Here is a 72,089-nt window from a genome sequence, read left to right on the forward strand (position 1 = left end):
ACTGGTAGTCCTAAACCATAAACTGAGACAGACAAGCCACTTCGTGTATTGTGCTCTGTGTATTAAGAGAACTTGGGGGGTTTTCTTTCCTTTCTCTCCTTCCATTTAGCTCTTTGCAAGTGGAGCCTCTACTGACATCCACTGGTAGCCACAAGACAGCTGCACACAAGCAAACTGCTTGTAACCCACCCGTGCTAATCCCCTCTCCTGTGCCAAATCACTGATTTAGTACCGTGCTAGATGTCAGCTCAAATGTAAGGTCAAAATAATGTAATCCTTCCAGTTTCTCCCTCTTTCCCAGAGGAACAGCCCCTTTCCCTTCCATGGTAGTAAATAAATTCAAGAGATGAAAACCTGCTAGGAATTTCTTTGGCTGCACTCACCAATTAGCAATACAGAAAATCAAACCACAGTTTCCTAGGTATAGTGGGAACTTATAGGGAATGAAAGCTACCAGGAGCATGAGCTTGTATGTTACTCATTATACTTTTCGTTTTGTTTTGTTTAAACTTCTGTAAATTAAGACTTAATGATCAAGGGTGCAGGAATGAGGATTAGAGACCAGATTGGAAGAGCTGAGGGCGCTTTGCTGTACACGCTGTGCCACTGACTCTTTCTAGTCATAGCCTGGCCTATCCATTAGTACTACAAATACTGCAGTATGAGATGAGTGTGAAGATAATTAAGAACACACCTATCAGCATTAGCTTCTTTTGGCTCTGTGTGACTCTCTTCAGATTTTGGGGGCATGTCTACAATATAATAAAATTCTGGGAGGTGTGATACTTTGGTTTGGGTCCCTGTGAATTTGCATGGCTTTTCATGAAGGAAATGGAAAAAAATTGTATTGTAAATGTTGTGAGACTTAGTGGAGAAATCAGGAGCCTGAATAGGGTGCTCATTAAAGTTTGGCCAAGTATGTTATTTTCTATATACTTTTAGGCAGTTCTTTACACACTGACTTAGTTATCTCTTAATTCATTTGGTAGTTATACGCAGTGATGAAATATCAACTCTTATAGTCTCTGTTCATTTTTTATGTGTATTTTTGGTTTTTCTTAAATCATTTTATGGTCACCTAAGTCACGTGATATTGTTTCTCATTACTGATTTGATAAATTTAATCAGTAAGAACAGCTGGTAGAGAACAGGAGGCCACAGTTCAAGCCATTCACTTTTTTACTGTCAAAGTAAGAGCAGCAGCCATTTTAAGAATTAGAAAATATGGCAGAAATCACTAAGGTCTTTCCCCTTTTTGGATCACAGCATCAGTTTAAACCCACATCACTGTAACTGGAGCACAAACCTGAATATGGTCATGGAAGCTCAGCAAAACATTTTGCTGACCCCAAATTTAGAGGTCTGCCTTATTGTCCCACCAAACCAAAGGTCTCCCCACACAAAAGACTCAGTATTGTCCTTCACAGAATTCTAGAATGGGATTGACTTAGTATTTTCTGGAGAAAAACACCAGCTTTCTGGTCACTCGTGGTGCTGCTTCTAAGGTCCACTGTTTCTAGAACCACACAAAATTCTCATTGGTGACAGCTGAGAAAATTTAGAAAGAGTTGAGTTGTTGAAAGCAGCAGCAGCAGCAGCAGAGTTGATGAGTATATGTAAATCTGAGGTCTTACACTGCAGAATGCAGTCAGTTCTGATATATGCTCTGTTTGCCGTCTGCTTTTACTTATGAGGAGCCTTACAAGATGCCCAGGAGAGGCAGAGCTGCTCTGGTGTGGTGACACCCACAGTGGCTACTGATGGAGAATGTTTGTATTCATTATGACCACCACCCCCAAGCTTCCCAGTCTTTTCCCCACAGCCCAGCTGGCTCCCAGTCTGCATTTAGGAGGGTCAATTCACCCCTTCATCCTCGGCTGCCACAACATTAGGACTGTGTCTGTTTTGCCAAGAAGCCTCAAAGGAGTCCTGCAGCAAATGGACAGTAGTTTTTGTCGACTGAGGTGTGGAAAAGCCTTCTGCTCCTTCATTTCTGCAGATCTTAAAGATTTATATATTTTCAAAACCACAAATGATTAATCTGCAAGAAAGCAAAGCTGAACAGCCGAGTGGTGGGGTTCCCAGGGATGTGAAAGGAGTTGTCCAAGTGGGCTGTTAGTGGAACCTAATTTTATTTGGCCAGATCTTTGAGCTCCTCTGTTCCCTCAAGCTATTTGATGCTATTTTCCAGTGTGAATATGCATCTGTTCATGTAATTTAGAAATTAATAGTTTAAAAACACTTCAGAAAATTACTTATTATGTTTCAGCTACTTTAAAAATAAAACCTATAAATTCTCTCTGAATGAAACTTGGGGGGGGAAATGGAGTATACCTACTTCATTACCCAGTCTTTGGTGTGCCAACTGGGCCATGGGCATCATCTTTATTAAGGCACCCAGCACCTAACATTATAAGGATAAACATTAGCATTTTCTCCTGGACCTCAAGCAGTTTTTAAATTGGAAGTTGGAATGTCAAAGCCGGGAAATCTGAGTGCACCTTTCCCTTATGGAAAGTTCAATGCTTGGGAGTTCTTAATCAAGATTGTCAGACGTTTCCTGCTCATTTTCAGCCACCAACGGCAGGCATAGGTGACTCCCTCCTTGCTGTCGAGGGGCGGACAGAGCAGTACTGTGTGATCTGTTGCCCACTGAGCCACCTGCAAGTCGTTTCGCTCCAGCTGTGGTAGACCTCATGCAGAAACACAGCCTCGAAAGGGCTGGCCCCTGGCCAACAACACTGTTAGGGGTTTTTAGCTTAATTCTTTCACTGACCTCCTCCTGAGGAGCATAATTCATTAAGTACAGTATCATAAAGACCATGGCGATTAGAAACAGAAAACACCACCACCAGTGTAGCCCATAAAGGAGGGATCGACAATACAATGTGCATATATGTATATATATATATATATATATTTATTTTTTTTTTAAAGTTCATGTTAGTTTATTCTGGTATTAGGAGCTGAGGAGGAAATGTCTCCAGCTTTGCTTGCTTGGGATCTCTAGGTATGAGTTTAAATGGATAATATTTAGTCTATGCTACTGTAAATCCCAGTGTGGGGCACAGCAGGCTGTCCAAAGTGATCATGCTCCTAAGCAAGGATGTGTGGCAAGGATAAGGGTCACAAATCAGAGCACTCCCTGGAGTCCTCTACTGTGAATGGAAATGCAAAATCTCGCATCAGCTCACAGCATCACTACTTAAAGGGGAAAATAAAACAAAAGAAGGTAGGATATGCATGCTTGGAGTCTATTTTGTACATTTTCACATGATGACCCAGAAAAAAATTTATGTTTAAGAACAAAGATCATTCTGGTATCCTGCAGATGATATTTTGAGTCACTCAGGGTTATGACTGCCAGGCAAACAGTCTTATTAATGGAGATGGTTTTGAGACATCTTAAAGGCATAAGACACTGAATAACCCTTTCTGATCAAACAGTCTCATTGTATGTAGACTATTATGAAGCTGTCATGAGGCTATACCCATATTTATTTTTGGATTACACTAAAAGAAATTTTGTTCATCTTCAAAGTCTGATGTCTCATGTAATGATTGTTAGCAACAGTAGACTTAGAGAGGTTTCCATGCAAAAGCTGAAGGAATCTGAACTTTTAGTTAAGTACTCGTTGTTCTTCCTTGTCTGATGGTTAAAAAAGAAAAGGAAGACCAGGATTCCTGATGAGGGTCATGCCTATTGTATGACCGTTATATGTTTAAACACAACCATTCTGCTTCCTCTTCTTTAGTCTTTGGTTTCTCTGTTCAATTTTTTTCTTCCAGGAATTTATCAATTCTTAGAGCTCCACATTTTTCTTTGACCTGCCTGTGAGTGCAATTCGGATTTCATGTCTGACCAAGGCATATAGACTCATAAATACCGATGGTAAATTACAGCTGATTTTAATTAGATAAACACTGCGTTGCTTTTTTTGCACAAAGCTCACACCTTCAGATATACATAATAGTGGAAGACTGAGAAATGGAATTAACTAAAGAGTTATCAAGAAATCTGCATTAAAAGCTATAGTGTGTAATTTTTTCAACCTAAGGCATCTTGTTTCAGTTCATTTGACTATTTTGATTGTTTTTATTCTGAATTGGGGTTTTAGTGAATCTTTTCAAATTTATGGGAGATATAATTCCTAGGAGAAAATGAGAACCTTAGGGTTGTTGTAACAAATCCTGCAGCAAACCCTGCAGCATCAATTTACCTGTCTCTCTTCTGTTTCAACACACTGTAATTCGTCATATAAGTGATACAGGCTATGTCCATTTAGAACCCCACGAGTTCTTGAAGATCAGACCATTTTTCCTCTGTAATGACAATTTTTTTTTAATGTACAACATGAAACATTCAAAATTTAATATTTATCCAACCTTTCTGGATATGGTTTCCTGACTCAGTAGCCATGTACAAATTAATATGAAACCTATTTCAGACACAGGACTTGCTTGCTTTATTGGCAGCAGTATAAGCCTACACAGGTATCAATCACCTCTAGGGCTTGAAACATGCAGTCTCTCCTCGTTACTGAAACACAGCACAGTACAGCACACTGAGGGCTACGTCATGCCTCGTACATCATCAGGAATGAAGTGTTGAGGGATAACACTGTAACCATGAACTCCTAAGGCTTTACCAGTCAGTGCACCCTGTCTGACATGATATTCACACTTGAAGAAAAGGCAATGTGCACCTTTTCCTTTCCTGAGCATTTCCCCTCAGAGACTGGATGAGTGTAGGAACATGGGCCTAACTTCCTATATGATCAATTCAATTAGCTCCTATTCATGAGAAAGGTGTCAGTCAGTTGTTCTGATTGAGCTTCTGATCAAGCCATGCCATTTGGTAATAAAATTTCATTACCTGATTTCTTGCTATTGGATACTCAGGACCAGATCCACAAATAGAAGGAGTCATAGTATCCAGTGTCATGATATTTCAAAGCTATACATAGGAGTAGTATTCAAAATATTGGGGTTTGTGCCAAAGTTGCTGAAATATGCAAAGAGGAATTGTAGGCATTCCACCCTTACCTATTTGAATTGCTGCCCAGAGATGCCTCTGACTTGCCACCCACTCTAGAGTGAGCCCTGGGTGTTGGTGGCTCAGTAAAGCAGTTAGAGTGGCATAATTTAGGCTTATAGGTTCCTGGATCAATATGATATTTTGCCCAGTTTCTTGGCTGAATGTTTAAGTGAGGAAGTTGAGTTGAATGGTTAAGTTGAATGGTTAAGTGAGCAAGAGCAGTCTCCTTATTTACTACTTGGGGAATAGCAGCCCTTTGGGGAGACCTGTTAGTTTCATCCCATGAGAGGGGGAAGGGTTAACCCTTCAGTGTTCACTAGGACCACTTAAGAAGTCATTTCCTTTTGGTAACAATGCAAAGCATATGCTGCTTGTTAATACAGATGGGCAGTGAACTAGCAAGGCATATTTAAAGTCTTTCATTGCTGTATGGTGCAGTAAGAATACATACACTTGAGCCAATGAGAGGTATGTTTGTCCACAATTTCATTACTGTTTGTGTCTGAGTTAGTGTCTTCATTAAAATGATAAGTTCCTCTAAAAGCTGCAAATGACAAGTGACCTTATAATGTAACATGGTCCCACTTAGTCTGCAGGAAAGTATTAAATGTCAGGACTTATAATTGTAAGGATTTGATATTTATGAAGGTCAGTTCAAGTGTGAGTAATATTACATAATATTACACTTAAACTAGGATCTCTGTTCCTAGGAACCTTTCAAAAACACCCACCTGGCAGTGCTGAAATAGTGCAATGATAGATGATGATTTTTTTAGACTTAACACGTATTGTGAATTTGCAACTCATGTAGGGTTTGTATTAAAAACTGACACGTTATTTTAATTTAAACACAGGTTAGGTTATTAAAGTTGGTGAACAGCCAGAAGTATATCAATGTTGAAAAATGTCCATTTACTTGACTTTGGCTCTCTTTTGCTTTTATTGCTAAAATACATTAACAAATTCACCTGAATTGTTACTCATAATTAATATTTTTTGTTCAGAAATTAGCATATATTACCTTTGAGGCTTGACTTTGCAAACCAGAATATAAGAAATTTTTTCAGTCATAAAGGGAGAAGAAATCACATTCCACAGGTTGTATATCTCACTAACATTAAATTTTTTCATGTCAATTCACAATTCAAAATGCTAGAAATTAAAGACTTGAAGGAGTATTTCTATTGTGTGTTTCTTGAAAAATCAATTTCTTGGGGAGATTTAGTTCCTCTGGAACCTGATGGCCACATGCTCACAAGTTATACAGATACAGACTAAACACAAGGTAATCTGTCTTGATGGATGCAGAATGTCCACAGTTATCATTACCTATAAAACCTAACTGGATGGCCAGCATCTTTCAACACCTGGCAGGATTATGCTTTGCATTTGTTTCTTTCCTCTTTCCATCATCAGGCCATCTCATATCTAATCAGTAAAGTATGGGAAGTGCCCATGGAAGACAGAATGAATCAGAGCACAATTTGATGCATTTCCTGTTTTTCACAGTGCATTTGAGCTTTTGTGCTGGGTTACTGTAGAAGGAACATGCCTAATCATTAATGAATTGCTCGCTCTAATCATTGAGGTGACCACTGAACCCTTTTGGACCACTGCGCTTCACAGAAGGGAGGGAAGTCTCATCAGGGAGCCTCCCTCACAGCAAATGCCATAAAAGAAAAAAGAAAGGTAGGATCTCTGGTGATTCATGACTAGTGTATTGCAAGGATGGAAAACTTTTTTAGTTATGGAAAGGTTATAAGAATGAGGACAAGTTTGGAGCTGGGCCCTTTATGGCTGTGGATTTATTGGTTGAGCTGTGGTTTGTTATTTGAGGATGATTAAATGATGTGATTCTGGCTTTTTAAATTCCACAAGCCTCTTGTGGAGGGATGTAGATACCTTAAACAGCATTAATACAGGTAGCTACAATGCAGACTAGTCTGAACAAAATATCAAAATTCCTCATAGAGTCAGTGGAGAGAGAGAGAATTTTGGGATGTGATTACTGCAACACACCTCTAAGTTAAATGAATCATTCTCTGAAAGAGTCTATTTTTTTATGTCAACAGAATTTCAAATGAATATTTTAAATATAACTATAGTTACCTATACTCTCTGTCTATGCCAGACAGTGAAACAGGCAGGGTCAGAGGTAATGTGGGAATCTTATGCAAGGGCCATTAATGGTTCTCTCTGGTGACTGTTACACTTGGGTCCTGTTTCATCTTGTCGAATTACAAACATTTTACTGTTGTGCTTAATTTGGAAATCCAGTCACCAAAAGTTGTCCAACTGTTTCCAGCTGTTCTACAGTTTCTGTTATATGCAATAGAATCAGACAGGTATATTCAAAGGAGGACCTGCGACTTGAGTGGTTGGAGTAGCTCTCTGTAAATGCTGATTTCTGGTGTGCTGCCTGTCAGGTGCCATGTGCTACATGTGTTACAGAGTGCTTGCAACACCTTCAAAACCACCTCTCATACAGAGCTACCTGGGTCCAGAGGTTTAAAAATCCCGAGTTAAAATCACAAAAATATTCAGGCATCATTAGAAAATCTGATATCAGAGTTGTCTAAAGACATCTTTAAAGGCATAAAGGACACACATATCAGTTCCAGTGAATCCAAACCTTTGTGTTTTGATAAGACAGTCTCTTAACTTAGATGTCTCTTAGGAAGCCCAGTTATATTCAGCCTACTCCATCTAGCTATCCTTTCGTCAGAGTTACCTCTGCTTCAGCTATAATATGTCCTTGTCCCACACCTTCAGGTGGATCAAGTAACCATTTATTTCTATAGGGAATGATTCCATAAACAAAAGACAGTGGGATGAAGGATGGAGTATGATTTTCCCATGCATCACAGCAGAGGCAGGAAGAGAAGTGGCTGGTTTGGGCTTCTGTAGACTTTCCTTCCCCTTTCTCTCTACCTTCGCTACCCCTTAAACAGCCTCATCTTCACAGGAAACAGAAGACTGCAGCATCCCTAAGTAATTCATGCTGGGAGAGGCCAACAAGAGGATAGAGAAATGCCTCATCAAAACTTTCTGTTCCTCTGTCTTCACCAGGACTAACATGTGAGAGCTGGTTGGTATTTTAGAATGAGTATTTGCTGTGTTGGTAGTCTGCTGCAGCATATTTAACTGTCTGTATTCACTGGAAAAGAAACAGCTCATGGAAGCTCAAAGATAAGGCGAAAAATAGACAACATGTGTATCAATGCACATGTCCTATCTGAGAAAAAGTGGAAAGGGAAAGTACCTGTCTTTCCTATCCAGAAAGGGGAAAGTGTCTAATTTGACTAACAAATCCATCTAACACAAATGAGCTCAGGTTGCAGCAGGACCTGAGGTGTCTTCATATTTTTGGGTCATTGCAAAAGATAATTAAAGTAGCTGTATAGAGGAGGGTGCAAGGAGAAAAGAGGAGCCTTCACAACACTGAGGCAGGTGGTTGATGAAAAAGTATTGGCTAAGTAGTAAGAGTTGGAAAGAAGAAAGGAGGCAGGACCTTACATGTAAAAAGGGAAAAAATTCAACTGATACAGTGAAGAAGGTAAATAGGACAATATATGTTGAAGAGAAAGGAGTTTCTTGGTACTTCTGGGCAGTGTAAAGAGGAACAATTCAGAGACAGAAAGAGAAGTGGCCTCATTAAAAACAACCAACTTACAGTAAAGGGTGCATTCCACATCAGTGCAATCACACATCAGTTAGGCAATTATTAGTGTAATTACACACAGAAAGAAGACTAGACAGAGAGAGTGATTACATAGGTGACAGTTAAAAATTCATCCTTTCTTCATAGCAGGGTTAAAGTAACTTTCAAAATCCAAAAACACATAGCATTGCTTGTGAAAAAAGGTCGAGCTGCATGTATTTCGGGGATGGGGACACCTTGGCACATCTTTAGTATTGGAAGTGTGTTTTGTCAGTTGTAAACCTATGGATGAAGTAAAGTTTGTGCAGATATTGGGTATGTGGGAGGTTGTGTTGGAATAAATAAAGTGTGTCAGCATGGTGGATCACAAAGAGCATCCATGCTGTCATGTGCAGTTCTGCACAGGTAGTGGGGGAGGTTTTGAGTGCTATTATCTCTTTGAAAAGTAATTTCACTGAGTTTTAGTGATTACAGTCATAGGAAAGATAATTTAGCAATTTTAACTGTAGTCTAGATTAGGCTGCATATATGAATGTCCGTGTAATGGCAGTTTAGATTGAACCAGCTATTTTATTTTAACAGACCAGGGTTACGAGCACAGTTGCTTTTTCAATGTTTGCTTTTGGTGTTCTGTAGGATTAAAATGGGTTATGAAAACATTGGTCAGCCCAGGCCTACAGCTCCATCATCATTCACTTTGACTGCAGAAGAACATCATGATGAGGTGAAGGACTAGCTCTGATGTATGAGAAAGAAATGCAGCATTTCCTTCTGCAAGGACCATGTGTTGTCTTTCATAGGAAAGTGTGCATGTTTTTTTTCCTTTTGATCTTTATACAGTATTTTCTCTGTACTGTTGAACTACACCAAATGTCTCTTTTGAGATTCAGGCAAACAAACATTAACCTTTTGCCAACTGGTGTGAAATTAAAAAAAAAAAAGAGTTTTTTAAAATCTATTTCAACTGCTTTTCTGTCAGACAATGATTGTGTAATTGAAAGACATCCAGTTGATAAAAAAGAACATGTTTTTTATTGGCAGCACAGTAACATGAGTTCAAAGACTGTATTTGCCAAGAGTGCATAACTCTATAATGGCCGGCATACTTTTACAAGTGTTCTGTGGTATTACTGACAGAAAGATCACTTTGGTCCAAGACAGATGTAAAATACTTCATTTAACAAATATTTACTCCACAATTATCTGAAAATGTAGAAAGTACAACCTGACATGTTTGAATATCTAAAGAACCTGTTTATGGGGTATTCTATTATTGTGCCTACATAAAAATCCAAAAAATATAATTATAGGTGAGGCTGGATGATTTAGGATATTGGTAATAGGATACAAAGCCTTTCACTTCTTGGTCAGCAGTTCAAATCTGGCTTAGGTTGGTAGTAACTCAAAATGATTGCTGCACTATGTAACTAGGGTTAATCACAGGTTGGTGCCTTCTACTTTCAGAGTCCACCACCATAATGACTAAACTGTGCGATGACCACAGGCTATTGGCACTTTTGCAGGAATTAGAGTCACCAAAGAGAAGACCATGTAGGTGGTTGCAGAGATATAAGATCCCAGCACCTCTTGCAAAGAACTACCTACTCCAGGAACCTATCAGAAGTTTTGTCCTAACTCAGCAGTGGTGGAGACAGGAAAAAGTTCTGCCAGTTGAACATCACAGAATGCCACCATGGAACTGTTAGGAAACACACATGTCACTATGAACCATCATAGCAACAGCCATGCTGATGGACAACTGTGTGGCATAATTATTAAAGGGTAATCAGAAGACTGGCCAAAGGGTGAGATTTATCTCAGTTTTTATTGGGTGTTTTGAGTTTCGGAAGTAACAGAAGTGGTCAATGGCGTAGTTGCAAATATCTATCCAACATGGAACATCACAATAAAGCTATTGACAGGCAACAATCCCTGACCTGTGTGCTTGGGAACAGTTTTGGAGAATATTAGCTGGGCCAGACCAAAAGTATACCAGGAACCACCTGAGAGGGTGACAGTTCAAACAATCCTGCTCTGGTGCTAGGCCCATACCCAGGCATGAAGTGTAAGAAAAGCTGTGTGACCCTATCTAGGAGGTTTTGTCTTCCTCTCTGAAGGGAAAATTGCAGCACTTTTGATTCTTGTGCATTTAGAGTCTTTAGACTGAGATTTGTCAGTTGTTCGAGCCATGCTTCATAAAAGGCAATAAATGTGATCCTTGTTGTTAGTCCTGGTATACAAATAATTTTATATGAATTGAAGTTCATCATTCACAATGTGTTGTTGCTCTGGCTGATGTCATTTTTCTGCTTCCATCCCTCATATGCTGATGTATAAATGCTGTACCTAATGAATTCAAAAATTCCACAGAATTTCCTTTGTGGGAATAGACCAAATATTACTGATTTCATGTAAAAAACAGGCAGATACTGAGCATTTTAAAAGTTATTCCTTGCTGTCTTTGCTGTTACAGTTATGGAATAGTAGGAAGAAACTGAAGAACCAGTTTTGAAATCAAGATGATTTTATTTTCAGCTTCCACTGTGCATTTTCCATGGACCAGCAAAGGGGCATGAAGGCTCGTGGGTCAGATGGAACTGAGCATCACAAACTGTTTGGTTTGGAGGAGAGGACGAACAAGGGAGCACTCATACAAATGGCCTGGTTTGGGGAACAGAGGGGAAACCCAGGTATGCGGGGAGGAAGAAAGGCAAGATGAGTTGGGAAAGGCAAAGGATGAGAAGCTCGGACCATTTGTCACACTGGGAGAGAGAGATCCTTGGATAAGTGCAGCTGCAACATTGGGGGATATGTTCAGGAATCTTAACTTAATAGATAAGTTTTTTGTTAATTATTAAGCTGACAAAAGTTTTGCATCCTCTAAAACAATGCAGATTTTACATAACCACAGTTTATATCTGCAGTTTTCCTCTTTCAGATATACAGGCACAAGGTGTGATTCTTGGAGTTAACCTATGCAGAGCCAGGAGCTGGACTTCAGTGATCCTTGTGGGTCCCTTCCAACTCAGGATATTCTATTATTCTATGATATTTAACACCTTTTCTCTCCTTGATATTGGCACATTTAGAAAGACTGCAGCGACATCTTGATGACTACAGTTTTCTCAGAAAGGGGAGGAACAGATTCCAGCACTATTGCATTTTTTTTGTGTTTTTGTAGAAAAAGGTTTTAGGTTTTTCATACTTATTCCTTGATTTCAAGCTCAGATACTTAGCAACAGAAAGTGCTATCCTGACACCACTGCTTACAGGAATTTCCCAGAATGATCCAGGGTACTTCTACCATTTCAGTCCCAATTTTCCTTCAGGTGAAAGTGATATAAGTCTTTATTTTAAATTACATTCTTTCTCTCTGTCAAATGTTGTGCTCTCTAGCAATGACTGATGACTTTGCACTTTAAGAAGTTGTTTAAAAATATGCATACCATTACAGGTGGTTACTTAAGTTACATAAGTTTAAAGAAAAATATTTAAACACAGAGGCCTGGATTCAGGTAACCCAATTAAGATGCCTGAGTTAGGATCAAAGCCACAGTTTGTTCTTTCTAATTTCCAGAGAAACAGGCACCACCAGGAGTAATTCAGTATCCTTCAGCATACGAATTACTCTGTAAGACCTGAACCACTCTCTGCAGATACCTGTCTGTACTGATGGATAGGCAAAGGCAAAACCAGCCCTGTTCATGATGGTGCTGTCCCAGTATAACATGAACCCAGGCCACTGTATCTTAGAGGAGCTTACTTTCTTGGCTTTCAGCTGCTTTAAGGGTATATCAAATTGGGCATTGTGAAAAACTTGGCCACTTTCAGGTTCCTGAGTCCATTTCAACTGACAGATTTAACAGTGGTAGACAACTGCATGGTAAAAGGCAGAGCAATCCTCTCTTCCATCCTAGGGGCAGGGACAAGGAGAATTCAGGTCCTTAACCAGCTGCTCATCCAGGACATTTCTGTTTGTTTGTTTTGGCCCTACAACATGACAGTAGTCAATACCACTTCTTATTCTTCAGGAAAAGAAAGTGAAGTGCTTCAGGCAGCACAGACAGCTCTGCACCCTGATGGTCTGTTAAGGGGCAGGCAGGACTATGCATTCCCTGGTTCACATTAGTTGCTCTCTGTGGCAACCTCTACTAGCCGTAGTAGCCCCAAAGGGTTCCCTCTTTATTTTAGGCAAGTTTTCCATCCTGAAACACAAATCCTATCTGGCAGCCATATGGGACTCTGCACCCTTTATCCTGCATTGGATGAGACAAAATGGAGGATCAGGGACTCTTTTCCCTCTGTACGTGCTCTGTCTTCATTTGCAATGTGCAGACCTGTACCGGTCTACAGGCAAAGTCCTCCCTGTCTTATACATACCTTACCATGTCAGTTTGACAATGGTTGCTCAGGAGACAATGAAATTACGCACAATGACACTTCATGGATGGAACTGGGAATGATATTTTGCTATTGTTCATGTACTTATAAATGAAAGAGAAAAATAAATTATATCCTTTAAAAATTAAAAACAGACATGAAAAAGTTGGTCTATAGACTTTTTTTTTAAAGTGTAGTTTTACTGACAAAGCTTATAAAAACATTCCAAAGTAATGTAGTGTGATGACCCTTGCTCATAATCACAGAAAGCCTCTCCAAGTTTTTTTATTTTTTAATAAGCCTATCATTAATCTTCAGTGAAAATAATATAGATTTTATGAAGAAAGCTCACCAAAGTTCTTGGAAAACTTACAAGACATTTAACAGCTGAACAGTGTATCTCACAAATGGACTTTAAAGGTGCTCTTTCAAACTGAAGCCTTTATTTGATCTGGTTTTATAGTTAGCAATTGCTTTGGTCTGAAACCTCACCCATCCTTTCCAACTAATAAACAAAAGAATCCTGAAATATAGCACTTGTTGGAGGTACAGCGTAAAAGCCTCTGAACCAGTAAGTATTGCTCTTAGACTCTTGAAGTTGGATTTATTGTTTGTTCTAAGATATCCTACTGCATCAGAACTGTATGTGTGTATATACTGCACAAAATAAACTATGGGATTAGCAGTATTAATGTATATATAATGAAGATGTAGACGAAGTGATGGATTTTTTTAAATTTTCTTTTGTGAATTTTTTTTTGTTGTTTGGTAACATTGAGCATTACTCAAATGTTTTCTCCAATAACTTTAATCTGGATTTCCTTTCTGATAAAACTCTAGCTGTTTGCAGATCCACCCGTCAGTTTTACGAGGGTATCTTTGAGACATCACAATTATAAAACAAACTGAAAGGAAGAGCAGCTGTACTTACAAACAAACATCACAGGCACAATTAATCTGCTTCTAGGGTTTATGAGGGGAAGCATAAAATATCAAATAAAGGGTAATGGGAAATATTTAAAAAATGCTGAAACTGGTAACAATCCACAGAGCAGAGCAGCCAGTGCACACTCAGGAAACAGAATGTAGCTAGTAACTCATTTGGTTGTAAGCCACCAGTTCTCTACCTCCCAACCTAAACTGTATGGCTGTTTCATGTTTCTGAAAGAGATACAGTTCTATATATATATACTCCATTTACTTTGTAGATTACAATTAAAAAGATATTCCTTTTTTAAAAGTGAAGATGGTAATAAAATCTTAAGAGGCCAATTTTGGGTTTTGTTGTTTGACTTAAAACTGGTATGATCCTGTTCTTGCCTTTAAAATTTATGTCCCTGCTTAGATAAAAGAAAAACATATACATACACATGCTCTTTTGTGTTCTCTCTTTCTTTCACTCACGCACCTCCAAGCCAACAACCATACTGGAAAAAGGCATTGAATTAAGCAGGTGTATGGCTACTTTGGATAATTTTTTTAAATCTCACAGTATATTTTAAGATTCTAAAAAGGAAAGATTCTTCTATGCTAAACAACAGACATTATCTTCAACTCCAAAATTTCATTTTAGAATCTGAATTAGTTGGATGGTGTGTTTGTGATTTTCTTATCCTTTTCCTAATCTTGACAGAAAGCTTCAACAAGTACCAAACTGAAATAGTTAGGTATATAAAATACCCTGAGCTTTAATATTTGAGACTGCATCTTCTCGTGTCACATGTAAAGCATCTTTATCTCTTTTTGTCTCACTGTTCATGGAGCTATAAAAGTACCAAAGAGACTCCAGTGGTCTGATCAGCTCGTTGTCACATTTCTACCATATATTTCTAAAATCACTCTCTTTGACGTGATAAAATGTGCATTAGTGAATAGATGTTGGCATTATTATGACATGCGTTCCCATTTGCCCAAGAGAAGATGTTTCATTCAAGATACACAACAAATACAATGAGAATTGTTCTTTAAAGAAAAAAAGAAGGATTTCTTCCTCTCACAGGAACACAGTGGAAGAAGGTTCTTTTTTATTATAAAGTTCACTTGGCTTTGGTTGTACATAAGCTTTTTATCAACAGGCTGTCAACAGGGGACACTTCCTATGAGTTGGTCACAAGAGTGTCATGCACTGTCTCAAAGGAAGCTGCGTATTAGATCTTTCTTGTTTGAGTTCTGTAAGCATGGAGGGTTTTATCACAGGGACAGTTCCAACTTAAACTTTGGTTTCAAAGGGTAGTTTAATTAGTGGCTTTGAAAGGACCTGTCTGTGGTTGATTCTGATCTCACTTAAATTAAAGCAGTTGTGTAAATGCAATATGAGATCTTGTGTTGTAAAGCAGTTCCTTGATGCTTATTTTGAGGAAAATATATTAAAAAAAAAAAAAGTTTAGCAGAGAAAACAAACCAACTTTTAAAAGATAGAATAAAAAATCCATACTAAAGAGCAAGAGTCCAATGAATTTTTCCAAGAAGATGAAGGCATAGTGCCTTTGGATTTCTGCCCGTTTGTGCACATGAGGAATGTTGGTGTCTTGGGATAACCACACTCCTTGTCATGTATTTTGCTTTACATGGACTCAGAACTGTCATCGCAATGCATATAAACATTTTTTATTTTCTTCACCTGCTCATGTGGTGCACACCTGGGGCTTGCTGGCAGCACACTTGGCTTCAGCTAGCGAGGGAGAGACACTGCCAGTTTGGAAAGCTAGCCTTGTTCCCTTCATATAAGTTAAGCCTAGTTGATCCCCCGCTGTTTTTATGGAGTGGTTAAGGACAGGGCTGAAAAACTTTAGCTTCTACTGAAAATTCAAAAACCTGTGGGGAGAGTAGACTTGTAGAGATTCAGCCCCATCAGTGCTTTGGTTAGACCTGTTTGGAGCAGGGGTCCCTCTCCTTTGCCTTTCTGCTCTGAAGTTTACCCCTGGTGACTCCTGAGTTTTCTGTCTTTGCAGCAGGAGCAGCATCAGTGCGAAGTGCTGTGCCAGGTGGACAGTGAGCGGCCCTTTAGAAGTCAGCTACATGGCACAGGGCTCTGTTGTTGCTCTATTAACCTAATGGCTTGGACTGAAACCTTTGTTGCTGCTTAGTGCTTCCTGGAGTAAAGGAAGTGTCAGCTGCAGATTGCTCAGAGCTGGCTGAAACATTTATAGAGGAACTGAAATTTTCATTGATTTGAGTTCATGGGCATTACATAAAAATTCAAGGCTTCCTGCTATTTTTTTTTGCATTAGTAAACATTTTGTTGAAACGCTTTCCGGTGTCTGGTTGTCAGTCTCCCAGGCCTGAGAGCTGCAGGAGAATGGAAACAGCGCAGGGGGAAGCTGTTGAAAGGTGTCTTTTGATGAGCAGTGAGTTGAAACCTCAATGCTGAGGCATCTTCTAGACCATGAACAGATGCCATTCTTACAGATGCGCACACTGACACAGAAATACAGGTATATGTGGCAATTAGGGGACTGAAACCTTACTCCTGCTCAGAAGGAAGATGTGTTACCTCTTTCTTTCTGAAAAAATAGATGCCTACATGCCCTTATTGATGCTGTGGCCAACCTGTTTGGGCCATTTTGGGGTAAGTGGAGTTGGAGACCTGTCCCTGCCCACGAATGCCTACTCCTCACTCACTCATGAGAACAGATCTTTCCTCACCTCGCCATAGCAAAAGGTGCTTTCCCTGGGAAAAAAATGTCATTCCTAAGCCTCTCTACTCCTGCAGGTGCAAAACATTGTGGTCATAACTGAGTCTGAAATGGGAGAATTTTGTTGGTTTATTCTGAGGGGACAACTCGTGCTCGGAGTTAAGACTGATGTTCATTACTAGCAGGAGTGAACAAATTGAACACACTTGGATTTGATTTATGGGTGTGATCTTTGAAAGTGGAACTCTATGGTGATGGTTATAATGTAAGTAACAGCACCAGAACCAAGAATTTGGAAGAACCTATGTGCCTCTGGCATCCTGTTTCCTCTACATACCCCAGCTATCCAGAGAATGGATGCCTACACGTATTTTTGATCAAGCTAATCCACAACTATGTATGTGATCAGAGTATTTTCAGGTGCAGTGCTTTAGGAACAGCATTCATATTTCAGTAATCCCTGAAAGGCTGCCTTGGACAAGACTCTTCCCACACACAGTGTGTGGCATTCTGCTGTAAAAAAACCCAAGGGTGTTTCCAGTTAAAATTTGGCCTTCACATCAAGTCCATCCTTTGGCAGAAGAGTTTGCATTATGTCATGAAGAAGCCCAATAATCCTATAAACACAAGTCCTTGAGGTATGGAGCTTTTTTAGAAATAGGACTATTTACCATGTTATCAACATTTATCCAGCTGGTCAGAAAATGAAAAGACAGAGAGTGAGAGATTATGCAAGTATGTATATGTCTTTAGTAGATTATTGAAACAAGCAGCAGAACTATCCAATTTTCTTGGGCCAATTCCACAGTGATTTAAAAGCAATGCTTATTACAAAGCATGGAGTTCAAGCTGTGGAATTCGTCTCTTTGCTTCCTGACTCTTTCCACTCTTCCTCACCAGCACACACTGAATTCAGTGCTGTCAGACAGAGTTTGTGATGGTGGGAGGGATTCGACTGGACCTGCTTTAGGGATAGAAACCCTTTGAATAATTTGCAACCTGACTGAGCATTTGGATTCAAAGTTCAGATCCCTGCTTTTGATTTTTGCCCATACCTATTTACTGACATGTTCGCTACTGGCCATTGTCAGAGAAAATATTTTGGACTAGATGGACTTTTGACCTGACCCAGTACATCTGTTCTTACAGCAAGTGGTGCTTTGCACAGGAAGTTGGTGATGCAACTTCACAGATTGCTAGTTAGGTCTGGACTGGAGTTAAAGATGTTCTTTCCCCCCTATAAAGCTGAAGATGTTTTGCACTTTGGCCACCACATAGATACATCTCTTTCCTTCAGGGACACTCCAGCTAGCTGTTCTCTGATGGAAGATAAGGTCTGTTACTAATACACTCAGCCTCACTGAAACACATTTTTCTGCTTTGGCCCATAAAATCCTGATTTGTAGATCTTTGGAACATTCTGTCTGGTTTATTTATTGATTATTTATTTATTCTTTCTGGCAGAAGAACGGAAGTTGCTTATTTGTGGGATACTAATGATGAATTTTATTCTGAGGTCTTCATGAATTAGATTAATTAGACTCTGTGATTAAGTCTTTCTGGATTTGAACACCTGTGGAAGGTAAGGGAAAGGATTCTTGAGATGCTTCACAGCATTCTTTGGCTATATCAGCACACCAAACAGATCCAGGACATGCAATCACCCCTATTGTCAAGTTCTTTACACAGTTCTGGGCTAGACAGCATTCCCCAGACAGGTTTACCCTACCATCATGTTCATTCCTCACCTGACTTTACTAGTCAATGCTTTCTTAGAAGTAATTTTTTTTGTCAGTTCTTTGTTATTCTCTGAACAGTCTTGCTGAAAAGGAAAAGGCAGAATATCTGTTAAATTAATGATTATTTCCTTCTATCTGGGATTTGTGTACTGCATCCAGTTTTGGATTCTCCGTACAAGAAAGACATGGACATATTAGAGCAAGTCCAGTGAAGAGGAATCAGGGCTTTTCTGCTGCCTACAGCTACCTAATGGGATGGTATAGAGAAGACTAGACTCTTCTCAGAGATGCTCAGTGATTAAATTCTGATGTGAAAACCACAGGAAATTCCAGCTACATACGAGGAAACAGTTTTTCACCATGAGGGTGGTCAAATACTAGAATAGGTTGTCCAGAGAATCTCCGGAACCTCCATCCTTGGAGATTACTCAGAGGTTGACTAGACAAGAACATGAGCAACCTGGTCTAAATTGACACTGCTTTGAGTAGAGAGTTGGATTAAAGATCTCCAGAGGTTCTTTCTCACCTAAATTATGTTATAAGTCTATGATTATAACTGAGAGATAAATCTAAGGGAAACTTATCCTCTTCTCCCTCACAGACTATTAGTACTTGTGGTTTATAAGTGCAAAAGAGCATGTATTTTGTTATTTATTTGGACTTTTTTCCTCTTTATTTATGTCAGATATATCTACATTTGTGCAATTCCACTCTTTCTATATAAAATTCTTATGATTCATACCAAGAGAAGACAATTTCATTGACATTATTTTGAATTTGTATCTCTGTCCTTCCCTGTAAAGTAAAGAACTAGTTCAGAGAACTATGGGGATCATTTCTAAAAGATTTTAGACATGACTACTAATTTTTGATGCCTCAGGTTCACTTAATTTAAATTGATCTAATCTAATTAATTTTTTAAAGATTAGAGCTTGTTATTGTGGCCTCAATGGGCTGTAACCCAATTGCTGTTAACAAAAGCAGAAAATACATCAGCACATCCACAAAACAGAAAATGGGTTTTTCAAATTGGATTTGCAAAACCAGACCCTTATAAAATCTGATATTATTTCTGAAAATCTGCTAAGTGCAAGTAAGTGAAATCCAGGAATCAGAATAAGTGTAGAATACTAATCAATTTGCAATCAGTCTAAATGCCAATAAAATTAGTATGAATCACTTTGACTGTTAGATGAGCAACATCCTTCCTGTTCAGATATTTAGTGTTGTAAATACAGATATTCGAATCACAAGTTTAACCACAGAAATACTGTGAGGAAAAATACCAAAAGATGTGATTTATAATGTTAATACACTGAGCCTGTCTGGTGTGAACGAGATGTTCCTGAAACCTGAGCACAATCATTCTTATTTGACTATTTATGGAGTCAATAAAATGAAAGATCTACATCTTCTCTCCAGCCAGATGACCTCATGAGTGTATGGTAGGTCTCAGAAAGAGGAGTGATGAGCACAAAAGTAGTGTTTTTCAGAAGAAAGAACAGAAGTTTAGAATCTCATTTCGTTTTCAGACTCGAAAAAATGTAGTAAGAACTCATTGGATTATAGCTCTGAATTTATTCTTTCTTTCCTCAAATTCTTTACATTCTTTGTCTTTTCAAAAGTAAATTTAAAAACAGAAGAAGAAAGGAACTAACTGGAAATAATTTTTAAATTTTGAATACTTGCAGCTACTGCATGTCAGATAATTCTACATGTTCTCTAGCAACTGGATGTGTCTGTGTTTGCCCAGCTCTGTGTGTGTGTATGTTTGTAAATGCACTTGCATTGTGATGAGTGGCAGGGAAAGAAAACCACAATCAGCTGCAATCCCACAAGATCAGAAGAACACTTACTCTGACATGGCTTGTGCTGATGTTATGAAAATGCTAGAATGTAAATACAAACTATTTTCATGCCAACATCCAGGCCTTTGTGAAAAGTGGTGTTCATTTCCCAGACCTTTCTCTGGAGTAATTTGCAGTAATTTATAGTCACTGTGAATAGCCACATCTCCTTTGTGAAGCACACATTTGTTTGAAATATTAATCAGTTCCATGAAAGGAATTGCATTTTTGAACATTTCCCACTGATACATGACAGAATATACACCCATTACTCTTTTCTGTGGTTTTCCTAAAGGGCTGTTTTCCCTCATGTTATTACATCAGGAGAATGGAAGGTGCTTTCAACACCTTCTAACAGTAGCTCCAAAATGAGAAGTCAGAAGACCATCTGCTTGCTGGGCCTTCCTCTTGTTACCATGTTTACATCAACTCCTCCTAAAAACCACCCACTGTTTCTGTAGTAGAAGTATTCTTCACTTGTGGAGAAGGAATTAACTAAAAAGACATATGTTTTTGTTTGATGAAGCCAAACATTTTAATGGAGTTATATATGTCAAACCTTGCTAAGCCAATGCCATTTTATATTACACAGAGGACATCAATTGTTAAGAAAGCTGCAGTCATGATAACCCACTGAGACATTTACTTTTCACTCTAAACAGTTGCAACAGATCAAACAAACTGACACTTCAGTACTAGGTGGGTTTTTTTGAAGCATTGAACTATCAAATGTATATTGAAGGAGTGTCAAAGTCCACTATGATATGGCCAGGTTCTTTCAGGTATTCTGTTTCATGTTTAATACCAGTTTTACTTATGTGAAGATTTATGATGTTACAAAGACCTACAGCAATGTACTAAAATGTACACACTATAACAAAGAGAGATCAAAATAATTTCATGGAGTGATCCCAGAAACAGTGTTAATATTTATTAGTATTGTTCTACAAGCAATTCACCTTCCCTGGAAGCCAGAAAAGCAGTGGTCTCTGCAGTGGCTATTGTTGTCAAGCACCATTGAAAATAATCTGCAAATTATTATGTGTGATTAAATTAACCACTAGGTATAGATAGAACCATAAAATCATAGAATTATGGAATCATTACATTTGGAAAATACCTCCAGGGTCGTCGAGTCCAACCTTTGACTGAACACCACCATGTCAACTGAACCACAGCAATAATTACCACATCCAGTTGCTTCTTGAACACTTCCAGGGATAGCAACTCTGCCACCTCCCTGGGCAGCCCATTCCAATGCCCGACCACCCTTGATGTCTGATCTGAACCTCCTCTGGTACAGCTTGAGGCCATTTCCTCTTTCCCTGTTGCTGGCTGCTTGGGAGAAGAGACTTACCTCTACCCTTCTACAACCTCCTTTCAGGTAGTTGTAGAGAGTGATAAGGTCTCCCCTGAGTCTCCTTTCCTCCGGGTTAAACACTCCCAGCTGCCTCAGCTGCTCCTCATATGATTTGTTCTCTAGACCCTTCACCAGCCCTTCTCTGGACTCACACCAGCACCTCAATGTCTTTCTTGAAGTGCAGAACACCTCATTCCACCTGATTTGTAAATGTGGTAGAATCATTAAAGTCTTATTTTGAGGGTAGTCATCAGAGCTATCATAAGTATGCTGTAGACTGTATTAATTTCTCCTACTTATAGGCCCTTGAATGAAGGCCTAGGTATGAAGTAACATCTAGAGCTTTGGTAGACAAATGTGAAAGGGAAAAGATAAAGGGTTGTTTGTGTTTTTCAGCGCTAGCCAGATTCTGGTGTACCATTAAAAGTATACAGCAATGATTTACATTCTTGATTTGTAATGAACGGGTAAATACCATTTATAAATATTTGGTGCTTTATCACTCTCATATTCTTGTACCAGCTCGTACATAGTCATTCTAATGGGTGTAGAAAAGTTTTAGCAAAAAATGTGTTCTATCATGGTCTCAGAGGTCACAATCCTGAGTGCAGTGACACTGCATTTTACACAGTCAGTGTAAAGGGGAGTGCTTGTCACTTACAGGAACACAGAAAATTGCCCCCTGAGACGGCCTGTGATGCACACAGCATGGACAGAAGTTCTCTTGTCTTAAATTTTCCCAAATTTCAAATAATCTGTTCTTGGACATTTCTCTGCTTTAAAGTTATTCCTGAGAAAATCCAAATTCCTTTCCTTGGCTGAAGTGTCTCTGAGAGGCTTCCCCCATTTGATTGCCTGATGCTGTGTTCCAGAATTGCTGATCACTTAACACATATGGACCCCAGAATATTAACTTTGGCAAGATCCCCAGGCTCTTTGCAAAATAAGAATTCACACTTCTCAAGCCAAGTGTAAGTGGAAGGTTCCCACAACACTGGTGAATACAGACAGGTTCTTGAAGGCTGTTCACATCCAAACAACTGAAGAGTTTAAAGCTGTTGACCGGCAATACCGCTTACGTTCCATTCTTGTGGTAAGAAGCAACCTATTAAATTTTCCTTTTGAAGACATACTGCTTGAAGATGCCAGAGAATTAGGACTTTTCCTAGCCAGTGTTAATAACATGCAGTTTAAGCTGGAGAATTTCAATCTATTCAAGTTCATTTTATTTTACATGGAAGAAAATCTACTCCTTAGCAACAACTTAAGTATGGTAAAAATAAAAGTTCTATGGGATTTTTTTTTGTCCATGAGTCCCCTACCTGCTTATCCAGTAAAAACATGCTTTCATCAGTCCATCTCAATGCTTGGAGCTGGAATCGGTGGAAATAAAGTCACAAGCAAAGGAAAATTATACTCCCATATTGACTTTAATTTGGCTTTAGCAAACCAACCTTTTTTAGTTATATTGGTATCTTGCCTACTAACCCTTGACTCAGAGGCAAATATTAGAAGTACTTCTGTTACTTGGTTTACAACTTAGCAAACACATGGTGCTTGGTTAAAAATCTCCGACAACTAATTCACGGTCATCCAACAAGGCAAAACTGCACTGAGGTGCTACCACCTGGGAGTTACAAGTGCAGAGGAGATTCTCCCTGGGGTTTCACAGAGACGTGGTGTAGCCTTGCACACCACTATTCTGTGGGAGGTTGATTTTAACACCAGGAGGTTCATACCGAGGAGATGAAAGTTGCTCAGTGGTTTCTCCTTTACTGGTGGTAAAAAGATTTCCATGTGTTTTTTTTTAAAGGGTGCCAGGATATCAATCCATTCTCCCACCTAACAATTCATTCTTCTGTTGTATGGATTCTGTTTATACATACAGTACGTCTATATACCCATACATCTGTCTTTGTAAGTTCAGAAGCCTCTTCTCTTGATGCTGACATCTGACCAGGGTACAGCCTGGGACTGCATCAAGGATTTAGGGCTGTATTTACTTTTGTACTGAAATAGACTAAGTCACTGTCAGTTTTCCAAAATATATTCTTCCTTTTCATAAGAAATGGCATGATGATTGCCAACAGAGTATAGCAGAAAAAAATGGGAGACCATAGGAAAGTTTGCCACTAAATTTTACTTTTGCTTCAACTCATATCCACAAGCCAGGTGGTAAGAAAGCATTAAAAAGTGCAGCTGAAAATATTGTCCTTTGGACAGTTTTGAAACTAAATTTAGCATAGGAGCAGGAGAGGTAAAATATTCATCCTCCAATAAAGAGATTCTTGCAGGATTTATTTTTAGCTGAAGTGTATCTTTATAACTCCATCTAGAGTTCAACTACAGCTTATCTTTTATTATAATGATATTTCACAACTGTAGTAAAAAAGTGATGGTGCAGATTTATTCCAGATACTTTTAATCTGACTGACTCAAGTACCAATAATAGCCTATGAAAGGCAACATACACCTGAGTGTGGGCTGTGTGACTGCTTCTTTTCACTATTCCCTTAATTAGATAGCTGGGAAAAATTAGCTTTAAAGTATAAAATGTAGTCAAGTACTTCTCCTTAATCAGGATCATGTGCATAATGAGATTGACAACAAACATCAAGAAACCACAGCTAAGAGGACTACTGATGGTACTGGGAAACATTAAACCATTAGTAGCTATTTATTTATATGCATAAGTAGGGAACCAACTAAAAGAATAAGAATAAGAATAGCTTCTACAGCATAGGCTGTACACACAGCACTACTGAAGGATTCTTTCCTATGTTCACATGCATTTGTTATCTCTTAGCCAAACAGTTTGCAAAAATATGAAGTGATATAACTAGCTGAGTCCCTACAGAGAAACAAATGCTTATCTGACGATGACGTCTGCTGGAAAAAGCCCAGCAGTCATGGGTCACTTGCAAATTATAACCTTAGGCCATTATCATCTCATAGCCCTTCAACTGCTTGTGTGAAATGTGTTGATGGTCTCAGTCCAATTCGTAGCAGACAGGTGTCCGCATCACTGGAATCACCAGGTGGAGATGACTACATTTTTTCCCATTAAAAAAGGTGATTATAGCTAACACAGTCTAAAACATTAATATAAAGTACTTATAGTTCCCATAGCAGATGTTACAGAAACTTGGAATCCTGCTCACTGGAGAAAATTGTGCCCAGATGCTTGTACTTAAACTTTATGGTCCGAACTCTGCCCTCAGATGTACACATAACTCCCACAGGTTTCAGGGGAATAATGTTCATGGATGTCAGGGACATGTCTAACTCCTTTCACAGAGTCCATATTGATTTTCAAGTGCATTGTGGGACCCGTTTTCAAAAACCAGCAGCATGGTTGATGATGAGGTAGATGATAATGCTAGAGCAGCTCATAGAAGCCTCATCCAGCATCAGGGCCAAAGGGTACCAAGCATTGCTCAAACACAGGTTAGTGTTTCGTGTTCTGATAAAGCTAAGCTTCAGAGACTGGGAGCCTTCAGACAGTTTTGCTTTCAAGAATGATGCAGTAGTCCCCTGTGGAGATTTTAGCTGACTGAGTGTTCTTGTCAGTGCTGATGGCAACAAATTCTACTTGTGTATCAGCAGCTCCCAGAAGCTCTAGTTCAAGACACCAATGTGTGCACAGACCTGACCAACACAGGTCTGTTTGAGGTCACATGATGTGCCTGTCACCATTGCATTTGCATGCTTTTATGTAATAGCTTAATCTTTGACACAGTTAATTTTAACTACTACATGAGCTGCTATACAATCATTAAGGTAAATACATCCTGAATTACTATTTGGGTTTTAAAATATTAGAGCAGCTTAAGAGCCCAAAATGAAAACTGTGTTCAAATACAAGATTAAAAAACATATTAATTATTCTTTTCTTCATATTCGTAATGTTGGAGTTGTGATATGAAGTGCCATAAATTTACCTAACACTGTGAGATTAATCTGTCAGCATAATCTGCAGATAATGTCCTAAGGGCTGTTATAAAACAAGGCCTTAACAAAAGCATAATGTTTTTAATGGTCATTAATAATGATACACAGAAAAAAGGGATTTCTCACTTTAATGTGGAAAAGTTAAGTTCAGTTGTCTGAGTGCTGAGTGTCTGACATGTACAGCTACATGCTCCCTGTAGGGAAATAGACGCATCAGAATGTTTAATTCCATCCTGAAACATGGAATGAAACCTCCCTGGAGATTCCTTCATCTTTTTCTAAAGACTACTGAGTGCAAGACAGCACGTTTAAATGACATTACTAATTTTTAACTTGCCCCTCACCAAGAAGATTATGCTGAAAACGTCTGATTAACATGGCTATATTTTCCACTGGGCAAACTAACATCTATGCAGTCATGGTCCTTTAAATAACGTCTATGAAGATATGGCCCTTTAAAAAAATTTTATTTCAAAATCTCAGTGAGGCAAAAGCGTGTCTGACACACATGTGGTTCCTCTGATGTGCAATTGTGGTCCTCAGTTCACCCTCTTGGCTGTGCAAAATGGAAAGATTTCAGTTTTGAGAGAACCAGTACTAGTTATACTACAGAGACTAATCATGGGTTGAAAAGTATTTTAACCATGTCCTAATTAGGTATTAAAGAGGTTCTGATATATTTTGGAGAATTTATTAATTATTATTATTATTCATCATTACTCATTATTATTTAGTATTCAAGAAAGAAGAACTGACGAACAGGCAACCAAATGAGACAGGTATAAGAATTTATCTTTGTCAAATTGGAACCGTCAGGATCAGGTAGCATTCTCCACAGTTTTGGGAAAAAGGCTCATGTGCTCCTGGTCTGAATACAAGCAGGAAGAGAGTGCAGAACCAGAGACCTTGCTGAAGGTACTCCCAGGTTGTCAGGTCTCAGTGCAGCCAATGTGAAAAATACCCTGCTCTTGCATGGGATGGAGAATTGAATGTCTTGTCCAACCCTTTTCCAATCTTTGCAAGGCTCTTGCATTTTAATGAAGCAGTGGATTACTTCTGATCAAGAAAGAAGGCTGTATGTCAGACACTGCAGAATTTCTGGAGAACTTCTGGAGAACTGGGAGTTCTTGGGAATTTCAAGTGAAGCCAGTTAGGAAGCACTGTGCTGACAGAAGAAGGGAAGGCAGACAGTAAGGCCCTTAGAACAATGCAAATGTTTGCATCAGAAAAACTAAGATCAAAGTTTTACTTAAAATGTGAGACACAAAACTGCTAAGAAAATGAGGATTGGTACAGATAAGGTACGAATTTATACATAGCACTGGTACGAAGTGCAGAAAATACATGATCATATCAATAATAAAGGAGAGTAAACACAACTAATAAATAACAAATAAAAATTAAATAATTAAATGTGAAAGTTATGTTTACCTTGACAATTCTTAGCAGATGGCCAACCTACCTAGAAGGAAATCATGTCCACCCACGCTAAAGTTAGAGTCTATGGGTGGGATTCTGTTGCCTAAACATGGGCAAGCAGGGGCATTTGAGATGCCTTGAATTACCCAAAATATCTGAGTGGAGCTGGGAGACTCAGGACTTCAGGGAAGACTCTGCTTGCTTCTGCAGATTCAGGTGAAGGCCAAGTAGGACACAGCTCAGGGCCTAAAATGACACAGAATCTTTCAGTTTGGGCAATGCAGTCTTTCCCTGAGTTATAAAACAGATTTTGGGTAACTGCTGAGATGCCCTTATGTACAGCTGGAGAGACAGCAATGTAAGAAACAGTAGCAATGAGCCTAACCCTTCTCTTCCAAGTTCATCAAAGATAAAAAGGTTTGTTTCACTACATATAGGAAAATCAGGTACCACTAATGCTAAATTACCCCATCTGAATAAGAGAGGTGTATTTATTTTAAATTTCTTCAATATTTTCTGATAATCTTATTTAATGTTAATGTGATTATAATTCAATATTGTAAAGATCTGTAGTTTGCATTTATACTCTGTATATAGAATACATATAATACATATATATATATGTAATAAAAGCTATACTGCTTTTCATATTGTGATTTTAATTTATTTCTAAATTATTGTCAGTGTTGGTCACTACGACCAAATTGAAGAAGCAACACCAGTCTTCAGTGACTAGGGAAAGAAGAAGGATTCCTTTTGGGGGACTTCAGGAGTCTGGGAAATGCTGGCTGGTGACAGCATGCTTGGGACAGAACTGACTGTCCCAAGAATTTAAAAATATTGTGCATGTTGATTGCCTAAGTCAGAATGCGTTGCATACGGTGCAGGGCAACTCTGCCTTAGACACTAAGTTAGCAGAAGAATTTCCAAATGCTTGTGGTTCAGCTCAAGTGTTTGTGAGTTGACTGTAGTTGCTTTGAATAAACATAACAAATCCTAACCAGCTGTGCACGGCTGTGCAATGCACACATGGACACACACCCGCACGCACTCCTAAAGACTCACACACACACACGTACACGTATTAATGTCTGCAGTGTGTGTGCCTGTGCATGTGTGCATGGGTGTGCATTCCCTGGGTGCTTTGGAAAAGATCGGTTTCCCAAGGCTGAAAACAATTACCAATCAAATCATCTGGGAGGAAAAATTTAATCAGAAAAATGTGAATGGTAATTAAAAACTGTTTACTTCAAGCCCTAAATGGAGTAATCCCACAACTGAAAAGCTTGTTTAAAAGGACCAAAATACTTACTAATGAAAGCAGCAGTAACTATACCTATATCTGTAACAGGTGTAGCAAGAAAACAATTCATAATGTGGATTTGGTTGACTTTTTTTTCATGTTGGGAGCTGTGAAAATCTGACACTGTAAAGAGGAAATCTGGTTGTTAGTGTTAAGGACAATATGAAGAAAGTACTTTTGGGGGAACAAAAATAAAATGAACAGGGTTATTGACCACTTTTAGAACAGTAAATAACAATACGTAAAAAGAGAAATATGTTTAGTAACTATTTTTATTATTAATTGAATGAAAAAGGTAGATAATAAATTATATAAAATATTTTTGTCTAATAGTAATCAATGTTCTTAAATAACAATTAGTGTTAGATCCAGATTTTTTTCATTTGAGAGTTTAAAAATAGCTGCCCAGGGAAGATTTTAGAATCCACAGCATTCTCTTTCAGTGAGTATGTCAAGATTTTGGAAATGTCAGACTGTTGGAAGAAAGATAGTGCCAAGACTGAACACAAAAGGAATAAATATAATGATGCTAGTGATTACAGGGTTGTCAGGGGGGTGCTGATTTTAGACAAAAGTGTGGAATTTGTATTAGTCAACCTGATGCATAATAAATTTGAAGAATTTAATTAAAGGCCAATGACGTTTGTTTATGAAAATAGATTTCAAAATACTTCGGCATAGCAATAACATTACAGCAACATATTACACTGATGGTAAGAGAAAAAGGTCAGTGTTATATATTTTAATTTTTGTTGATGTTCTTTCATTAAGATGGAGAGGACATGGAATCAGCATAACATTAAACAGAAGTAATCTGCCTAAGCAATAGATCCCAAAAAATGATTTTAAGCAGGTGAAAAAGAAGGTAATTTCTTTAAAAAGGATGAAAAATTATGGATGATAAACAGCTGCAAGCAGACTCTTAATGTGGACTAATTCATCAATAGCTCCTCAGATTTGGCGCAAAGCACCCTGGGGCTTTAGTTTGATGTCCACAGTGCAAAGATCTATGAAGAACAATGAGATGGAGTCAGAGAAGAATACCAAGAGGTTGTTCAGAAGAGCACCAAATCAGCTTCTGAAGAACTCACCTGAAACAAAATCTAATAAACTGGGTTTTAACCATTTGTAGTAAATACTCACATGCAAAAAATAAATGCTGCAGAATACTTTAAAATCAAGGGATCCTAGATTTCATTACATACTTTATGCAGATATAAATTATTCTGCCTCTGAAATATCAAAAGAAAAGCTTGAAGTATATTTCCAGAATAATTCTAAATGAATAACAGTTTATATATCCAGTACTCAATACTTCAGTATTTAATGATTATTTTATTTTATACATTTTCTAAAGGACTAAACTTGTCTGCTTGAGCCACAGAGCCTGAGCCCAAGACCATATAAGAGCCAAAGTAAATAACAGAAGCAGTGATAATGACTGACGTTTGCATCTCAGCATCAGTTACGGATTTTCATGGATTGAAATATCTTCTAGGTATGTAACAAAAGGGTAACTGCTTGAGTCACAATGTGAGTTCCTGAAAGAAAGAGGGTGCTCCTTCCAGAAGGAAAGGGGAGATGGTGCCTTATATACCAGTAAAAGCTGCTGTAAGGGTTTTTTATGAAGAGGTCTACACAACAATGACTCAAATGTGCATATTGGGCTGTGAAATGTAAGACAGCAGGAGAGGAAATGGACTGTAACAATTATTCTTGCACAAATGTTTAAGTGGAATCCCTCTCTCCTCACTGAAGTTGTTAAGCAATATCAGCCCCCTGTGTTGTGGAGGCTGTGGAGCCCTGCTGTATTGTTATCCAAGGTCACTCCTGTAGATCATCTCCTTGTGACAGAGTCATATGTATTGCCTGGAACTTGCAGAAATCTTGGAGCACCCTGGTAGGATAAAAGATTCTTGTATTCCCTGTAATGTGTTTCTCTTTCAGTTGTGAGGACACATACGGACATGGTTGGGAAGGACCTTGTTATTTCATACAATTGTATGTGCCTCAAACTACAGAGATACCCTGAAATGGGAGACAAACATCTACTACTGCAGTGGAAGAGTAACAGCCTGTATATTCATTTCAAGATACCCAGTGAAGTAGCAGTTTATATTTGCACATGGTGCAAATTTGGAAAGAACATTGTTTCCAGCAAGCTGTACTTTTATAAATTGCACAATACAGCAAAATGTATGGTAGAAGAAACATCCCAGACCTAAAAAGAAGGAGATAATAAAATTATTTTTTCCTCAAGTTCCAAGAGATTTTTGAAATTAGATAATTAGAGGAAATATTTTTTCAATTGAATTATATGAAAATGCTGAAGTACTACATTCCATAAGTTAACAATGCATTGACTGTTACATTTTCTGCAAAGGAAAAGCTCCTAAACTGGATTCAAGGTTTTATCAAATAACTTTGTCTATTAATTGTTATTAAATAGTGTATAAGTCAGGCAAGATGAAGGTAATGGAAAGATACTTTTGATGGCAAGGAACTTGAATTTCTTTCAAATTGAGGACAAATATGTATATTTAAATTTTAGGAATTGGAGTGCTCTGAAGTTGTAACCTGTTGGTGTTTATAACATGATTCTTAGAATGAAATCTTTATTATCACAGAATTTTCTACATCCTTTCCTGATCATAAGTGTAGCTCATCTAGAAAGATATCACAGAAAAACAGAAACAATGGAAAGAACTTTGATTCAGTAGTATGTAGTATCTACTGTCTGACTTCACAACTTGATTTCAGCAAAGAGTGAGTTTGTTGCAATTCGGCTACTTCCTTTGGGAAACAAATGTTTACTTTTCAGGATTTCGTCAGAATTCCAGAAGGACTGAAAAGCAAGGCAAAGGCTCCATGTACATTGTTCAGACAAGAAATGCTGTTCACAGACATCCAGCAGCACGTTCATCCTTCAGAAGTCTTTTGATGTGAAATGGTCTAGTACTCCGTCTTCAAATGCTCATTGTAGAAATGGGAATTTTCTTACATAAATAGTATTGGACAGGTTTTAGAAACCTACAGCATAGTATTTCTCCTAAGGCTGCAAATCAGAGTGATTGTATTTCTACATGTAGAGTTCTATAAACTTAAAGAGAAAAAAAAGTGCTACTTTATTAAGTTAATTTTTTAAAAGTTCAAATGTTATATCTGAGAGCACAAGAGATATGTGCATGGTACATAAAGGAAAATGGGATTTCTCTTTTGTTTCCCTTAAGAGAAAATGTTGTTTCTTATTTGACTCTAAACAGATTTGTTGGGGACAAAGTGTATGTGCATGGGTGAGAAAATAATGTCAGTCAGCTGGATATGATGATTCTACCAGAAAATAATTTGCTGGAGAATCTGGGGCATTTCTTCAAGGTCTTGTATTCAGAAAAAATATTTCACCATTAAGTGAGAAATAATATAAGCATCCAACTCCCTCAGACGACGCTGAGCAAACAACCAATAAACAAAAACAAGTGCAAATCATTCCCATGAAGACCAGACCCGAATAAGCCTTTCTTTGGAATCTTTCTGAATGGTTTCTCTGGTGCCCAGTAATGTCACTGTGCAGACTCAGCAGCTTTTCTGACTATAGGGGTGATAACCTTCGGTCTTCTCTTAATCCAGTTGTTTATTTTCCAAATTACTTAGGAGCTTGCTATGTACAAATTTTCTGTTCCCCCAACAAATATGGTTGAATTTGGTAAACAAGCTCAAATTTATTGGCAAGCTGGGAAATGCAGAATCACAGAATGGTTTGGGTTGAAAGTGGCGTTAAAGATCATTCAGTTCCAGTCCTCCTGCCATGGGCAGGGACAACTTCCCCTAGACCACATTGCTCAAAGCACCATCCAACCTGACCTTGAACACTTCCAGGAGTGGGGAATCTACAGATTATCTGGGCAACATATTCCAGTGCCTCACCACCCTCACAGTAAAGAATTATTTAGTAATATCTAATATGACAAAATAACATGACTGTGGGCCAAATAAAACCTTTGCCTGCACTCACATTCCCCATCCCAAGCAGGATTGACTCCCCTTAAAGTTTGAAATACCAGAAATTCCTTGGAATTTGTTATAATGCTGCCGTTTTCAAGTCCAACGCATGTGCAATTGTGATATTGATGGTGGTAGTTCCACCAACAGACACCTTTTTGTCTTACCCAAATTCCAGACTTTCTCTGGAGCTGATGCTTGGAGGGATGGGGAGCATGTGGAGGACTACTTCCTTCAGATTCTTATCTCTACCTCTAATCCCCACACCTTAAATCTATCAGGGTATGTATAGCCTGGGCTGCCCCAGCCAGGCTGCAATCACAATGTGTGCAGTTGCTCCAAGTTCTAAGAGTCTGCTGCAGGTGATAAAGCACAGACAGCTATTGGGTGTTTACAGCTTTTGAAAGGAAAGATAAGTTAGAATCTCATTTGGTGTAGGTTTTTCCACTGAACATAGCTATTAACTGATTTTCAAATGCCTTTGGTATTTGTTAGTAGTCAGTTTTCCCAATGGCTTTGTGAAGATCAGATAGACTGGAAGTACCATCAATTTGTGGATCTTGTACATTCACTATACTAATGAAGTTTAAAAGTGCAATTACTTCAGATTCCAACTATATCATTGCCATCAGTTACTCTAGTCCTTAAAATGCTTACTTGTACTTAACAATAAGCAGCAAAAAACTTCATGGAGGATGATGACTTTTCATTTCTTTAACACAAGAAGTGGCATGGAATCCTATTTTTTTGTTTGCATTTTTTTTCCAAGGTCAGTTAGTTAATTTTTCAATTGTAAAATCATTTGTGTCTGTGATAGTTTCAGTCTAGGCCTTCCTGGAGACCAGCCTGTAACCAGGAAGGAACTAGGAAAGTGACCAAGGAAGTATTCCACGCTATTCCTTTACGTAAACTGAGGTATGAACAAAGCCGGTCAGAGACCTCTCTCCCTCTTCTTCCAGGTTTGGGAATGGTAGGTCCCTGTCTCGGCCTTGTTTATCTGGAGCTGAGGGTTGCAGTGGCTGCTGTTGTCTGTCACGTGTGAGGGGAGAGTGCTGGGCCGTGTCCGGCCGTCCTGCTTTTCTCAAGGGAAGTGGTGAGATTTTGCTAGTTCTTTATTTTGTTCGTTACCGGGTTTTTCGATTGTGCATACCTGTTTTGGTTTTGTCCGGTTTTGTCCCTTTTTGTGCTTTTTCACATTTTCCCTTCCCCTCTTTTCCTTTTGGGAGCGATTTGGGATTCTTATGTTCATATGTACATAGCACCTTAATTGTATATCTGTAATATATGTAAAATATATATATATTTTATATAGCTTTTGCGATTCCATTTTTTTTCTTCTCTCTCTTTTGCGAGCTTTTCTTCTGTAGCCTTTGGGGTTTGGTGGGAAGCCAACTACAACTGGTTACAGCCTCTCCCAGACCAAGACTAATGCTGGCAGTGTTTTCAAGCAGCTCTGCTACTGGTATCTCCACAAGGGATTCCTTTAACAGTAGAGACAAAAAGTACAGGTGAATATCACAGAATCAAGGGCTTGCTTTGACAGAAACCTTGAACCACATCTTGTTCCTCAATACCAATAAGTTTGTTGTTCATTCCCGGCTTTCCTATAAGAAAGTTTATGACTAAGGCAAGATCAACAAGTTGAGAGCAACTTATATTCATGATTGAAAGTTGTTTTTTTTCCTCACCTTACGTTATTGCATTTTTGTCCCATGGGGATTTCTGGTGGATAAACATGGCTAAAGAAAATTCACAAATATTTTACTTAACGTTTCACAAATTATTTTTCCTATAACCTACATATTCCATTAAAATGGTCTCAATGTTGCAGCTTTTAACAATGTTTGCTTTTTAAAAATAAGTTAAATATTCATGAAGATTTTAAAATTAAATAACTTCAGATTTTTCTTTGTGAAAATTTTTTCGTTTTTATCATTGCCACTAATATTAGTATCCCGAATAGATATTGTAATAACTAGAATAGACTGAAATAGTCTGAAATTTTAAAAATGAAAAGAGTTCATAATTATATTTATTCGTGCACTGAGTTCTAGATGACAAGGGAAATTATTTAGTCTGAACATTTTCCTTAATGAATATGAAAATAAAATAAAAATAGACTCCTCCATTTGTTAGAAATTACCTTATAAGAATTGATGCTGTAATTACAAGTCTTGTGTAACCCTGTGTGCCAGTTATCTTACTGAGCTGAGCATATTTAACAGACGAAGTTGAAGAAGTCAAGCAAACATTTTGCAAAACAAGTCAAAGATCTTCTGAACTGAGCCATGGCAAAGTCCTGTCCTTCGGGAGAGGGGGAGCTTGTTGTAAGTATACAGTGTAAATGTTCCTGAGTAATTTCCTTTCTGACTTCTATAAATCACAGAGTACTTTAATTGCGAATGCATTACCAGCAGACCATGGCCTAAACAGGATTATGGATTTGCATTTGTTCATAAGATTAGCCCATGTTTTTGTAGTTTACTTAAGATCCTTTCAAATGTTTTTCTCTTATCTATAAACTACTGATTGCATTTCAGGCTGCTTAATTATTAATCTCTATTAAACAAACATAGTAATTAAATATTACTTGATATAAAACATACTTTTGTTAAACATTGAGTTCATTTTCTGGCTAAATGAAATGAGAAGTAGGAGAGGAAAAGACAAATATTGAACTTTTCTCATTTAAATTTCACTTTTTCCAAGTTCATAAAATAGTTGTAAAAATGAATTCATTTTGCAAACTTCTGATATTTTACAAAGATGTTTCCATCCAATATACAATCAGTCTGCAAGTTCTAGAAATGTTTTTTTAAAACCTAGTTTGAAATAAGATGATTAGTTCAGATTGCTCGAGTCAGTCATGGTGTTCATTCTGTTAATTAAGTTATTCCTAATGAATTCTGAATCTAGTCCATTTAGTTAGAGGGTTTCAAAAACCAATGTTTGTTTTTCAGGAGTCTTTACAATACAGGAAAGTAGAATAACCCACTCTTCACAGCCATGGTGCATAGAACAAGATGTAACCAGTTTAACCTACAAAGAGGGACAATTTTGTTATATATTAGTAAAAAAATCCCACAGTTGAGGAACAGAATAAATTTTCAGAAGAGGTTGTAGAGTCCCGGTCAATGGAGGATTTAAAACCAGAAATGCACATGCCTGTAATGGTGAATATGTGGACCTTGTGTGGGCATGTGGATATATTAAATGTGTTAGTAATATAATCTGTGACCCTTTTTAATGTTATTCTGTGATTTTATATCCTTTTCCTAAGCTGCCTGCAGATTAGCCGTAGGACATTTAGTGGTGTGGCATGGAAAGAGGTATGTACAGAAGGACGTGCTGCTTCCAAAGCGGTGTGGAAAAGGAGAGTAATAAATGACAGTGAGTAGGAACTCACAGTATATATAACAGATATTGCTTGTATCACTTAACATACCACTGGCAAATGAGTAGAATTTAGTGATGGAAAGGTTATAAAAACTAGACTAGAAAAACTCACCCAGGCCAGCACAATAAGGAAGGGACACATTCTTGACTGTTCCTTCATCTACAGTGGAAAAGAACAATCCACCTGCAAAAGCGAGTCCAGAGAAAGGCAGGCAGTACGCCCTTTTCCAGAAGAAAACTCACCAAATGGTGATGAGAAAATTAAATTTTCTGTCAAGGCAGAATATGTGATAATACAGTTGAATGGACGTGTGGTGGTCTGTGTGGAACAGGGAACTGGTATCATCCTTTGTGTACTCCAGCAGCCATTCATCATGAGATAATAATTAGAATTTAGAGATGATTAGGCCAGCTGAAAGCTTACCTTTGCACAGATTGTTTTGCTGTTGTTTATATTTCCTGTACTTGTATATTTTATGGCTTGGATAAGTAAACAATAAAATCTGCCTTAACTCTATTTTATAACTTCTAGTAATAAATAATATTTTGGACATATTTTGGGATCCTACTGGGTTACAAATTAGCCTACCTGCTACTCTTCTATATCAGTATTAATGCCATCTACTTTCCATAGAGCAGTGCCAGAAGTTCTTGGAGGTCATCTGCTCCGATGCTAACTCATTTTGGTTCCTGTCTTGTGTTGAAAGCTGGTGAAGATGTTGTATTTCAAGACAGGAGTATGCCTTGAAGAAGATATTTCTGGCAACATCATCTACAAGCTAATCAACAAAAATCAAGTGCCTGCTACTAAATTTGCAGGGTCTGCAGGATTTTTTCCCTCTAAATATCCTGGCTCGAAGTTTTAATGTAACTGCTTATTAGTCAAAACAATGAGAGGAGCTTTAAGGAACTGGAGGCAATGCACAGAGGGCCCTGTTAGCACACTGACAGTTAAGTGAAGCCATGTGAAAGGGGAACATTTAAAAGACTGTACAGGACTCACACACCAAAATGAAGTTGCCATGGATACAGGTGTTATGTATACATATCCATCTTTATCGAAAAACACTGTAGAGGCTGAACTTAATCTAAGTGTAAGGCTTGGGTAAGAGAAAGGTTGTTGTGCAGAGCAGTGAGGATGGAAGTAAAACAATCTCTTCTTTGGTGAGAGGTATTGATGGACTAGAAACAAAAGCAAAACAATAAAGCAGTTGAGCCAAGATCATGCACAAACAGAAGAGAATACCTTCACCACAGAACCTGAATGTGTACAATAAAATACCCCACGGAAGTCACAGGGGAAAATAGAAAAGGGTGTTTCTTTGGCTCATTGAAATTAGGGTTAAAAATCTTAGTAGCTTCACTGGAGCCATATGTTTTATTCTTTTTTTTTTGTAAATACTTTTAATCACCTGATTAATGCCAGAATTTTTCTTCCCTTCTTTTTCTTTTTTCTGATTTCTTTTTCATAAACATAATTGTCATTGAAATAGGTGGTTATAGAGCTGTCCTTGTCTGCTGATAGGATCACAGAGGAGCTGAGGAGGTACCCCCTACTGGGGGTAGGTGCCAGTTTCCAGAAGAACATTTTTTGCTCTGTAAGTAGTTAGAAGGTACATCTCCTGCCACAGGCCAGAGCTTTTGGTATTTCTTCACAGGAGGGCTAAGAGTAGATCCTTATATACATGACCAACAAAGTTTTGCATAGAAATTTCAAACTACAAAAAGTGTTGTATAGTTTCAAAGCCATCAGTCACCGATAAAAATTCCGGTGATAAGTGCATTTGAAATGTCTGGGACATGAAGAGCTGTTACAGTTATGGGTTGTTTAAGAAACCTCATGGTAATGTTTTGGGCTTACAGTCTCTGCCAAGCACAGTTATGTGGCATCTACAGGATTTCAGGAGGACATGAAAATCTACTTGTTTGGTCCATTTGGCCATCCCCTTCTCTTCTGGTGAAGTATTCATGCAAAACACTTTATGAGTTTCCACATTCTTCTCTCTTCCACTAGACTCACCACAAGGCCACACGTACTGAAATGACCAAAGAAGAGCATTGCAGCTGTTTCCTTACTGCATACAGAATGTTTTTGCAGGTATTGACCCTGTGCTGAGTTGAGAAATGTGTCTAGACCAGGTTCATCAATTTGGAGCAACTGTTTAGGAGGCCATTGCTCCCAAAGATACCTCCAGGTCTCAGGGACGTGACACTCCCAGGGAACCTCAGCGGACTCCAGCAGTCTCTCCTGCTCAACTTGCTGAGTGAAAATGAGTGAACAGAGGTAGTGGAAACCAGGTCAGTGCCTCACATGTCATTTGGTGGTCTTTCAGTTGTTGATTGCTTTCTCCATTGTAAGGTCTTTGATTTTAATCGGATCATTGTGTGCACATATGGATATTCCTGGTGGCCTAACCAGTGAACATAATTAAAAGAAATGATTGCCTTTCACTTTAAGCAAACATCTGGTTTTACTTGAAACAAGATGACTTAGCTGTTTCAGAAACATTCTTGTAACCCTGGATTCACATTTTCATCTTAAAATATATATTTTCTCTGTTCAAGCAGCATGTTAATGTAAACACTATATATAACTGACAACCAAAATTTTCAGAAGTATTTGGTGCTCTGAGCACTAGTGAAACCACAAGAATTATTACATTTTTGATTTGATCTCTGTAAATCTGTTTCAACAGTCACTCTGATTTAAACAATTATTCTGATTTATATTCCAAGAACTGTAATTTGCAGAAAATGTAACCATGTGAAAACATGTTTTTGTATAGTATATCTTGGCAACCTTGTTTTGTTGTGATGTCATTGCCTTAGGTTTCATGGAAATACTGAGGGAATAAAAGGAAAACAAGACCCTTTCTTTGAAGTATATTCGCATATCCCCTCTCTCCACCACTAAAAATATTTTAATGTCTTTTTTTCCATAATGACACTGAATTTTCTGCTATTGCTTGACTGACAAGATGGTCAGAAACATACTAAAGGCTCTCATGAAGGGAATTTAATTGAGAGGGAAGGATTTGTCACCTTTCACTTCTCCCTATCAGGTAGGAATCATCATTTGTATAATGAGCTATTTTGAGATCCTGGGTTTCTTTGCTTTCATGTTGTTACAATGATAGATTCTAAACAGTTAAACACAGGCATGTATGCAAGGTACACAGAACAGGGAAAATGAAATTTCAGACCATTTATCAACTGCAGAGGTAACATTGGAGCTTTATCATTAAAAGTCTATCTAATCTGGTTTATTGTAACATCTGAGAGAAGATGACTGTGCTTTATTAAACCAATAGCTCTCATTCACTTCATCACATCTGCTCTTTCTAAAAAAAATAAAATAAAATAAATACAAGGTTATTAAGAGTAGCCCTTCATTATAAAAAGCATAAGTTACAGCTACATACAATAGAATGAAAAATGGCAAAAGAAAATGCCTTCATATGGAAACAATCCATCTGGATACACCTATATATGCTATATGGGGATTTCCAGTACTATTAAAAAGGTTATCCCTAGTACAAGATATTAAAAATATGCCTTGTATGATTTAGGGGTTTTAAACATCTCCGGTGTTTTTACTGAAAGAAAAGGAAAAGAGAGAACGGGGAAAAAGGAAAGCATCACATTCAGAGACATTCCTAACTGGCTTCACATTTTTCTTTTTCCAGCACCAACAAGAAAACGCATGAGACACAAGCTCATGCATGTCAGATGTGATCATATGCTAAAACAAATGACACCACTTGCTAATTTCATTTCCCCAGCACGTGCCTTTGTGCCTGTGTCTGGCTGTTAGGAGTCTGGGATGTTTGGAAACTGCAGATTTTTCTTATCTACTTAGCTGCACAATGAACTACAAGGAATTTTTCTGTTGGGGCTGATTGTGCACTAAATTGCCTTATTGTTAATCCTGAGCAATTTAGTTGATTTCAATGTATCTCTTACCTGATTAAGAGAATAGATGGAGAACTGAGCTACCATTACTGACCCTGTGACCCTGTGAGGCCACACCTTGAGTATTGTGTTCAGTTCTGGGCCCCTCAGTTCAGAAAGGATATTGAGGTGCTGGAGCGGGTCCAGAGAAGAGCAACAAGGCTGGTGAAGGGACTGGAGCATAAGTCCTATGGGGAGAGGCTGAGGGAGCTGGGGTTGTTTAGCCTGGAGAAGAGGAGGCTCAGAGGTGACCTCATCCCCGTCTATAACTACCTGAAGGGAAGTTCTAGCCAGGTGGGGGTTGGTCTCTTCTCTCAGGCACTCAGCAATAGGACAAGGGGGCACGGGCTTAAGCTCCGCCAGGGGAAATTTAAGTTGGATATCAGGAGAAAATTCTTTACAGAGAGAGTAATCAGGCATTGGCATGGGCTGCCCAGAGAGGTGGTGGATTCACCATCCCTGGAGATTTTTAAACGCAGATTGGACGTGGCACTGAGTGCCATGATCTAGTAAATGGACTGGCTTTGGACCAAGGGTTGGACTCGATGATCTCGGAGGTCTTTTCCAACCCAATCGATTCTATGATTCTATGATTCTATGATTCTATGATTCTATGATCAGCCACCGTACTTAGCTACTGTGAGTTGTCCCTTTTGCCACTCTCTACCAGGCAAGGGACTAGACAAGTGATGTATCCTTTGACTAATACTGAGTCTTCATAGGATCAGATGGTCAGTAGGTATTTTTAAAATGCAATTTTCAAGGAGTTAAAAGCCACAAATAATTTCTGTTTGCTATTAAATTAAATTTATTATTTAGTCTACCTTTACATATCTACTTTTCAATATATTATTATCAAAAAATCCCTTTTATATTGTGAATTTCAACTATTTCAACTCCACCTTCAAAAGTAAATGAGCAAAATGAACATTGGACATGACCTCAGCACTAGTCATATACTATATTCTAACTACTAAAGGCAATGTTCTATAAATCTCTACAGCTATATCCATAGATTTGAGTAATATACCATATTTCCTTCAAAATGCCAATCATGGACTATGTCTCTAGTAAATTTGGTGCTTGGTACAATAAATAAAATTAATGTTCATGTATTAAGAAGAGTCACTGTAAATCATCGCTCCCTCTTTAAGGACTATTGCTTTAGCAGTCAGTGTAGGAAATGAAGTAGTTTTGGGGAGTAGGAAACAGCAAGAGTTGTAGAGTACATTTGAAACTTGAGTTTAAGCTGATCTCAGCCTACCTCCACGTTAGTCATTTCAAGGTCTGCTGCAGGTGGTCTTCACACAGAAGCTCAAAAGAGGCCATTTGTGCCAAAGTGTGGAGCTAGGAGGGGTAAGTGATGGAGCATTCACAGGGAACAATAGAGCTTTCATACTATGGAGAGAGTGGAGAACCAAGCTGAGCAACTTGGAAAAATGTTAGTGAGTAGAAGACAAAAAAGAAGCAAGTAATTTAAAAAAGCATGTAAGAAAAGGAAGCACAGACTTTGTCTCTAGACAAACATGGAAACAGTTCCAGAAGAGGCACTGATAAATTGCTTATTTTCTACTAAAATATTCTTCATAAAATAAGTAGAGTCTAATCCCAGCTGAAACAGCACTGTCAGCATTGACATTTTTCCCAGTTCTACCTCAGTTGAAATTTATTATTCATTTTAATTGTTATTGCACCCCTGAAGTTTCTCCTTTTTCCTAGTCCCATCACTTTCTCTAAAGTTGGCTTTCCACCCTGCTGGAACTTAAAACTGAGGGTTAAGTCTTGGCGCTGCTGAAGTTAATATAAGTTTAGCCTCTGCAATGAGGTCTGGATTTTACATAGATGTTTAGGAAGTTCTGCAGGAGCATTCATGCCTTTACTCAGGCTTTTTTCAGTTAGGTATTAGAGTCTCTTTCTCTCCACTGATCTACAAGGAGCCCAGTTTATTATTTGACATTAGGGACTTACTTTGCATTCCAAAGTGTCATTGATATTATTTCATTCCGAATTTCAACAGTTAAGTGAAAGGGAAGTTATGAACTGAATGTCCTTCAAGTTTTGTGTAAACCTGGGATAGAGGAGGTAGCAATCTCCTCTAGACATGACAAACATGGGGTGAAGGCAACCCATGAAGATAGGTTGTGAGATTTGGGGCTGTTCAGCCTGGAGAAGAGAAGGCTCAGGGGTGAACTTACAGCACCTTCCAGTACCTGAAAGGGCTACAAGAGAGCTGAAGAGAGACCTTTGACAAGGGCCTTAGTGATAGGACAAAGGGGAACAGCTTTAAACTAACAGAGGGGAGGTTTAGATTAGATGACATGAATAAATTCTTTACTGTGAGGGTGGTAAGGCTCAGGCATAGGTTGCCCAGAGAAGCTGTGGATGCCCCATCCCTAGAAATGTTCAAGGCCAGGCTGGATGGGGCTTTGAGTAACCTGTTCTACTGAAAGGGGAGTTGGAACTGGATGATCTTTAAGGGTCCTTACAACCCAAAGCACTCTGTGATTCTAAGTAGTGCAGAAAAAGAGTAAATAATGTTGTGGTGGCAAACATCAATTTTCCTGACTTGTGAGAGCTAAGGTCACTGAAAATTATGGATATCCTACTAGGGGATATCTTTAACTATTGTCTTTGTTGTGTTTCCCCAAAGAAGACCATGTCTAATTGTCCTGGACTGTGGGTTTGCATGAGAATAATAGAAGCAAACAGAGTCAGGAGATCCCATTTTGCGTAGGAGAAACGTGAACTCAGAAAATTGCCCACTTTCAAACTGTGCTTGAAGATAATGATTGTGGCTTTGCCAACTTAATTTCTTTGGGCAGTTTGGTGTTCTTCTGCTCTGTGGTTAAGCTAGGAGTCATACTGTAGCTCACAGTAGAAAAAGAGATCACAATTTATAACTCATCTTTTATGGATAAAAGCTACGTACTATATCCCCTTAGTGCAGCAGACTAGATTTTGTTGCACAGATATGGTTTCATCAGAGCAAAACAAATTCAGCAAACAGTTGATCATTACTTTAGTGGTGTTACTGATGGAGTGGAAGACAGCCATGTGCTTAGATTTTTGCTGAATTAGGGTCTAATTCTGCTGCTTTCTTCTCAGAATGTATTTGAAACAAATTTGGAACTAAGCAGTGGAAAAAAGAGCTTGAACATCTCATACTTGGTATTCCATATGACAATCTTAATGAATTTTCCTGTAGAAGCAGTCTGTGTCTGACTTTGCTTTTGAGTTCGGTCACTGATACAAGTAGCACTTGTAGTGTCATTTCCAGGTGACAGATTGACAGTGGTACAATGAGTTGGCTGTGTAAGAGCAACAGTTCAACTACGTGAATGAAAGACTGACAGTGTCATTCAGCTGTTGTTGATGGAGGCTTATTGCTGCTTTAATAGAGGAACTGTCTTCACAAAACTTGAAGTCCAATAATGAGAAAAATCCCACAATATTTATAAGTCTCAGAAACACTGCTTTTGGCCTCTTCAAGTGCTATTACCGCTACAGTATCTTATTGACAAGTGATCAGAAAGCATTTGTATGTTGTCAGCTCTGTATAGGACACATAACCAATTTTTTTACAGGGCAAAAGGGTCCTAGTTGAGAGACTCAGAGTATTTCGACACAAGCTGAGCTTAAGATTTGCTGGTTTACTATTTCCCCACAGGAAATCAGGGAGTAGAGTCACATGAGGGAACTGACTGCATTACTGAGGTTGTGGGCCTGAAAATTTTCATAACCTATTCTGTGTGTAAGATAAAGTTCACTCTTTCACTGTTTGATTTTTAGGGCTTCTGAAATCAAACAGAGTGAAATTTGGCAGAGCTCATCATGGATCTGAAGTCTATTTCTACTAAATAACTTAGTGAATCAGTGACTAACATTAGAACTAAATCAGCATGAGATTACAATGCATGCAAATTGCTGCCACTGCAATGATATGTGCGATTCAAACAGGTATGCAGAGTATTTATAGGACTGATGGAAGCATTTGTGCCATTTATTGTGTGTTTAATGATCAAGTAGAGGGCAAAAGTAGCATCGTGCTCTGTGACATGATGTGAGAGGGGCTTTGACATTTTGCTACTACAACGCACAAGTCTCAGGTTTGGAATGCTGCCCTGGCTGGAAGAATTGACATCCTCACCAGCTATAACATGGCTGATCTACACTGTCTCCTCTTCTCATTAAAGCCATATATACAGCAGACATATGCTTATACTGGCTTATTGCCCTCTCATGTAGGAAGGGGAGTGTGGAAGAGTGTTTTGAGACACACTTATGCCTGTGTGCATGCCAGCCTACACGTATAATATTCCTTGCAGAGCAAAAATTACACCCTGCATTCTTCACAAAGGTACCTATTAATGTAGAATGTCATTGAGCCATTTAACGCTATAAGGCAAGCAGAGGCTGAGAACATCACAACTGTTAAGAATACTAGGGCACCGGTGGAGAAGTGGTAGGAAAATGAGGAGAATATTTGGTTAAGGCCCGCAGCAGGCAAGTCACAGCTCCCCCACATCCCTCTGTTTGCGTTGATGGGCACCAGTTGCGCTCACAGGTCTGCACACCAAATTCCCCTCCTGGGACAGGAACGATAATTTATTTGACAGCACCGTGTGGAAGCTGTGAGGTGGTTTCACTTTCCCCTTCCACAATCAGCCTTTTCCGTTTGTATGGGAAACAAACCACTTCTGTGAAAATTCCCCAAATCTCTGGGTGAGTCAGGCTAAGCTGGAGCACATTAACATTTCTCCATCAGAGTTAACTGGAACCTAGACAGGCTAAAGGTCAAACGAAGCAAACAGTGATCTCAAACTCCCAGAACAAAAGAGAAACAAGGGGACAGGTATACTGTCTGAAATATTATCAAGTTATTTAATAAACTAACTTAAATTTTAAATTTGGCAGCTTTGCTCTGTACTGTGCAAACGTAAGAGTTTTGAAACATTACATTGGGTGAATCAGTCCCTTTTTTTATTGATGATGTTTTAAACTCTTTCCCCTTGTGAGTGAACAGGTCTGCCACAGAGGCCTTCTGTCTAAGTATCCTGAAAGATATTGCATATATCCTTCTGGTTCGCTCCTTCAAGACCTGAAGAGACTACTGTGACCACATTGTATAGTATATTACAAAGAACGCTATTAAAAATTACTGAAGTCAGGCCTGGATCAGTTGTGTCACCCACATGTGAGCTCAGGCATACTCTGAGAAGACCTTCAGTCTTGAATCAAGATGGAGGGTCTGTCCTAGAAAAGCTGTTTCAAACATAAGTTGTTCTGACCCTGTGAAATGTTTGTCTTACTTTTATTCTAAGTGTTGGTAGAGATTTTTCAGGCTGGAAGAACATTTGCACTACAAGTCTTTATTTCTCAGGTGAAACTGAGCTTTTCTAAAGTGGACATATAATTTTGTGTCCTCTCCATTGTCCCTGAGATGTGCCAGTCATACACAGTCCTGCACACTCTTTTGCTAAATTATAAGCTGACAGTATGCACAGAAACAATTGCAGCACTTAAGCTTTCTGTTGTCTGTTTAAACTTATTTTAAATGATGAATCAACCAGGATAACAATGAAGCCTGGAAACCAGTTCCTGGCTTCCAGAACTATTCTACTCAGTCCCAATTCCTGCAACTATGCATTTGCACATGTGCCTAATACACACATAAATCTATATGGTAGACATATATTTCCACATTCATTAATTTTCCTATATATATATAATATATATATAAGTCCCTACATATAGTAAACTATATTTTACATAAAAAGGACCCTTTCAGTCTGGCAGAGGAGCATCATCTCTCAGACCAAACCAGGAAACATTTCTCACTCACCTACTTTTTTTGGCCTTTCTGCAGATACCATTATAACATGCGTGTTCAGAGCTCCAGGTTCCTCCTTGTGTTCAGGTTTTGGGTTGGGTTACTGCAGAAAATATGAAGTTAAAACACAAAGTTAAAACACCTTGGCTTTTCTGAGTCTTATTCTTTTTGTTTTCCTTTCATTGTGTCATGGTCTGCTCCAGTTTTTCTGTCATCATCACCAGTGCACCAGGCAAAAGTAATGAAACAACAAAGATATTTCACAAAATGCAACAAATACCTCACCCTTTTGGATCTCTTTGGACCCCCCTTTGGACCCTACCAGTGTTGTCCTAAACTTTTGTTTTATAAGAATCAAGTCCCAAGAATCTGTTCAATTCTTAATTAATAAACTATGACTTTAGTGTCACCTATTTGGATTTGATAAATTCAAATGAACTCAGAGGTAATAAACCTGATCAAAAAAAGTATTTTACAAGAACTGAAGCAAAATGAAGCCTTTTTACAGAGGATTATTCAAGAGAAACTTATGCTGACAAAAAATTAAAGTACAATGCAAAACTGGACTTTTTGAGATACATTAAACAGCTGTAAATTTTATATATTAATCCACAGAATATTCCATAAAACAATGGTGCCCTCTTTAATGAAATTTTATTAGAGAAACAGACCTGTCAGGGGAATACATTTTTATATCCAGTTAGGTTTTGCATTTAACAGATTCCCGCTTTGTATATTTTTCTGTGGTAGCTGCTAAGTAAAATATATATACTCTTGAATGTTTGCTTACTTCTGGAATGGGAAATTTCCACACAATTTAGTGATTTAAGAACTGATTCTAATCTAATAATAATATTAAAAAAAAACTTTTGGGAATACTCAATGTCACTCAGTTTGTTGAACAACAGCCTTTGTTCATTTAGGGCATCATCTAGTTTCCAGAGTCTTTCCAGAGTTTTCTAGGGGGGCTGAGCTGCACCCTGGAGCCACCCGTGTGCCAAATTGCTGATCTGACTGGTGCTTGGGCTTCATTAGACCTTCTGAAGAATTGCTCTGGGAATTTATCACTTTTCAGTGATTACTCAGTCATTCCTTCTCACTTTCTTTAGATGAATAATAAAGGAGCCCGATAATCAAGGTAGTCAAAGTCCAGGAAGAAGCACAGGAAGGCTCAGATAAATCATCATGTCACTATTCCTTGACAAGCTACAATACATGAGGTGCTCTCACTGACTGTGAACATACTGTCAGCACATGGATAGGGCAAGGTAATGCAGCATAGCTGTCAGGGACAGAGCATTTAAAGCTGAATTATATTTACAATAGTGCACACATGGGGAATTGCAGTAGCTCCATTGGTGCCTTTTAACTTGTTGATTAGCTGTCACCATCAGGTGACAGGTCATCTCTCAGCTTCACAGTGCCCCACTAGCCACAGACACAGGTAGGTATCCCCTAGAAGATTTTAAAAAAGAAGATATTCCAAATCACAAGTCACTCACACAAATCCTATTCCTAACATCAATGATCATGAGAGAATGCAATAATCCTGAGTAGCAAGTTTGATTAGGAGTTTGCAAGCCAAAGAGCAAGCAAAAATCATTTGTTTCTTCCCAAGAGCAAACAAAGTTCATAAATTTCTTCCCAATTACAATAAATCAATACCAGCAGCTTAGATATTTTGTTTTACCAGTTATGCACAGAATAATTTAGATTGAAGGTCATCCCGTCCCATCGCCTGCCCAAAGCAGGGCTGAATCCAAAGCTAGAGCATATTGCCATAGAATCAGAGAATGGTTTGGTTTGGAAAGGATGGTGAACTACAATTCCAGGGATGGGGCATCCACAGGCAGTGCCTTTTCCAATGAAGGGTATAAATGTATCCACAGATGGAAATTTTTCATGGTGTTGGTTTCTAATCAACAATTATCATAAATTGGCTATGCTTTCTAAAACCCTACCCTGACAGATAAAATTGTTATTTTCAGCCTCTGGACTGAAACCCAGAGTTCAACCCCAAACCTGATACAGGGTTTCATTTAAAGATTTTTTTTTCTGAATGATTGAAACAATTAAAATTTTCTTCACAACTTGAATCCACAAGCAGAATTCCAATCTGGGTGTGTATTAGGCATTATTTTAATAGCAGAAAGTGCAGAAAAGGTGTAAAATCCAAGCTCCAGATCATTCTTCAGGTTAAATCAGTATTTTTTCCTTTGACCTAGTAGATCAGCAACTTTGCTACTCATCTTTGACATTTTTCACTGAATTATCTTCCTCTTCTGTACTATCCTGTTCAGCTATGAAAAAACAGAAAAGCTGTTTCCTGACAGTTTCACTTACAGTGACTCCAACCCTTTTAAAATGATAAAAAAAAGTCATTCAGAAATTGTCTGCAAATACCTCCCATAGTACCTGATTCAGAGTAAGGTAATTAGAAAGAGCGATGGCTATTTCATGAAGATCAGAAAGTGTGGATGATGCCATCCATCTTCACTTTCTAGGTTCTTGAAATACTTGTTCTGTAAGTAGCACTTTAGCTGTGTGGAGGTATAAGAAATAAAGCCAAGTACAGGTGCTGCATGTTCTCTGCATTAAAAATGCAAAATGTCACCAACTCTGTAGCTGAAAAATGTCACCTCATCTGTTCTCCTTTGAGATTGGACCCAGTTCTAGAAGTGTAATCCTTGGCAAGATGTTTGCCTTAAAGCTTAACTGAGTTGTAGTCTCTGTCTCATAAAATATTCTATAAAATCTCAATGAGATATTGTAAGGAAGCCCAAAGACACCCATTATACTTATTTCAAGGTCTTTTTACACTAGTCTAGCAGATGTAAAATATCTGTAATACAAAGGAGAACACATGTACTGGATTCTAAAGCCTTTATTTTGTAGAGGATGGCACAAAGATTCTTTGTCAGAGTGCATAAATCCCGAATAATTCAGTTCCTTTGCGCAAAACTTACTGGAGCACTCCAACTCAATGGTAGAAGTTACATTGTACCTCAAGAATTTCCTTCTGTTAAGGGATAGATCAATATTCATACTTGCAAAATCCCTTTGCCACAACAACACAGCACTTTTCCTGAGGAATATATGTACAAAGGGGAACAGAGAAAAAGAAGAAAGATATTTGTAGAAAAAATTCCCTACTCAACATTTTCTAGTCGTGCATACATTGGTTTCATTCATCTGTACCTCTGCTGAAGTTGAACCTTTCACTGAAACATCTCATTCTCTTCACCACTTTATTTACAGAGAAAGAGGAGCCTTAGACCATTTGGTCCAGTTTTGCTGAAATTTTTTCTTAAGTGATTTTTCCTTAAGAGTTTGTTTTCATTTCTTCACAGAAGACCTACAGCATGTGAGATGTTTGGTTGCCAACAGAGAACCCTGATTACCAAAGACAATGCCACTATAGAGAACAAATATACATTTGTGTGGCATTTGGCTCAGTGTCTTCAAGAAAGAAATAAGTGAGCAATTCTCCTTGGGCCTGTCAATAAAGTGGAATCCCCAAAATAAGCTCAGTAGTGAAAAAGGCCAGCACTTCTCAAGGCAGTGAATGCAGAGAACTGGTTGCAGCTTCTCTTTTTAGCCCTGTTATATGGTCAAGAGTTTAAAGTAAACACAATATCAGGAAGGGGAAGAGACAGCCTCTATTCCATGATATTCTTCACATTGAGGGTAACAATACAAAATGGACAATGAGTATTTGCGAAGTTTTGTGACTGTGCTTCATTTTCATTTCTTTCTACCTTCTTTCAGGTTTTGTAGACCTGTTACTCTGACACAAAACTTCTTTAAGGGTGAGTGGTAGGAGACCAAGTTGTACATCCAAATATATATATCTAGTGCTACTCTTGGGAGTCCAAGTATGGTGGGTTACCCCAGGCCAACGGCCAAACACCCACCCACCTACTCAGTCCCTCTCCCCCAGCAGGATGGGGAGCAAAAAGACTCACAGATCAAGATAATGACAGTTTAATAGGGAAAGCAAGAACTGTGTACTATGGCAAGGCAAAAAGAGGAATTTGTTCACTTTTTCCCATTGGCTGTCAGATGTCCAGCCATTTTAATGAAAGAAATATTACAGAGGGAAGACAAATGAAATAACCACACAATAACCATGAAAATCTGCCTTCCATTTCTTCTCCTTCCTCCAAGCTTTTATTGCTGAGCACAGTGTCATATGGTGGGATGTCTCTTTGGGCAGCTGGGGTCAGCTATCTCAGATGGGTTCCCCGAGCCTCCTCACTGGGGGCAAAGCATGAAAGGAAGACTTGCTGCTGTTCTCACTCTGTTCATGAACTGAAAAAACACTGTTGTGTTATTAGCACTGTTTCAGCTGCCGATTCAAAGCACAGCACCATACAGGTGGTTATGAAGAAAGCAAGCTACCTCCGTCCCAACCAGTCCCAAGGTACTCAGAGGAGCTTGGCATGTAAGACCTGCCAAAGCCTGCAGCGTTCTGAGGTAGCAGGTAGGATGCCCTGAAACAGCTAAGGTAAAAGTAAATAGCTATTTTAGGCATATCTATGTTATGTGTGACTTTGTCTTGCCTTTATCTCCTTCCTATTAGATTTTTTACCTCCCATGATGCCATATTGCTGCACTGCAGAAATCCCTGATTGATACCACAGTTGAGTGAAAAATCAGCTTCAGAACATAGCAGGCACTTGTTCGGAAATTGTACGTTAAGGTACGTGGATTTTTCTCTTGCTAGCCACTGATAACCGTCTTTTAGCCCAGTTGAGCCCATTTCTAATCCTGCCAGAGGTATTGGTATCATATACTGTAGATCACTTATAGAGGCCATGTGTCTTCCACAGTAAATTCTAGGAATGAGAAACGAGGCATACAGGCACAGAAGTATAAAGTGGTAAGTAATTTCCAGTCATGGGACAGGACTTGGTGTATCTAGCACAGAGGGCAAGTTTTGACGTGACATCTTTCTGTTGACTCAGTTAGTGCCTCTGAAACGTGTGCTAGCAATCAGATAGAAGTCCAGATGCTGAACTACTTTTGGCACTCTTGATTTGAACTGTAAATCCATGTAAACATTATTTCTAGTGCAGAAATTATTTCCTGTAGACTAAAGAGGTGAATGTAACATACATTAACAGAGAATTATAACTCTTGACATCTTTTTACTGGCTGGTGGGTAGCATTTTTGGCTTAGTATTGCTTCAGAAAGGATTTGAGCAAGTTGTACTTAAGGAACCTTTAATAATGAAGAAAGAGGGCAAGTGGACTTTACCTGTCTAGACAACTGTATCTGCACGGGGTAATCCCATGCGGCAGTATGAAACTCTTGACACACTTAAAGCACATGTCAAGATTGAATCTCAGAAATAAATTTGATTTCCATTTCAAAAAAAGACAAGTGAAGTGTGGGACAGTCACCCTTGACTTGCCCATGGGTATCTCTGCTGCTGTGGAAATAGAGTAACTTCCCCAACCAGCCTGTCCCACCCTTCCCTGAATGGGAATCACTGCCCATGATCTCAGTAGTGAAACTCTCCCATCTAGGCAGGGTCTTGATTTCAAGCTGTTTGATAATTTATTAGCACCAAAATGCTGTTGAAAATCACATCATTCATAGCTTTGGCACCAGAGTAAGTGTTAAATGGCTGGCAGTAGGGTTATCTGCAGGGGCATGAGTGGTGTTTCACACCTAATCATCACTTTCCAGTGTCCTCTGGCTTGATAATTGAGAACTGAAATATGGAAAGTTTTCAGAAATATTTTGGAAAGATAATTACCTAGCTAACAGAAAATTAAACTATAACAAATCCTCTTTTCTGTTCTTTTGCAAGTGTTCTCTGCTTTCCTATTTTCTGGAAACAGAAATTGGCAGAGAAAGGGTCAGTTTTTCTTAAACAAAACAGGCACGATCATGTCTCAGTCCTCTCTCTTTCTGTGGAGAGAGTTACTGCAAATCATAAACAAAAATGATATCACATAAGAAGAGGTACTCAGTAATGGCATGTGACAAGTGGGTGGCAGAACAGTACGAAAAAAAAGGGGGAGATTTCTTTCTTGCTATTAGCTCTGTCCTTTCTGTGGGGGAGCTGGTAATACGGTAATAGTGGATCTGGGTTCAGGAGTACAAAAAAGACCTGAAGGAGACACTACCAAGTCCACTGCTGCCATAGGCAATCCCATCCAAGAGATCTGCTGATGAAGTTATAAACTATTGAAGGAAGGTAGAAACTATTTGTATTCCACTTTCCCCCTTTCAACAGTGCTCCACTTCCAAGATTAATAGGAGTTTCTTTGTTTTTAACTTGCTAGCTGCATTTTTTTTATAGAGACTTTATAACCATTTATTCTTCTGTCAACATTTTCTTCAACTTCTAGTAGATTTGTCTTCCTGATGCCTATGTTGCTTCTGTAGATTTCAAGAATAATTACTTATTTTTTTTACAGCTAGATCAACAAGTTCTAGACTGCACAGGTGCTGACTGTGGCTTCCTATAAAAACAGACCTTGTTCCTGTCACAGATCAAATTAATCTTTACTGAAGATGGAGATTCAGGAAAGTTTTAAATAACCCCATCACAGATCTCTATCCAGCTGCTATTCTTTGCATTCATTGCTGTTCTCTACAGTACTACTGGAGATATTCCTTGTTGTCTAGTATCCTATGTCATGGGAATGTTGCTATGAGAAACTACCAAGAGAAATCAGAGGAAGAAGCTCTTGGAAAGACTGGTGGTCCACTGGGACCTAGAGGAAATGAGTTTTGAGCTGGTAGATTGGACGGCTCCTCTCTCACAGTGAAGATTAATAGGATAACCCAGCTACTGATTAAAGGCAGCTGAAAAGGGGATTATCAACAGTAAGGGACTAGTTCATCCACTTGCTGCTTTCAGCAAGAGACTTTCTGAAGCTAAGGAGGAGTGAAACAAGTAATATAGAAAGTCGTTGTGTTGGTAAAATAGGAGCTGTAACGTGGAGGAGACATTTTACCACTGTGCTGTCCAGGTCACATACTCAGTAGTTTCCATTATCATTACTGTTGATAAGCCCTCTGCCAATGGGACAGCCAGAGCTCCAGAACTTGTCACTTTTATGCTAAAATCTCTAGACATTGCTTAAGGGAGCAAGTGCTTTTCTGAAGCCTGGATTTTGATGCCTTTTATTGCAGAAGTCGCAGTATACAAATAACTGTGATATAAAACAGAGTAACAGTTCAGAAAGAAAGATTATACTTTAACTAAGTTATGCAGTAATACTCACCCTTCAAATCAGCGAGTTTGAGGCTCTAGTGATAAATCCTAATATTTCCATTTAGACTGATGTTTGACAGCATTAGAAAAAATGGTGATGTCAAAAGGGCTACTGTTCCTGTGGCTGACAAGGAAACCATTTTGTATAATTGTTTCAGCCTATGGAAGAGTGTAATTCCTTTGGACATTGCTGGGTTTTATTTTCATAAAAGTGAATAAATTATCTCAGTCCCCTGCATCAGAGGATGTTAAGTTCAAATCCTGTTGCTGGAATAATCACTACAAAATACTTCAGTGTTGATTCTGCAATTTGTGGGTAGTTTTGGTGGGAAAGGCATTTTTCCAAGTTTGCTCTCTTGATGTGTTGAAATTACAGAAAAACTGAATTCTCAAAAGGGTGGCCAGGACAGTCAAAATGGCAATTGGCTGAAATATGTGCAATAAAAAGTAGACTAAATTCAATAAAACGCTACCCTGCTGTTAGATTTTCATCTGTACAAAAAGCCTATGACAACTATATCTAGCTACTTTTATGATTTTTAAGGTGTCTCCCTTAGAAGTCCTAGGGAAAGAATCCATAAGAGTGTTAAGAAATCTCACACTGGGTTTGTGCAGAATTTAAAGATGTTTTCTTGTGAAGTTTTGGCTGACTGATGGTTATGGAAAATCATGATCAGTCATATCAAAACATCTGACCCCCATTACTTTATTCAACGTGGACTTCATTTGTGCAATTCACATTTCTACTGGGTTTAAATTTCAGATTTATTAAATTTTTATTTTAGTATTACTTTTGATCAATAAATTATTTGGAAAGTGAAGATAAATTCCCTACTAGTTTACAAAATCTTTGCAGAGAAAATAATCAATAAAACAGTGCAGAAGCACAGAAATAAGAAACCCTTACCTTTCTAGTGACTAATTATTTCTAATATGTGATTACATTATGAAAATGTTTCTTTTCATATTCTTCTAGTCTGTCCACCTTTGTCCCTGAAGAACCAAAACCAGTATTTCTGGATTTTTAAAAGTTTTGTAAGATATTTTTTAAGGCAAAAATAGAAATATATTAGCAAAAATCATTCTAAGCAAGATACAAAAGAAAATGATGAGAAAATTCCTGTTGCCTAGCTGATGAGAATGCAAAAAAAAAAAGCTCAAGTTAACCCTTGGTGGTGAAATGATGAATTAACAACTGCTGGGAAAGTTGCCTCTGCTATAGGTAACTCTAAGTGGGTAAGAGTACGTGGGCCTGTATTTAGATTAATTTTTCCTTAAGTCTTTAAAAGGTGGGAACAGGTAAAACGGTGCTTACTAGCACTGACAATTTATTTTTCATCGTAACAAATGACCTTTTTTGCACCTTATTCATTTGGCTATTTTCATGCTAAGCAATTCTTTTCGTGGACAGTCCATTCTCAGCAACCTGCAAGATCAACCTCACTAATAATGACAGAGAATCATAGAGGTTTGAGTGGTGAGTAGCTCACTGTTTTGTTATGATTGTAGCTAATTACTCTTCAAGCTCTGCTACTTCAGAGTGATTTCACTCTTAGGGTCTCTGAACAGAAATCGGTTAGTTTTGGCAGCCTCTGGTCTGCTGTGTAACATTCATCAGTGTCTTTCCCTGGCGTTTCAAAGGCAACACTTACATGTAATGGCTTTGCTGTGAAACAAAACAGAGAAGAAGTATTGTGGTGTTGAAAACACATTTCACAGAGTTGTTACAGTTTTCTTGGAATGATGCCCTTTATTTAATTAATCTTTCTGCATTTTGTTTTTGCATTTTCCATCACCTTTTTATTATTCTCTGAAGGACTTGGTCCCCAGAGCTGGCTCCAGGGAAAGGTCTGCTGGATTAGGCTGTGGTGCCTTTCACCTGGTGTGTTTCCATGAGCCCTTCATGGTTAGCAGTGTGGTGTGCAGGCCTACTGCGAACGATCAAATGATCTGTTTTCTTTTCCCTTGAGGTGAACCACATTCGCTTGTATAAGAAAGCAAAACCTCCACAGTAGACCTGAAAAGCAGCTTACTGCTTTGGAGAGGGCTCTAATAGGCCTTGATGTAAAACCCTGACCCCTGTTAATGGGATTCTATTGCCGTGAAGCCTCCTTCAGACATTTATTTATTAGGCATGTATTTATTATATAAGTAGGGGATGCCAGCATGCTCTGCTGGATTAAAGCTAGTTGAACTTCATGATTATTCTAGAAAGATTTATTTTCCTCTGAATGCAATTACACACCAGTCCAGTGAAATGAGCACAGTGGAAAATCTCACCCCACTGCTTTGATGGACTAAGCTGGTGCCATCCACAGTCTGCAGACAAGGACTAAAGAAACTGGGACGTTTTCATAATGTCACTGAATGACAGCTGAGGTGTTAAGTAATTTCTGTGGTAGACAAGCACCTGGAAACAAAAAAAATAACTTGTCTTTGGCAGAGCTGTGGCTGAACTCATTGTCCTGGCTGGGATTTATCCAGACACCTCATGGCTTTGGCTACATCTAAATAAACAGCTTTGAATGCTGACTTAGAGGTATTAATGGGTTTCTTGAATCATTTATGACTATGTGTAGTGACAATTGTGCTGCAACAAATCCACCACATAAATCAGGTGTGTATTTTGGCATGGTCAATACTGCATGGAAGAGAGTTTTTAGGTGAGGACAAGAAAAGTTGCCTCATAAATGTCAATAAGATACTCCTTCCATCAGATGCCAGGAAAAAGAGAAAAGCCCCTAGCAATACAGCAGGGTTACCATCCATGCATGCTAATGAACTATCAAGAAGTGACTGTATTCAAAATATTGTTTCATTGTCACTAATATACAGACAGAGAGATTAAAAATCAAGTTGGCATCACATTCTTCTATTATATATAGGGCTTATACACATCTGTGTGTGCATACTTGTCACCTGACAACCTAACTGCAGTTTATTTAAGTGGTTTGATGGATGATGATATATATTTAATATTTGGTTTAAGCTCTATTTGCAAGCTAAATAGTGGCTGAATATAGTTGTAGTGTAAGATTGATAGAAAGGTAAAAATCTTTCTACGTGAAGCAGTAAGATTGTCTGCATTTTTGTGCCTGATAGTGTGGATCCTCATTACCATAAGGGCGTTGGTGGAGAGGTGGAATCACGTTAACCGCACATAACCAGTGACAGTCACATATGAAAACTTGTTCAGCTGCTGATTGCAGGATTGAGCTCTTGGGTTTCTGTGTAGCAAAGTGTGCATAAGCTCAAAGGTTAAGATGTTTTTGGGAGCAAAAGAATAATTTCTATTTATTTTGATTTAGAATATTGGCAATTTTGAAATGAGGTTGACGTTTCCAGTGCTACTCTGAGTTCTGAAATATAGATCCATCTTGTGTGTTCAGAGCCATTTAAAAATTAGAAGCCTCTATACCCCCAACAACCATTTGAAAAAGGCTCTTCCAGGGCACAATTCAGAAGATGCACCACACTCTAGAACCTTCTCTCCATCCACTGGACACAGGAGGAACATAAAGACTTGTAGGCTCCTCTGATTTTGTGACTGAAGCTAAATGACTGATGTAAGATGACTGAATATGAGTTTGAGTAAGAGGAAACAGGTGGGTACTTAATGAAAAAAAACCCCAGACTTTATCTTGGCTTCTTTTTGTCCCCCTCCTCTTGAAAAAAAAATAAATAAATCAGAGTCAATGATTTGATCATTTTTTTTACTGACTTGTAAGAAATACTCTTTGCAACATCTCATTTCCAGGTTCTGTTCTTCCAAGATCAGTCTGTAAAACGTACATTCAGGATACTTAATGCCAGACTCTAGGCAGCTCTTTGACTGAGTTAGGGCAGCTTAACCAAACTGGAGCTGCCTTCTTAGGGAAGCCAACACTACAAATCCCTGCTGTGGACTTACAAACACATTTCTGTTTTTGAAAACATGAGTGAACAGTCCATCAAAATAAATATTTTGCATGAATAAGCCTTTGAGAGACTCCCAAGTTCTAGCTTCCAATAGACCATTACCTCTGTTTAACAAAAAAATACCCAAAACCAAAACCGAAGCAAAAACCCCAACAAGACCACAAGCCACAAATTTGCTGAAAAATAACAACTTGCCACACAATCCAAGGTGTCTTCTTCAAGCAAAAAGAAGTGCCCCTCTGGATGCTATGATTTCCAAGACCTTATCCATGGCAAGCAGAACTATAAGTTACACTTCCCTTACTCTAAAACACCTTAACCAGCAAGGGGTCATTTCCCCTCCTGGGAATGCACTCTTTGTGTGTGAATTTCAAATGAGGAGTAGGATGAGCAAATATATTTGCTTAGTGAATGGCTACAAGTAGTCATTAGAAAATAAACCTGTGGGAGGACGCATGATGGATGTGCTAAAGGCTGGAAAAAGTTAGTTTGGGTGGGACCTTTATTTCTGGCTATGGTTACTTCTGATTTAGATGATGATATGATCATTCAGGTGCTTGAGCATGTCCAAAGGTGCTGGGGCATGTCCAAAGAAGGGAAATGAAGCTTGTGAAGGTACTGGAGCACAAGTCTGATGAGGAGTGGCTGAGGGAACGGGGGGTGTTCAGCTTGGAGAAATAGGAGCTCAGGAGGGACCTTATCTTTCTCTCCAACTACCTGAAAGGAGGTTGTGTTGAGGTGTGAGTCAGTCTCTTCTCCCAGATAACAAGTGACAGGATGAGAGAAAATGGCCTCAAGTTGCACCAGGGGATGTTTAGACTGGATAATATGAAAAAATTGCTTCACTGAAAGGGTGGTCAGGTGTTTGAACAGGTTGCCCAGGGAAGTGGTTGAGTAATTGTCCCCAGAGGTATCTTAAAGATGTGTAGATGTGGCGCTTGAGGACATGACTTAGTGGTGGACCTGGTAGTGTTATGCTGATAGTTGGACCCAATGATCTTAGAGGTATTTTCCAACCTTAATGATTCTATGATTTATGAATTTGGTGCCCAGTCAAAGTTGTGTCATTGAGTCCAGTGTCCCATGAGTTCATCAGGATAGCTCAGGTGCAGTGGTCCAAGCTTGAGCAGTATCCACCCTGTAAGGAAAACACTCCTCATGGTTGAAACTCTGCTTTATAATCTAATGAAACATGGTAAGAAAAGGGTTGATGTAATAAAAGGTAAAGAGTGAAAACAATCCTGAGTGCTCAGTAAACCATGATTTCTGTTTTATCCTTTTTGGCAGCCTCATGGTTTGGTTTTCTCCTATATTACCAACACACATAAACTCAGGCTCCTGGATTTCTGGTGTATTAGCTGTTTTTCACTGAGGGTTAGCCTGAGTTGTTCAGGCTGTATTTACCTTCAGTACAGCATCACCTGTCCCCTGAGCAGACCCAAGAGGCTCAGCTGTGATCACTGTCAGTGGGGATTGTTCAGTGTTATTATTGCAATCTAACCCTGGGAACCAACCTTGAGCCACCCAGCTCCTTCATCCTTGACTCTCTGCATGCCTCTTTGCTTCTCAAGTGCTAACAATGACAGCATTTGGCCAGGCAGATGGTGCAGACTGGCTTACTCCAAGAGTTTTCTGTTTATGGGATAGTTTTCTCTCATGTAGAAAAGATGGATACTCCATTACCTCTGGTGGTTTCTTGGACAAAACAGGTTTGATATGAGGAAGTTGTTAAAGTTTATACACTTTGTGTGATACGAATGCTGTTTCAAACCCTATTTTAATGATGTTTTTCCTTCTTAAATTTCTAAGCACAAATGTTCTAAATATTTATGCATAGGAAAAAAGCTGTTTTTAATCAGACTCATAAATACGTCAAAGCCTTTCTACTTCTGATCAATGGTTATACTTCCTTTGTATCTGCTCTTCTTGTTTTCACTCACCCTCTCCTTAGGTCATTCAAATTAATATTGACAGCATGGTAAATTCCTCCAAATTTGCATTTCTCTGCCTTCCTCCAAACCAACATCTTGAAAGCTGAAAGAAGAGTTTGATTGTGAGCAGAGCTGTACAGTTAAAAATCTCACCTTGCATAGATACAGAATAAATCTGGTCCCCCTCCCTTCTGTATCATTTGTCCATTTGCACTCGGAGTAAGATGCCTTGAGGAATCAGGTGAAGACAGAACAGGAGTGGCAGACACATTGACATTGTGGCAGCCCTTTTCCCAGCCTCACCATAGGATGTGCTGCAGCTCCTAGTGGAAGCAGCAGTGCCAGGATAAAGGGTATTTGGAGTCTGTGTGGAGCAATAGTCATTATGGCACCTGCTGGGCTAATAGACAGATACAGAGACAAAAACCTCCAGTTAAAATGTCATGCAGTGTAAATAGCATTAGACACACATCAAGAGATCTCCTTTTGCTCTGTGGGTTTGTAACAATTCTGCACCAATTCTGCTGGTCGTAATTTTCTGTTGGTTTAGTCACAGTGGTAGAAAAGTGTTTATAGAGAAGCCCTTCATATTGAAACATCTCCTATGAGCACTATCATGTTCTCATTTGGAAGAAAAAATGCATATTTTATAGCAAGCTTGACAATAGCTTTTCCACAGTAATAATCAGATGCCTTTTCTAACTTATCTCAAGTTTTGGTGCTGAATGGAAAAAGACAAGTGGGACATTGTAAACAGTTGTCTTTAGCCCAATTCTTGCACCTTTTTCCTTTTTTCCCCATGCTGCCCCATATTTGCAAGGAGTCAGATTATCACCATGTTCTCCTTTTGTCTGCAAATCTCACGAATCTATGATCTACTTTTCTGCCTTGGTTTCCATCATATTTAGTTAAATTTATAGCAATACAGTGTTGGAAAAGAAATCTTTCAAATAGTAAAGTGCTTCCCAAAATCACATGAGGGTTCAGTAGGAAGCCTATTAATCCAATGAGTTACTGAATGAACTAGCATTCAGTTTTGAAGCGGATGTCTCAGATGTAAAACAAAAGCTTGAGCTGAGTACAACACAGTTATGTGGTAATTCTTAATATGTCACTGTTTTTCACTGTGCTGAAATACAAGAAGTTAAAATTACACACATTTGTTGAAACATAATTGAAAGATTGCACTGAATTACAAAATCCTAAATTTGGTATAAAGCAATTCAAGTTTCCTGATGAAAACAACATTCGTTACAAAGTTTTGATTTTAGCGGATGTGTTACCAAACTGGAAAACAACAAATCGCTAAACTTCGCATCCTTGTCCAGTTTCCGGTTCCTTAATTGCAGGCTGGCTCCTCTTCAGTTTAGGAGGAGATGGCATCTCTCCCCCCTGCTTCCTGTTTACTTGCACAGGGTTTCACCATGAGCTACCCTTCATTGAGACCTGGGCCCAGTCTCACATCACAGGACCTATTTAAGGTAAAGTAACAGTATCACACTTTTTGCTGCTCTGAGGAGCCAGAGAAACATTCTCAGCGTTCTCTGCTGTGCAAGAAGTGGAACTGAGGCCTTATAATCTTCCTGAATGTGGCAGAAACTCCTTTGCTATAGGTTTTCCTGCTATGTAGCTGAAATGTTTGCCTCAGACGAGGAATTTACTTCCACCAGGCACCAATCTATCCTTACATGCCAGACTGGCAGCTTCCTTTGTTGTTTTGAAGAGGCTAGAAATTCTTTCAGGAATTCTTTCAGACCTGTGGGACTAAGCCTACTATTTAGTTACTTTCAATTGTATCTTTGTGGGATACTGAAGGTTGAACAATACCATTTCAAGGACCCAATTCTCATTCTTCTTTTCTTCATTATTTCTTACGTGCTGCCAAGTCATAACTGTGATCCTCTTGCAGTAGGTGTTCCTTAAACATGTGCGCAGTTCATCTTCCAAAGAGTTTGTAATTTAGCACAAAGACTCAGTCAAGGCAAGATTAAAGGAAAAAAACTCAGATGCCAGTCACTTGGACAGGGTTGATATATGTTATGTCAGGCAGCACCAGCTATTTACTGCGATGTTTTCAATTCCTTTTACAAACTTCTTGCTAATTCCATATTAATGGTTAAAATCACAATATCCTCGTGCATATCCTCTTATTTCCTTCTACACCTAATTCATTGACAGATGTTTGTGAATATCACAGACATCACACTGAGTTAAATAATACGGACAAAAAAAAGTAAAAATTCAAACTCTTGTAAAGGGGGCTCCATCTGACATCCTGTCAAAAGATTCATTCCCTCCCATCAGCACACATTATCAGGACAATAATAATGACTGAATGCCCAGGGATCAAACCACTAAACATTTCTTGATGTCATATCACAAAAAGTTTATTCTGTCCACGTTCTGTGTTCTCCTTTGGCACCTTCAGTAGAACGTGGCAGATTCCAGCTGGCTCAGTTAGGTACTTGCCATGATGCAGAAGTGAGCAACAGAAGTGATTTTTCAGCCTTTCTCAAAAAAGGTGATATGGGATGGGCGACGGAGACCAAGCAGAGATTGGTGGGGTATGGAAAAATTAAACTTTAAAAGTTTTGGAGAAGGTTTGGAAGAGACTTTATTGTTGCCTGTCATTATATAAAAGGGGCTTATAAGAAAGATGGGGAGACTTTCTACCAGGGCCTGTAGAAAGGAGAAGGGGAGAAAGGAGAAAGGCAGGAGAAGGAGAAATGGTTTTAAACTGGAAAAGGGTAGGTTTAGATTGGATGTAAGGAAGAAATTTTTTTATACTTAAGGGTGGTGAGACGCTGGAAAAGGTTGCCCAGAGAAGCTGTGGATGTCCCATCATTGAAAATATTCAAGGTAAGCCGGGACAGGGCTTTGAGTAACCTAGTCTAGTAGAAGGTGTCCCTGCTCATGGCAGGAGGGTTGGACTAAATGGTCTGTAAAGATACCTTTAGACCAGGACCATTCTGTGATTCTGCATATCCATTCATAAATGTTCATCGTGAAGCTCCATGACCATTTGTAACATCAGCATGTAGTGGACATCCACCACAAGGAAGAAGTGTTGGATGTGACCCCCAATGGATGAGGAGCAAGAACCCTAAGCTTTGTGGTTACCTGTATGGTGGTTTCTTATTTGAAGGGCTGGGCAGCTTTCACCTTCTTCTGGCTTTGGGCTACTCAAGGTTGGTCTCAAAGGTCTCTGTGGACATTGCCTCATCATGCAGACACTGAAGTGCAGCCCACTGCCAGTCACAGAGGCTTTGCAGTGTGCATTACGAAACACGTCAGATGTGGGAAGAGATAATTTGGTTTCTCATATTTGAGAAATAAGATTTATGTTGTTTCCTTTTCTTGTACTTTTAGAGAAAGATGAGTGCTAACGTCTTTTCTCTATCACCTCATAAGCATTAAGTAATTCTCCAGAAATGTGCTAGAAAAAAAACCTCAAAATGAACCATGACCAGGGACAATAAATAATATAATAAGGTGTTTAATCATGCCATGGTTGTTTTGATCTGTAGAAGACAGAGTAGATAATCAGAGAGATGGACAAGTAATACTTTAACAGTGACATATTCATATATATTCCTAGAAATATAGGAATGGAAAGCATGTTATAAGTGTGCTGTTAAAAGTGCCCAAAAGCCTGCTCATTTCTTGACACCATATGTCTGTTTCTTGTATTAAAGAGTTTGGAAACATTGTTTATGGATTTTGCATGACCATGAATGCCAAAAATAATAATCCTATTAAGTTTAGTCCAAATAGCATGTAATGAGATTCAAAATGATACGTTAAATACACATTCTAATAATGAAACTCAAATTGCTTTACAAATAGCATCGGAGAACATTAGCCTATTTTGATTCTAATAATTACTTGCATCCTGTGTTCCAAATCTATTCAATATGCTTTTCGTAAGAACAAATATTTGTTCTACTAATTGTTCTGCAATTCTCCTGGTTATTTTTAAAAGGCTAAAGGGCTACACAAGACCAGCAGTTGTCTGTTAGAATAAGATCTGGTTGGTTTTTTTTTACTTTAATCATCTTACAGTATTTGAAGAAATTAGGTTCTCTAATACCTCTGTCTTTTGTTCAGATTTCAGTTGTCTGTGTTTTGTATACCATCATTAAACTACTTTTCAAGTGAATCTTTGCCAGACTAAACATAATCTTTCCGCGCAGGACATTCCATCCAAACCACATATGACCACTGTAGCTCTTTCTGGGTTGTTCTAAGATGTGGACTCTTGATTTTTAAGCTAGGCACTATTTCTACTTTATATATTAATTCTTAACTAATTATATATTATCATCATACCATATTATGAGTTAATAAGCAGCTATCAATACATTTTTGACTGCAGAAAAATGTAAACTATCTGTAAAGAGACCATATGATTTAAACGTTTTAAAACATTGTTTTAAAGTAGAGACAGAACAACTATGAATGGGAAAGGAGCTCAGCTTTGGTTCACTTCTGGCTTCACAATGAAACAGCCAGGGATCTCAGTGGGTATTAGAAATGGACCAGAATTGTATAAATGCTACTTTATCCACCCCTTGAAATATTTATTCAGGTTTCTCTCCTTAAGTTTTTTACAGATGTGAAGTCGATTAGTCTTCAGTCTCTCTGCCACAATCTCAAAGACCCAGTGTGTGGCCTCAAACACATTGAAAGATGACCAATGTGCAAGATGCACAAGGGACTTTTCAGATCTGAAGCCAGCAGTCTGAAAAATAAAGTACCCGGGGAAAGTGTGTCTTCTTTCCACTGACAGTGAGATCAGGTTCAAGGAGAAGCTAAGCATGAGATTCAAATACTAAGACAAAAGTCAGGCAGACAAGAACCTCCTTATCTTCATTTTTCACCACAATGTATTTGTATTTTGTTATTTTAAAAAGGTACATTAATTTTATTTTATACCATCCAAATGGAGACTTTCTGAAGACCACTGTAAACTTATAACTTTTTGATAACTTCATCTCTTTCTAATTTCCCTGCATCTGACTTAAAGAAGGAAAGGAGAAACTGTCAGACAGCAAAAATACCCATTGCAATATCCTGGCCTTAAAAATATCCTATGTTTTAATGGAGAATCCTTTTTTTCTCAACTGAGTTGCATGTAATTCTTTTCACATATAAGGAATAGTCCTGGGTATTGAGTACAGCTGGGATTTCTGAGTACAAATACAACTTGACTGCATACCATTGAAACAGAACTCAGTTGCTTGGAGAGTCTATTGGTGAATTCCTTAAGTCTCATTAATCACGTATGTGGTGACACTGGAGGGGGCTCTTTACTTTTTTATTTCTCATTTGTCTCTGATATTCCCCGTTTATTACAAAATCCCTTCCTGTGCTGGATTTGTAATGTGGCTATTTTCCAATACAGTTGTATCCTTTCACTCCCAAGAGGAGCCACCCATGTGCGAGAGCTGGGAACCTGGAGCTTTTTGATGAATATCCTTGTTCGCCACAGAGCAAAGAGACCACGACAGACCTTGGAGATGCTTGACGGTGTGGCCCACCGGGAAGATCACGATTACAGATGGAGTTTACTGATTCTTATTCCACAGTCTTGTTCCAGTTCCCCCTGCAGCAGAATGCGTCTGTCCCTCTGCTCTTCTACCCCAAGGAATTTGTGATTTCTCTTTATAAATATGCATGTCTAATTATGAAATTTATTAATTAATCCTCTTTGCAACACATATTCTGTCTTTTTATGTTAATGCTGAGATGAAAGTTTATAAAGATATTTAGGTACAAAAATATCTTTGAGGGTCAGGGCCATGATAGCCTCATGGGGTCCAGCTACCAATCCCTCTAACTCATCCTCTTTCTCATTTCCAGTTTGCTCACACCTCTACTGCATAAACAGACTGATAATTTAAGGCTGAAGCTTTACCCTTAAAAACCTCTAGTATAGGTTCCTCTCCCGTGTATGTGCAGCAGCACATTGTGGCCAAGTGCTTTGAAGTTAAGTCGTTCCAGGCAGATTTTTACACGAAGGTGATGTGCTGGCTATGTCTGCAAATGGGTTTGCAGAGGGATTTCACTTTGTGTTGGCAGTGTGGCGATTGACAATGCTCTGGAGGTCTGCAGTATATGCTCTTGGTATTGGGCACTTGGGGCTCTGAAACTCCATTTGATTCAATGTGCAGGGAACAAATTTTCAAGTGCACATCAAAAATATCACTTTTTGGGTGTCTAATGTTCCTATTTCATTTGTCCAGAGAGGTAAGAGCTGAACATGAAACCATCATTATCTCTTAGGAGGCACCTAAGGTTCTTTTGCTAAGCTCATAGCAAAGATACTGTGATTAGAAAAATATGGTCTTTCAGAATAAAAACTGTGTGAGGGTATAGGGACCAAGTCAAAGTTACAGATGCACAAAATCTTACTAATCTTGGAGAAAGGAAGGATAAAGAGAAATTTTAATTCTATTTTAAAACATATATGCAGCATATGGAATGTCTAATCATACTCATATAAAATCAATAGCACAGATAAATTTATAACAGGACTCATAGAGTCTGACACTTCTTTTCCTCATTCCAAATAGTACTTAGGTGGTGTTTCTTCTCTTCATTTGATGTAGCTAATTCCCTTTTTGGTTTTGTGGTAAGAATTTGACATAAAAGAGAGCACCACTGCTGTGATTTCTACTAATTGTCATGTTAAGTAACTTGATGCTACCATAGGTGTTAACAAAAAATTGCTTCCAGAACATAAATATGTGTTGCCAGCAGAATTTAACCTCAGGCTGTAATAGTAACACTGAGACATGAGGAGGTTGGAGTTCTGCCAGATTTCTTTGTGCAGATTATGCAGGTGTTTCCCTAAAAAGGAAAAGTTGATAATAGATACGATGGCAATTTCTTCCCTCCAAATGATAGCATGAGCAAGTAGACTTTTTGGCATGAGTTTTGACTAGGAAATAATTCTGATCTCCCCAATATTACCTAAATATATTTTTATAGAAAGCATAAGAAAATTTATATTAAAATATATCATGTGTCAAAATCCCTCTATTTAATAAATGAAAATTGTTGGTGGCTGTTCCCATAATGTTTTTTGAATTAAAAACATGGGGAAGAATCAAGAAAATGGAAAAGGTAAATACTTCAAAATGAAAACATTTGAAATAGAGAGTTGTTTTTTTTTTTTAAATCAGTTCTACTTGACAATTTCAAGAAGATTTTGCTAAAACTTAACCTGCTGACTCTGCAGCCTGGGAGGGAAGATTACTTTCCATAGCCTCAGGTGCCAGGATCAGTCCAAGCAGGCAAAGGACAGTCCCACTGTGTCCTTATTTACAGTAGTTTCATCCCCAAAGACGCTAGCTGAAGTCACACTGTGGTAGAGTGCAGAACTATAACCTGTAGGGTGGCTTCTTCTCTCATTTGTAATGGTATAAATCAGCCAAAATCAATAGAGGTCTGAATGAGAAATGGGAGCAAGTGAGAGTTGGGTTTCCAGATGCATTCCTCTGCAACAGCCCATAATATTCATGACAACAGAGCCAGATGACTCCAAATTGCTAAATTCAGATGGTGATGGGTTCTGTAAGACAAATATCCAGCACTTTGCACAGACGAACTCTCATGCCTGGAGAGATTGATATTTCAGAGTAGGGTAGAACAGGTAAGACTGGCAGCTGAGTGACCCAAGTGAGCATGGATGTGGCCCTCACTGAACTTAAACTTCACTCTGTGTCCATCCACCCAACCACCCATTCAGCCTGAACTGCCACACAGAAACAATAGACACCTCAGCCCACTCGAGTGGAGTTATTTTTATTGAGAAAAGCAGGATGCAGTTCAAACCCCGCTGTAATTGCTGAGAAGGCTCCCATATATTTGCATGCTATAAGACGAGGAGTACAGAAATGGTTTGCTTTGGGAAATGGCATCATTGCATGAACGTATCCTGGAGTGAACCAGCTTGGAAAAAACAGTCTCACAGCAGTGATGTTCAAGTGGGATCTTCCTCTGCACATTTCCATCTATTCCCTCCCTGCCCTGCCATATATGTACTGTAAAAGACAATTGAACTCAGTGTTGAAAGCTTAGAAATATTGTGAGAAACATTATTCTTGGAACAGCATATGTATGTGTTGAGGGATGAGAGTGAATGTATTCCAGTGTGGGGTGGTTAAGGGGGCTCCAATCACATTTAAATTAAGGCCAGATTTAGGCTCAGCCCATGAACTTGGATGGGTATCTGTTTCCTGTTTTCCAAAGCTAAAAGCTGAAATGGAGGACAACTAACTGATGGAAAAGAGGGAAAGCAGCTTGTTTGCAGTGTTAGTTTGTGTGGGGTATGAATGAAACAGGTCAAAAATGGTGGGGCTTTATTAGTAAAAAAGATACACTGAATGATTTCCAAGGTTTGTTGTAAATGCAATCACAGCTTAACAGCACTTTGAACTGCGGGATCTGCAAAGCAAAGGCAGGCCTGGAGCTCTTGTCTATGGCCAGGTTTCTTCCTGTCTGCAATGAGACAGCAAATATTAATCTGTGGCAGAGTCAAGGCATAAACTCTGCTAATTTTTCCATATAACCTTTTCACATCACTTGGCAACTGCCTATTTCACTGAAAAATTACTTTAAGAATAGACTAACAAGGAGATTTAAAGATCTTTTTTACAAGATCAACATATCTGTCCTCTATATAAACTCTGAGAAAAAGAGTAAATAGAGCTGTAAATCCTTTCACTCTTTTTGAATTGAAATTTTAGCTTCACTAACCTAACCATTTTTCTAGTTTTCCTCTTCAAAATATGATAGAAGTACTGCAAAAAGTAAGATGATTTTTCTTTGTTTAGAAAAAAAAAAAATCTGTTGAGTTCTTTCAGATGTTTGGTTTACCTTTTTAAAAAGAAAATTGATTATGAGTGATACTGTCAAAACTTGCTTGTTTTTCATTTTTCAATGTAATTTTACAATGAAAAGTGTTCATAATGCAAAAATGTTGTCCAAATATAACAATATAGTGTTTGAAAAGTACCTTTTTTTAAAAAAGCAATGCCACTATAGATGATCAAACAGTCCCTGATATTCCATGCAACTCCTTGGTTTGCAGTGAGTGGCACAGGAAAGAGGACTATTAAAATTCAGCTGATATTCTAGAACAACTCCTGTGTCTTATCCCCAGGGCTGCAGAAAAGGAGAGCTTTGTTGCTGCTAAGAGACGTTTTAGCTTGAGTTGTGTCAAGTTAGGTAACTTCAGGACTTAAAAAGTAAATCTCTTGGGCCCTGCTGAAATGTTTTTTTCCCTGCAATTTCCTCCACAAAAGAAAGGACAAAATAGAGTGGAGTTGAGAATTTGCGTCATGTACAAGTTCAGTGAAAAGGTACTTTTTAGCTATAAGAACCAGCTTGTTGCCAATTTCCGTCAAAATAATTCCCCAGGTTAAATCCTGGTCCTATTGAAGTCATTGTCCAAACGCTCACTGGCTGCAAGGGGAGATCAGGATTTGTCCCGTTCAATTCATTAGTGATGGTATGAGCCCCAAGTAGTATTATGCTTCCTTTAAAGAAAGAGAAGCTCCTACTTACTGTTTATATACTAACGTTATTTCTCACACGTTTATTGTGTTACTCTCCTTAATTTGGTGCCATGCTGAGTCCCTGTGGGATGCCACTCAAACATTATGTCAATGATCTCAAAATTGAACTCCAGTGCTTTATTTTACAAATGGCTTCTAGCAGATGTGTGGCACACTTTATTAACTTAAGTACCCATTAGTTGAAAATTTCATTAGTTTGGGGGAAAGGGATCAGTTTCGTCAATAGATCTGGTATGGGTGGACCCTTTGTGTCAACCTGACCCATATCAAAATGGATTATTGTTGTAAGTGAGACAAGTGACCTAATGTTCTGCCTATTATGCACACATGATCTATAACCTTTTAAAATACTAGTGTGGGAAAGGAGCACACTTCACTGCATCCCCAAACCATGGATTCTTAACAGGTGGCAGTCCCTCTCTTAGCAACGTTTGCCATGGGCTGTCTGCGTGAGTGTATGAATTATCAGGGGGTACAGTTTCCAACCAGGTAACCAGGGAAAAACTGGGATGGAGAATGAAACCAGGATAATGAACGGCCAAGTAGAAGTTTTAATGAGTGCAGGAGGCAGGCAGTGGACCTGGGTCTGTAGTGCCATCCTCTGACTGACCAGTGTATTTCCACCAAGGCATTTCATGTGCTGTCTGGATCTTTTGGGCTAATAAAGTCAGAGAAGTAAGGCTGGATGTGGTTGCAGCAGGAACATATGGTACATTTTACTCCACAGTTTCAGTGTTTTGATGCTGTTTGCTCTTCGAATGATGGCAGCAGTAGTTTCCAATGCATTTACTTGATCTTGTTTTGGAAACCACTTTAGGGCCAATTTGAAACTCCATGTGAAAATATTTGGCAGGACCACACACTGAAAGGTGCACTACATAACCCTTTGGCTGTTTTGTGCAGCAGCTCTCACACCTGCCCTAAACTCATTGACCTTCTGAAGAGGGAAAAGTAAATCTGTCTGGAAGTGATGAATCATAGAATCATTGAGGTTGGAAAAGACTTTTAAGATCATGGAGTCCAACCATGAACCTTAACACTGCCAAGTCCACCTCTAAACCATGTTCCTAAGTGCCACATCTAAAAGTCTTTAAAAAGCTCCAGGGATGGTGACTCAACCACTTCTCTGGGCAGCCTTGTTCCAGTGCTTGACAACCTTTTCCGTGAAGAAATTTTTTCCTCGTATCCAACCTAAACCTCCCCTAGTGCAACTTGAGGTCATTTCCTCTTATCCTATCGCTTGTTACCTGGGAGAAGAGACTGACCTTCACCTGGCATAAACTCCTTTCAGGTAGCTGTAGAGAGCGGAGTGATAAGGTCCATCCTGAGCCTCCTTTTCTCCAGGCTAAACACCCCCATTTCCCTCAGCAGCTTCTCATAAGACTTGGGCTCCAGACACTTCACCAGCTCCTGCACCTTTAGGATCTCCTTCTTTCAGAGTATGTAGCCTTCCTGCACTCCTTTGCCCTTCAAGATTGCCTGCTGTTGCAGGGAAAGTCATACAGCTCACTTCCCCTGAGCTGCACGCTGTGGAGTGGGAAGCAAGAGTTAGGCTGGATGAACTGCCCTTTCTGGGAGAGGACACTCCAGCTGTCATCCTCGGGGTAGTCCTTTCCTTGCTATATATTCTACACCAGAACATTGGTGATGTGATTAGAGATGTGAGAAAACCAGGAAGATACCAGCTGGGGTGAACTGATCTTGTTGGAGTCATTAACCTTATCTGCATCCAATTCCCCTTCAGCAATATCTGGGCATCACACAGATGGGACTGGCCAGACAGAAGTGACATGGAAAAAAGTCTTGTTTTCAATGTTGTAAATTTGAGAAGCAAAAGGAGGGTGCCCAGTGTTTGTAGAGAGAGAATCAGTCATGTTCATCTTCAGTAATAGAGGCATATTTTCCTGGAGCAAGACACTTTCCTCTGCCGCTAATTAAAATCAAAGGCAAAACACAGTATCAGTACAATCTAACAATCAGTACAATTCTAACACTGAAGAAGTTGTGATAAGCAAACTTGATTTCCTAGTTTAGTGGTGGCTTCTTCCTCCTTCTGCCAGCTCTGATTGATTCCCAAAGTTTATTTTTTTGTCAGTCAACTGAACAGAGAGAGGTTGTCTAGTTGCTTCAGGACCTCACAGGTATGCACTCATTTCTCTAGGAGATGCAGGTTAGGTACAGAAACAATATGTGCCTTGGCCAACACAATTACAGTTGGGTTTCTCAGATTTTAAGTGGTTGTGGGACACTTAGTCCACTTTTAGTTGCACATGCTTGTTTCCCACCTCTGAAATTCAGTTTTATTTGCCTCCTACAGAAAGTGTTTTCAGGTAGACTGAAGAGAATTTAATGAGAGAATGAGGTATATCAATTCTTATTATACAGTGTCAGATCATCATAAATTATGTTCTGAGGCAAACCCATGTTAGTGTTATTATGCTTAATCTTCTGTCTAGTGCTGAACAGACAAAAAACTTGTAGAGGTTTAATTGTAGCCACCATTTCTGCCGACAAGCTGAGGTCCTCCCTCTCACAAGTCAGGGAAACATGCACTCAGTTGCTTCTTTAGCTGAGGTTCATTGCAGTAATTTCAGTGTATTTTGCTGCAAAGTGCTTTCTCACAGACAGGTCTCCCATGATACCAATATGAAGTGTACACTATATTCTTTCCCTGTTTCCTCCAGAGCCCAATATATCCTTTGCAGCACTTTCAGCTTGAAATGAAGTGTATGACCTAAAGTCTATAGAATAACATGAATCACTGTACAATAATTTATAGGGTCACCTCATAATTACTATTGAGTATAACATGACTCTGTTTATTGGAACATGTACCGAAGAAAGGTTATTTTTGAAATTTTTCTTGTTTATTCAAGACAACATTGCTCCAGATTTGAATGGATTTATTGATACCACATTAAAACTAATAATTATCAAAGCAACAGGGAGAAAAAAATTTTAAATAGTAGAAACTTCCTGCTCCCGAATCTTTCTTGCAGGGATGTGGGGAGCAATCTGTTATCCATGGCTTTTCTGTGAAAGGTGATTTTTTCCATATCTAAAGAACAGAGATCCGCTTAAGGATCGGTAATAAGAATGGACTAACTGAATGATAAGAAAGTATGTTAATGTTCCAAAAAATCATGTTTTATTTGGAAGGGAAGCAGGTTAAAGCAAAGAAGAAGCCAACAATTTAAAGAGGGAAAGTTATAATTTGGACTTGTTTTCTAGACTTCCAGGTTTCTGCATTTGCTGTCCCTAAATTATAATTCCCCATGGTCTTGTCCATGGGAAACATAGAAGCAATGAGGGATACAACAGGCAGTGCTCAAACGAATGCAAAAATCTTCAGGCAATTCCAGGAGAGGTGATGTACAAGAAATCTACCTTTGACACATGTTTGTGGGACCAGGACCAGAGACCTTGCTGACTTTTACCAAAATTTGCTGGGTTAAAAAGCACCAACACTCTTCACACCACAGTGGTGTGTGTAGAAGCTTGATGACCAGATAAAATCAAAGCCTGTGCAATAAATATAAGTGCTGTGCTTCAGAAGCCCAACTTGTTGCTCTTCTGGTATCCAGGATCTCTTAACACCATCACACATTCCAGATGTGCATTCCAGACTGCTCCAGTTCTGAACGTATGTTTGGCTAGACCAGACATGGGGGGGTTTATTCCAAGTGGAGATGTATTCATTTGCAGTCATCAAAAAATGTATATTTATGGAGGAAAGTTTGGGTGCAGCATGCCAACACACCAATTATGAGTGTGTAGAGTAAAGAAGTACTGTCAGGCTGCATATGTTTTAAATATATAAATTCAGAGACCAAAATGCTTAGGGACAGCAGATGGATTAGTGACTCGTTCAGAAAACTATGGGTACATGTACTCTGGTAAATTAAACAGTGT

General features: G+C 38.7%; 1 long non-coding RNA gene across 3 annotated transcripts; it reads left to right on the forward strand.

The window, feature by feature from the left end:
• Nucleotides 1-33,674: 33,674 nt before the first annotated feature.
• LOC113982178 lies at nt 33,675-52,787 on the forward strand. 3 transcript variants are annotated; one of them, XR_005562547.1, is made up of 10 exons: nt 33,675-33,840; nt 34,558-34,659; nt 35,613-36,548; nt 37,222-37,326; nt 37,827-38,026; nt 38,707-38,790; nt 43,469-43,636; nt 49,847-49,992; nt 50,092-50,211; nt 51,942-52,787. It is a non-coding gene; the product is annotated as an uncharacterized LOC113982178 (long non-coding RNA). The 3 variants fall into 3 exon arrangements; XR_005562548.1 differs by lacking the exons at nt 49,847-49,992; nt 50,092-50,211; nt 51,942-52,787 and adding an exon at nt 46,619-46,842 and having other exon boundaries at nt 35,613-37,326; XR_005562549.1 differs by lacking the exons at nt 49,847-49,992; nt 50,092-50,211; nt 51,942-52,787 and adding an exon at nt 44,703-45,240 and having other exon boundaries at nt 35,613-37,326.
• Nucleotides 52,788-72,089: the final 19,302 nt, after the last annotated feature.

This window comes from Pipra filicauda, unplaced genomic scaffold (assembly GCF_003945595.2).
Source record: "Pipra filicauda isolate LSUMZ 115617 unplaced genomic scaffold, ASM394559v2 scaffold144_size1929842_pilon, whole genome shotgun sequence".
NCBI lineage: Eukaryota > Metazoa > Chordata > Aves > Passeriformes > Pipridae > Pipra > Pipra filicauda.